Below are 68,370 nucleotides of genomic sequence, written 5' to 3' on the forward strand. Positions count from 1 at the left end.
CAGGTAGGTTTAGGGTTTTTTTGGGGTGGATCTATGTTTTTGGGGGATTTTCTTCCAGTTTTGGGGGTGATTCCGTTCTTGTTTGGGGTGTTTTTGACGTGTTTTGTGGTCTCTGTTTTGTTTCGTTGTGTTTTCCTTGTTCATTTTGGTGGAAAAGGCTGAATAGTGGGTTTTGGAGAACATCAGGTAGGTTTAGGGTGGTTTTGGGATTTGATCCGTGCTTTTTGGGGATTTTGTTCCAGTTTTGGGGGTGATTCCGTTCTTGTTTGTGGTGTTTTTGATGTGTTTTGGGTTCTCCGTTGGGTTTCGTTGGGTTTTCCGTTGGCATCATGGTGGAAAAGGGTAAATTGTGGGTTTTGGAGAACATCAGGTAGGTTTAGGGGGACTTTTGGGGTGGATTCATGGTATTTGTTTTTTTTTTTCTGTTTTTCTGGGGTGATCCCGTTCTTTTTTGGTGTGTTTTTGATGTGTTTTGGGGTCTCCGTTGGGTTTTGTTGGGTTCTTGTTGGTCATCATGTTGGAAAAGTGTAAATTGTGGGTTTTGGAGAATATCAGGTGAGTTTAAGTTTTTCTGGGTGGTGAATCTATGGTTTTGGTTGAATTCTTCTGTTTTTTTTTAGCGTTTTCTTCTGTTTTTGGGGTGGTCCCATTCTTTTTTGGGGTGTTTTTGACATATTTTGGGGTCTCCGTTGGGTTTTGTTGGGTTCTTGTTGTTCATCATGGTGAAAACGTGTAAATTGTGGGTATTGGAGAACATCAGGTAGGTTTAGGGGGACTTTTGGGGTGGATCAACGGCTTTTAGGGTTTTCTTTCGGTTTTGGGGGTGATCCCGCTTTTTTTTGTGGTGTTTTTGACGTGTTTTGGGGTTTCCGTTGCGTTTTGTTGATTTCCTAATGTGTTTTAAGTTTGTTGGGAGTGGACTTTGGGATTTGGAGAACATCAGGTAGGTTTAGTGTGTTTTTGGGGTGGATCTATGGTTTTTGGGGTTTTCTTTCTTTTTTAGGGGTTATCCTGTTCTTGTTTGGGGTGTTTTCGACTTGTTTTGGGGTCTCCGTTGGGTTTTAGTTGGATTCTCGTTGGTCGTTAGGGTAAATGGGAGTGGATTGTGGGTTTTGAAGAAGATCAGGTGAGTTTAGGGTGGTTTTGCGGGGAAATTCATAGTGTTTGGTGTTTTTTCTTCTGACCCAGTTCTTTTCTGGGGTGTTTTTGAGGTGTTTTTGGGGTTTCCGTTGGGTTTCGTTGAGTTCCTGATGGGTTTTATGGTGGTTGGGAGTGGACATTTGGATTTGGAGAACATCAGGTACGTTTAGAGTGGTTTTGGGATTGGATCCGTGCTTTTTGGGGTTTTCTTTCGTTTTTGGGGGTGATCCTGTTCTTGTTTGGGGTGTTTTGGACGTGTTTTGGGTTCTCCGTTGGGTTTCGTTGTGTTTTCCGTGGTCATCATGGTGGAAAAGTGTAAATTGTGGGTTTTGGAGAACATCAGGTAGGTTTAGGGTTTTTTTGGGGTGGATCTATGTTTTTGGGGGATTTTCTTCCAGTTTTGGGGGTGATTCCGTTCTTGTTTGGGGTGTTTTTGACGTGTTTTGTGGTCTCTGTTTTGTTTCGTTGTGTTTTCCTTGTTCATTTTGGTGGAAAAGGCTGAATAGTGGGTTTTGGAGAACATCAGGTAGGTTTAGGGTGGTTTTGGGATTTGATCCGTGCATTTTGGGGATTTTGTTCCAGTTTTGGGGGTGATTCCGTTCTTGTTTGTGGTGTTTTTGATGTGTTTTGGGTTCTCCGTTGGGTTTCGTTGGGTTTTCCGTTGGCATCATGGTGGAAAAGGGTAAATTGTGGGTTTTGGAGAACATCAGGTAGGTTTAGGGGGACTTTTGGGGTGGATTCATGGTATTTGTTTTTTTTTTTCTGTTTTTCTGGGGTGATCCCGTTCTTTTTTGGTGTGTTTTTGATGTGTTTTGGGGTCTCCGTTGGGTTTTGTTGGGTTCTTGTTGGTCATCATGTTGGAAAAGTGTAAATTGTGGGTTTTGGAGAATATCAGGTGAGTTTAAGTTTTTCTGGGTGGTGAATCTATGGTTTTGGTTGAATTCTTCTGGTTTTTTTTAGAGTTTTCTTCTGTTTTTGGGGTGGTCCCATTCTTTTTTGGGGTGTTTTTGACATATTTTGGGGTCTCCGTTGGGTTTTGTTGGGTTCTTGTTGTTCATCATGGTGAAAACGTGTAAATTGTGGGTATTGGAGAACATCAGGTAGGTTTAGGGGGACTTTTGGGGTGGATCAACGGCTTTTAGGGTTTTCTTTCGGTTTTGGGGGTGATCCCGCTTTTTTTGTGGTGTTTTTGACGTGTTTTGGGGTTTCCGTTGCGTTTCGTTGATTTCCTAATGTGTTTTAAGTTTGTTGGGAGTGGACTTTGGGATTTGGAGAACATCAGGTAGGTTTAGTGTGTTTTTGGGGTGGATCTATGGTTTTTGGGGTTTTCTTTCTTTTTTAGGGGTTATCCTGTTCTTGTTTGGGGTGTTTTCGACTTGTTTTGGGGTCTCCGTTGGGTTTTAGTTGGATTCTCGTTGGTCGTTAGGGTAAATGGGAGTGGATTGTGGGTTTTGAAGAAGATCAGGTGAGTTTAGGGTGGTTTTGCGGGGAAATTCATAGTGTTTGGTGTTTTTTCTTCTGATCCAGTTCTTTTCTGGGGTGTTTTTGAGGTGTTTTTGGGGTTTCCGTTGGGTTTCGTTGAGTTCCTAATGGGTTTTATGGTGGTTGGGAGTGGACATTTGGATTTGGAGAACATCAGGTACGTTTAGAGTGGTTTTGGGATTGGATCCGTGCTTTTTGGGGTTTTCTTTCGTTTTTGGGGGTGATCCTGTTCTTGTTTGGGGTGTTTTGGACGTGTTTTGGGTTCTCCGTTGGGTTTCGTTGTGTTTTCCGTGGTCATCATGGTGGAAAAGTGTAAATTGTGGGTTTTGGAGAACATCAGGTAGGTTTAGGGTTTTTTTGGGGTGGATCTATGTTTTTGGGGGATTTTCTTCCAGTTTTGGGGGTGATTCCGTTCTTGTTTGGGGTGTTTTTGACGTGTTTTGTGGTCTCTGTTTTGTTTCGTTGTGTTTTCCTTGTTCATTTTGGTGGAAAAGGCTGAATAGTGGGTTTTGGAGAACATCAGGTAGGTTTAGGGTGGTTTTGGGATTTGATCCGTGCATTTTGGGGATTTTGTTCCAGTTTTGGGGGTGATTCCGTTCTTGTTTGTGGTGTTTTTGATGTGTTTTGGGTTCTCCGTTGGGTTTCGTTGGGTTTTCCGTTGGCATCATGGTGGAAAAGGGTAAATTGTGGGTTTTGGAGAACATCAGGTAGGTTTAGGGGGACTTTTGGGGTGGATTCATGGTATTTGTTTTTTTTTTTTTCTGTTTTTCTGGGGCGATCCCGTTCTTTTTTGGTGTGTTTTTGATGTGTTTTGGGGTCTCCGTTGGGTTTTGTTGGGTTCTTGTTGGTCATCATGGTGGAAAAGTGTAAATTGTGGGTTTTGGAGAATATCAGGTGAGTTTAAGTTTTTCTGGGTGGTGAATCTATGGTTTTGGTTGAATTCTTCTGTTTTTTTTTTTTTTTTAGCGTTTTCTTCTGTTTTTGGGGTGGTCCCATTCTTTTTTGGGGTGTTTTTGACGTATTTTGGGGTCTCCGTTGGGTTTTGTTGGGTTCTTGTTGTTCATCATGGTGAAAACGTGTAAATTGTGGGTATTGGAGAACATCAGGTAGGTTTAGGGGGACTTTTGGGGTGGATCAACGGCTTTTAGGGTTTTCTTTCGGTTTTGGGGGTGATCCCGCTTTTTTTTGTGGTGTTTTTGACGTGTTTTGGGGTTTCCGTTGCGTTTTGTTGATTTCCTAATGTGTTTTAAGTTTGTTGGGAGTGGACTTTGGGATTTGGAGAACATCAGGTAGGTTTAGTGTGTTTTTGGGGTGGATCTATGGTTTTTGGGGTTTTCTTTCTTTTTTAGGGGTTATCCTGTTCTTGTTTGGGGTGTTTTCGACTTGTTTTGGGGTCTCCGTTGGGTTTTAGTTGGATTCTCGTTGGTCGTTAGGGTAAATGGGAGTGGATTGTGGGTTTTGAAGAAGATCAGGTGAGTTTAGGGTGGTTTTGCGGGGAAATTCATAGTGTTTGGTGTTTTTTTCTTCTGACCCAGTTCTTTTCTGGGGTGTTTTTGAGGTGTTTTTGGGGTTTCCGTTGGGTTTCGTTGAGTTCCTGATGGGTTTTATGGTGGTTGGGAGTGGACATTTGGATTTGGAGAACATCAGGTACGTTTAGAGTGGTTTTGGGATTGGATCCGTGCTTTTTGGGGTTTTCTTTCGTTTTTGGGGGTGATCCTGTTCTTGTTTGGGGTGTTTTGGACGTGTTTTGGGTTCTCCGTTGGGTTTCGTTGTGTTTTCCGTGGTCATCATGGTGGAAAAGTGTAAATTGTGGGTTTTGGAGAACATCAGGTAGGTTTAGGGTTTTTTTGGGGTGGATCTATGTTTTTGGGGGATTTTCTTCCAGTTTTGGGGGTGATTCCGTTCTTGTTTGGGGTGTTTTTGACGTGTTTTGTGGTCTCTGTTTTGTTTCGTTGTGTTTTCCTTGTTCATTTTGGTGGAAAAGGCTGAATAGTGGGTTTTGGAGAACATCAGGTAGGTTTAGGGTGGTTTTGGGATTTGATCCGTGCATTTTGGGGATTTTGTTCCAGTTTTGGGGGTGATTCCGTTCTTGTTTGTGGTGTTTTTGATGTGTTTTGGGTTCTCCGTTGGGTTTCGTTGGGTTTTCCGTTGGCATCATGGTGGAAAAGGGTAAATTGTGGGTTTTGGAGAACATCAGGTAGGTTTAGGGGGACTTTTGGGGTGGATTCATGGTATTTGTTTTTTTTTTTTTCTGTTTTTCTGGGGCGATCCCGTTCTTTTTTGGTGTGTTTTTGATGTGTTTTGGGGTCTCCGTTGGGTTTTGTTGGGTTCTTGTTGGTCATCATGGTGGAAAAGTGTAAATTGTGGGTTTTGGAGAATATCAGGTGAGTTTAAGTTTTTCTGGGTGGTGAATCTATGGTTTTGGTTGAATTCTTCTGTTTTTTTTTTTTTTTTAGCGTTTTCTTCTGTTTTTGGGGTGGTCCCATTCTTTTTTGGGGTGTTTTTGACGTATTTTGGGGTCTCCGTTGGGTTTTGTTGGGTTCTTGTTGTTCATCATGGTGAAAACGTGTAAATTGTGGGTATTGGAGAACATCAGGTAGGTTTAGGGGGACTTTTGGGGTGGATCAACGGCTTTTAGGGTTTTCTTTCGGTTTTGGGGGTGATCCCGCTTTTTTTTGTGGTGTTTTTGACGTGTTTTGGGGTTTCCGTTGCGTTTTGTTGATTTCCTAATGTGTTTTAAGTTTGTTGGGAGTGGACTTTGGGATTTGGAGAACATCAGGTAGGTTTAGTGTGTTTTTGGGGTGGATCTATGGTTTTTGGGGTTTTCTTTCTTTTTTAGGGGTTATCCTGTTCTTGTTTGGGGTGTTTTCGACTTGTTTTGGGGTCTCCGTTGGGTTTTAGTTGGATTCTCGTTGGTCGTTAGGGTAAATGGGAGTGGATTGTGGGTTTTGAAGAAGATCAGGTGAGTTTAGGGTGGTTTTGCGGGGAAATTCATAGTGTTTGGTGTTTTTTCTTCTGACCCAGTTCTTTTCTGGGGTGTTTTTGAGGTGTTTTTGGGGTTTCCGTTGGGTTTCGTTGAGTTCCTGATGGGTTTTATGGTGGTTGGGAGTGGACATTTGGATTTGGAGAACATCAGGTACGTTTAGAGTGGTTTTGGGATTGGATCCGTGCTTTTTGGGGTTTTCTTTCGTTTTTGGGGGTGATCCTGTTCTTGTTTGGGGTGTTTTGGACGTGTTTTGGGTTCTCCGTTGGGTTTCGTTGTGTTTTCCGTGGTCATCATGGTGGAAAAGTGTAAATTGTGGGTTTTGGAGAACATCAGGTAGGTTTAGGGTTTTTTTGGGGTGGATCTATGTTTTTGGGGGATTTTCTTCCAGTTTTGGGGGTGATTCCGTTCTTGTTTGGGGTGTTTTTGACGTGTTTTGTGGTCTCTGTTTTGTTTCGTTGTGTTTTCCTTGTTCATTTTGGTGGAAAAGGCTGAATAGTGGGTTTTGGAGAACATCAGGTAGGTTTAGGGTGGTTTTGGGATTTGATCCGTGCATTTTGGGGATTTTGTTCCAGTTTTGGGGGTGATTCCGTTCTTGTTTGTGGTGTTTTTGATGTGTTTTGGGTTCTCCGTTGGGTTTCGTTGGGTTTTCCGTTGGCATCATGGTGGAAAAGGGTAAATTGTGGGTTTTGGAGAACATCAGGTAGGTTTAGGGGGACTTTTGGGGTGGATTCATGGTATTTGTTTTTTTTTTTTCTGTTTTTCTGGGGTGATCCCGTTCTTTTTTGGTGTGTTTTTGATGTGTTTTGGGGTCTCCGTTGGGTTTTGTTGGGTTCTTGTTGGTCATCATGTTGGAAAAGTGTAAATTGTGGGTTTTGGAGAATATCAGGTGAGTTTAAGTTTTTCTGGGTGGTGAATCTATGGTTTTGGTTGAATTCTTCTGTTTTTTTTTTTAGCGTTTTCTTCTGTTTTTGGGGTGGTCCCATTCTTTTTTGGTGTGTTTTTGATGTGTTTTGGGGTCTCCGTTGGGTTTTGTTGGGTTCTTGTTGGTCATCATGTTGGAAAAGTGTAAATTGTGGGTTTTGGAGAATATCAGGTGAGTTTAAGTTTTTCTGGGTGGTGAATCTATGGTTTTGGTTGAATTCTTCTGTTTTTTTTTTTTTTTTTAGCGTTTTCTTCTGTTTTTGGGGTGGTCCCATTCTTTTTTGGGGTGTTTTTGACATATTTTGGGGTCTCCGTTGGGTTTTGTTGGGTTCTTGTTGTTCATCATGGTGAAAACGTGTAAATTGTGGGTATTGGAGAACATCAGGTAGGTTTAGGGGGACTTTTGGGGTGGATCAACGGCTTTTAGGGTTTTCTTTCGGTTTTGGGGGTGATCCCGCTTTTTTTTGTGGTGTTTTTGACGTGTTTTGGGGTTTCCGTTGCGTTTCGTTGATTTCCTAATGTGTTTTAAGTTTGTTGGGAGTGGACTTTGGGATTTGGAGAACATCAGGTAGGTTTAGTGTGTTTTTGGGGTGGATCTATGGTTTTTGGGGTTTTCTTTCTTTTTTAGGGGTTATCCTGTTCTTGTTTGGGGTGTTTTCGACTTGTTTTGGGGTCTCCGTTGGGTTTTAGTTGGATTCTCGTTGGTCGTTAGGGTAAATGGGAGTGGATTGTGGGTTTTGAAGAAGATCAGGTGAGTTTAGGGTGGTTTTGCGGGGAAATTCATAGTGTTTGGTGTTTTTTCTTCTGACCCAGTTCTTTTCTGGGGTGTTTTTGAGGTGTTTTTGGGGTTTCCGTTGGGTTTCGTTGAGTTCCTAATGGGTTTTATGGTGGTTGGGAGTGGACATTTGGATTTGGAGAACATCAGGTACGTTTAGAGTGGTTTTGGGATTGGATCCGTGCTTTTTGGGGTTTTCTTTCGTTTTTGGGGGTGATCCTGTTCTTGTTTGGGGTGTTTTGGGCGTGTTTTGGGTTCTCCGTTGGGTTTCGTTGTGTTTTCCGTGGTCATCATGGTGGAAAAGTGTAAATTGTGGGTTTTGGAGAACATCAGGTAGGTTTAGGGTTTTTTTCGGGTGGATCTATGTTTTTGGGGGATTTTCTTCCAGTTTTGGGGGTGATTCCGTTCTTGTTTGGGGTGTTTTTGACGTGTTTTGTGGTCTCTGTTTTGTTTCGTTGTGTTTTCCTTGTTCATTTTGGTGGAAAAGGCTGAATAGTGGGTTTTGGAGAACATCAGGTAGGTTTAGGGTGGTTTTGGGATTTGATCCGTGCTTTTTGGGGATTTTGTTCCAGTTTTGGGGGTGATTCCGTTCTTGTTTGTGGTGTTTTTGATGTGTTTTGGGTTCTCCGTTGGGTTTCGTTGGGTTTTCCGTTGGCATCATGGTGGAAAAGGGTAAATTGTGGGTTTTGGAGAACATCAGGTAGGTTTAGGGGGACTTTTGGGGTGGATTCATGGTATTTGTTTTTTTTTTTTCTGTTTTTCTGGGGTGATCCCGTTCTTTTTTGGTGTGTTTTTGATGTGTTTTGGGGTCTCCGTTGGGTTTTGTTGGGTTCTTGTTGGTCATCATGTTGGAAAAGTGTAAATTGTGGGTTTTGGAGAATATCAGGTGAGTTTAAGTTTTCTGGGTGGTGAATCTATGGTTTTGGTTGAATTCTTCTGTTTTTTTTTTTAGCGTTTTCTTCTGTTTTTGGGGTGGTCCCATTCTTTTTTGGGGTGTTTTTGACATATTTTGGGGTCTCCGTTGGTTTTTGTTGGGTTCTTGTTGTTCATCATGGTGAAAACGTGTAAATTGTGGGTATTGGAGAACATCAGGTAGGTTTAGGGGGACTTTTGGGGTGGATCAACGGCTTTTAGGGTTTTCTTTCGGTTTTGGGGGTGATCCCGCTTTTTTTTGTGGTGTTTTTGACGTGTTTTGGGGTTTCCGTTGCGTTTTGTTGATTTCCTAATGTGTTTTAAGTTTGTTGGGAGTGGACTTTGGGATTTGGAGAACATCAGGTAGGTTTAGTGTGTTTTTGGGGTGGATCTATGGTTTTTGGGGTTTTCTTTCTTTTTTAGGGGTTATCCTGTTCTTGTTTGGGGTGTTTTCGACTTGTTTTGGGGTCTCCGTTGGGTTTTAGTTGGATTCTCGTTGGTCGTTAGGGTAAATGGGAGTGGATTGTGGGTTTTGAAGAAGATCAGGTGAGTTTAGGGTGGTTTTGCGGGGAAATTCATAGTGTTTGGTGTTTTTTCTTCTGACCCAGTTCTTTTCTGGGGTGTTTTTGAGGTGTTTTTGGGGTTTCCGTTGGGTTTCGTTGAGTTCCTAATGGGTTTTATGGTGGTTGGGAGTGGACATTTGGATTTGGAGAACATCAGGTACGTTTAGAGTGGTTTTGGGATTGGATCCGTGCTTTTTGGGGTTTTCTTTCGTTTTTGGGGGTGATCCTGTTCTTGTTTGGGGTGTTTTGGGCGTGTTTTGGGTTCTCCGTTGGGTTTCGTTGTGTTTTCCGTGGTCATCATGGTGGAAAAGTGTAAATTGTGGGTTTTGGAGAACATCAGGTAGGTTTAGGGTTTTTTTGGGGTGGATCTATGTTTTTGGGGGATTTTCTTCCAGTTTTGGGGGTGATTCCGTTCTTGTTTGGGGTGTTTTTGACGTGTTTTGTGGTCTCTGTTTTGTTTCGTTGTGTTTTCCTTGTTCATTTTGGTGGAAAAGGCTGAATAGTGGGTTTTGGAGAACATCAGGTAGGTTTAGGGTGGTTTTGGGATTTGATCCGTGCTTTTTGGGGATTTTGTTCCAGTTTTGGGGGTGATTCCGTTCTTGTTTGTGGTGTTTTTGATGTGTTTTGGGTTCTCCGTTGGGTTTCGTTGGGTTTTCCGTTGGCATCATGGTGGAAAAGGGTAAATTGTGGGTTTTGGAGAACATCAGGTAGGTTTAGGGGGACTTTTGGGGTGGATTCATGGTATTTGTTTTTTTTTTTTTCTGTTTTTCTGGGGTGATCCCGTTCTTTTTTGGTGTGTTTTTGATGTGTTTTGGGGTCTCCGTTGGGTTTTGTTGGGTTCTTGTTGGTCATCATGTTGGAAAAGTGTAAATTGTGGGTTTTGGAGAATATCAGGTGAGTTTAAGTTTTTCTGGGTGGTGAATCTATGGTTTTGGTTGAATTCTTCTGTTTTTTTTTAGCGTTTTCTTCTGTTTTTGGGGTGGTCCCATTCTTTTTTGGGGTGTTTTTGACATATTTTGGGGTCTCCGTTGGGTTTTGTTGGGTTCTTGTTGTTCATCATGGTGAAAACGTGTAAATTGTGGGTATTGGAGAACATCAGGTAGGTTTAGGGGGACTTTTGGGGTGGATCAACGGCTTTTAGGGTTTTCTTTCGGTTTTGGGGGTGATCCCGCTTTTTTTTGTGGTGTTTTTGACGTGTTTTGGGGTTTCCGTTGCGTTTTGTTGATTTCCTAATGTGTTTTAAGTTTGTTGGGAGTGGACTTTGGGATTTGGAGAACATCAGGTAGGTTTAGTGTGTTTTTGGGGTGGATCTATGGTTTTTGGGGTTTTCTTTCTTTTTTAGGGGTTATCCTGTTCTTGTTTGGGGTGTTTTCGACTTGTTTTGGGGTCTCCGTTGGGTTTTAGTTGGATTCTCGTTGGTCGTTAGGGTAAATGGGAGTGGATTGTGGGTTTTGAAGAAGATCAGGTGAGTTTAGGGTGGTTTTGCGGGGAAATTCATAGTGTTTGGTGTTTTTTCTTCTGATCCAGTTCTTTTCTGGGGTGTTTTTGAGGTGTTTTTGGGGTTTCCGTTGGGTTTCGTTGAGTTCCTAATGGGTTTTATGGTGTTTGGGAGTGGACATTTGGATTTGGAGAACATCAGGTACGTTTAGAGTGGTTTTGGGATTGGATCCGTGCTTTTTGGGGTTTTCTTTCGTTTTTGGGGGTGATCCTGTTCTTGTTTGGGGTGTTTTGGGCGTGTTTTGGGTTCTCCGTTGGGTTTCGTTGTGTTTTCCGTGGTCATCATGGTGGAAAAGTGTAAATTGTGGGTTTTGGAGAACATCAGGTAGATTTAGGGTGTTTTTGGGGTGGATCTATGTTTTTGGGGGATTTTCTTCCAGTTTTGGGGGTGATTCCGTTCTTGTTTGGGGTGTTTTTGACGTGTTTTGTGGTCTCTGTTTTGTTTCGTTGTGTTTTCCTTGTTCATTTTGGTGGAAAAGGCTGAATAGTGGGTTTTGGAGAACATCAGGTAGGTTTAGGGTGGTTTTGGGATTTGATCCGTGCTTTTTGGGGATTTTGTTCCAGTTTTGGGGGTGATTCCGTTCTTGTTTGTGGTGTTTTTGATGTGTTTTGGGGTCTCCGTTGGGTTTCGTTGGGTTTTCCGTTGGCATCATGGTGGAAAAGGGTAAATTGTGGGTTTTGGAGAACATCAGGTAGGTTTAGGGGGACTTTTGGGGTGGATTCATGGTATTTGTTTTTTTTTTTTCTGTTTTTCTGGGGTGACCCCGTTCTTTTTTGGTGTGTTTTTGATGTGTTTTGGGGTCTCCGTTGGGTTTTGTTGGGTTCTTGTTGGTCATCATGTTGGAAAAGTGTAAATTGTGGGTTTTGGAGAATATCAGGTGAGTTTAAGTTTTTCTGGGTGGTGAATCTATGGTTTTGGTTGAATTCTTCTGTTTTTTTTAGCGTTTTCTTCTGTTTTTGGGGTGGTCCCATTCTTTTTTGGGGTGTTTTTGACATATTTTGGGGTCTCCGTTGGGTTTTGTTGGGTTCTTGTTGTTCATCATGGTGAAAACGTGTAAATTGTGGGTATTGGAGAACATCAGGTAGGTTTAGGGGGACTTTTGGGGTGGATCAACGGCTTTTAGGGTTTTCTTTCGGTTTTGGGGGTGATCCCGCTTTTTTTTGTGGTGTTTTTGACGTGTTTTGGGGTTTCCGTTGCGTTTTGTTGATTTCCTAATGTGTTTTAAGTTTGTTGGGAGTGGACTTTGGGATTTGGAGAACATCAGGTAGGTTTAGTGTGTTTTTGGGGTGGATCTATGGTTTTTGGGGTTTTCTTTCTTTTTTAGGGGTTATCCTGTTCTTGTTTGGGGTGTTTTCGACTTGTTTTGGGGTCTCCGTTGGGTTTTAGTTGGATTCTCATTGGTCGTTAGGGTAAATGGGAGTGGATTGTGGGTTTTGAAGAAGATCAGGTGAGTTTAGGGTGGTTTTGCGGGGAAATTCATAGTGTTTGGTGTTTTTTCTTCTGACCCAGTTCTTTTCTGGGGTGTTTTTGAGGTGTTTTTGGGGTTTCCGTTGGGTTTCGTTGAGTTCCTGATGGGTTTTATGGTGGTTGGGAGTGGACATTTGGATTTGGAGAACATCAGGTACGTTTAGAGTGGTTTTGGGATTGGATCCGTGCTTTTTGGGGTTTTCTTTCGTTTTTGGGGGTGATCCTGTTCTTGTTTGGGGTGTTTTGGGCGTGTTTTGGGTTCTCCGTTGGGTTTCGTTGTGTTTTCCGTGGTCATCATGGTGGAAAAGTGTAAATTGTGGGTTTTGGAGAACATCAGGTAGGTTTAGGGTTTTTTTGGGGTGGATCTATGTTTTTGGGGGATTTTCTTCCAGTTTTGGGGGTGATTCCGTTCTTGTTTGGGGTGTTTTTGACGTGTTTTGTGGTCTCTGTTTTGTTTCGTTGTGTTTTCCTTGTTCATTTTGGTGGAAAAGGCTGAATAGTGGGTTTTGGAGAACATCAGGTAGGTTTAGGGTGGTTTTGGGATTTGATCCGTGCTTTTTGGGGATTTTGTTCCAGTTTTGGGGGTGATTCCGTTCTTGTTTGTGGTGTTTTTGATGTGTTTTGGGTTCTCCGTTGGGTTTCGTTGGGTTTTCCGTTGGCATCATGGTGGAAAAGGGTAAATTGTGGGTTTTGGAGAACATCAGGTAGGTTTAGGGGGACTTTTGGGGTGGATTCATGGTATTTGTTTTTTTTTTTCTGTTTTTCTGGGGTGACCCCGTTCTTTTTTGGTGTGTTTTTGATGTGTTTTGGGGTCTCCGTTGGGTTTTGTTGGGTTCTTGTTGGTCATCATGTTGGAAAAGTGTAAATTGTGGGTTTTGGAGAATATCAGGTGAGTTTAAGTTTTTCTGGGTGGTGAATCTATGGTTTTGGTTGAATTCTTCTGGTTTTTTTTAGCGTTTTCTTCTGTTTTTGGGGTGGTCCCATTCTTTTTTGGGGTGTTTTTGACATATTTTGGGGTCTCCGTTGGGTTTTGTTGGGTTCTTGTTGTTCATCATGGTGAAAACGTGTAAATTGTGGGTATTGGAGAACATCAGGTAGGTTTAGGGGGACTTTTGGGGTGGATCAACGGCTTTTAGGGTTTTCTTTCGGTTTTGGGGGTGATCCCGCTTTTTTTTTGTGGTGTTTTTGACGTGTTTTGGGGTTTCCGTTGCGTTTCGTTGATTTCCTAATGTGTTTTATGTTTGTTGGGAGTGGACTTTGGGATTTGGAGAACATCAGGTAGGTTTAGTGTGTTTTTGGGGTGGATCTATGGTTTTGGGGGTTTTCTTTCTTTTTTAGGGGTTATCCTGTTCTTGTTTGGGGTGTTTTCGACTTGTTTTGGGGTCTCCGTTGGGTTTTAGTTGGATTCTCGTTGGTCGTTAGGGTAAATGGGAGTGGATTGTGGGTTTTGAAGAAGATCAGGTGAGTTTAGGGTGGTTTTGCGGGGAACTTCATAGTGTTTGGTGTTTTTTCTTCTGATCCAGTTCTTTTTTGGGGTGTTTTTGAGGTGTTTTTGGGGTTTCCGTTGGGTTTCGTTGAGTTCCTAATGGGTTTTATGGTGGTTGGGAGTGGACATTTGGATTTGGAGAACATCAGGTACGTTTAGAGTGGTTTTGGGATTGGATCCGTGCTTTTTGGGGTTTTCTTTCGTTTTTGGGGGTGATCCTGTTCTTGTTTGGGGTGTTTTGGGCGTGTTTTGGGTTCTCCGTTGGGTTTCGTTGTGTTTTCCGTGGTCATCATGGTGGAAAAGTGTAAATTGTGGGTTTTGGAGAACATCAGGTAGATTTAGGGTGTTTTTGGGGTGGATCTATGTTTTTGGGGGATTTTCTTCCAGTTTTGGGGGTGATTCCGTTCTTGTTTGGGGTGTTTTTGACGTGTTTTGTGGTCTCTGTTTTGTTTCGTTGTGTTTTCCTTGTTCATTTTGGTGGAAAAGGCTGAATAGTGGGTTTTGGAGAACATCAGGTAGGTTTAGGGTGGTTTTGGGATTTGATCCGTGCTTTTTGGGGATTTTGTTCCAGTTTTGGGGGTGATTCCGTTCTTGTTTGTGGTGTTTTTGATGTGTTTTGGGTTCTCCGTTGGGTTTCGTTGGGTTTTCCGTTGGCATCATGGTGGAAAAGGGTAAATTGTGGGTTTTGGAGAACATCAGGTAGGTTTAGGGGGACTTTTGGGGTGGATTCATGGTATTTGTTTTTTTTTTTTTCTGTTTTTCTGGGGTGACCCCGTTCTTTTTTGGTGTGTTTTTGATGTGTTTTGGGGTCTCCGTTGGGTTTTGTTGGGTTCTTGTTGGTCATCATGTTGGAAAAGTGTAAATTGTGGGTTTTGGAGAATATCAGGTGAGTTTAAGTTTTTCTGGGTGGTGAATCTATGGTTTTGGTTGAATTCTTCTGTTTTTTTTTAGCGTTTTCTTCTGTTTTTGGGGTGGTCCCATTCTTTTTTGGGGTGTTTTTGACATATTTTGGGGTCTCCGTTGGGTTTTGTTGGGTTCTTGTTGTTCATCATGGTGAAAACGTGTAAATTGTGGGTATTGGAGAACATCAGGTAGGTTTAGGGGGACTTTTGGGGTGGATCAACGGCTTTTAGGGTTTTCTTTCGGTTTTGGGGGTGATCCCGCTTTTTTTTTGTGGTGTTTTTGACGTGTTTTGGGGTTTCCGTTGCGTTTCGTTGATTTCCTAATGTGTTTTATGTTTGTTGGGAGTGGACTTTGGGATTTGGAGAACATCAGGTAGGTTTAGTGTGTTTTTGGGGTGGATCTATGGTTTTGGGGGTTTTCTTTCTTTTTTAGGGGTTATCCTGTTCTTGTTTGGGGTGTTTTCGACTTGTTTTGGGGTCTCCGTTGGGTTTTAGTTGGATTCTCGTTGGTCGTTAGGGTAAATGGGAGTGGATTGTGGGTTTTGAAGAAGATCAGGTGAGTTTAGGGTGGTTTTGCGGGGAACTTCATAGTGTTTGGTGTTTTTTCTTCTGATCCAGTTCTTTTTTGGGGTGTTTTTGAGGCGTTTTTGGGGTTTCCGTTGGGTTTCGTTGAGTTCCTAATGGGTTTTATGGTGGTTGGGAGTGGACATTTGGATTTGGAGAACATCAGGTACGTTTAGAGTGGTTTTGGGATTGGATCCGTGCTTTTTGGGGTTTTCTTTCGTTTTTGGGGGTGATCCTGTTCTTGTTTGGGGTGTTTTGGGCGTGTTTTGGGTTCTCCGTTGGGTTTCGTTGTGTTTTCCGTGGTCATCATGGTGGAAAAGTGTAAATTGTGGGTTTTGGAGAACATCAGGTAGATTTAGGGTGTTTTTGGGGTGGATCTATGTTTTTGGGGGATTTTCTTCCAGTTTTGGGGGTGATTCCGTTCTTGTTTGGGGTGTTTTTGACGTGTTTTGTGGTCTCTGTTTTGTTTCGTTGTGTTTTCCTTGTTCATTTTGGTGGAAAAGGCTGAATAGTGGGTTTTGGAGAACATCAGGTAGGTTTAGGGTGGTTTTGGGATTTGATCCGTGCTTTTTGGGGATTTTGTTCCAGTTTTGGGGGTGATTCCGTTCTTGTTTGTGGTGTTTTTGATGTGTTTTGGGTTCTCCGTTGGGTTTCGTTGGGTTTTCCGTTGGCATCATGGTGGAAAAGGGTAAATTGTGGGTTTTGGAGAACATCAGGTAGGTTTAGGGGGACTTTTGGGGTGGATTCATGGTATTTGTTTTTTTTTTTTTCTGTTTTTCTGGGGTGACCCCGTTCTTTTTTGGTGTGTTTTTGATGTGTTTTGGGGTCTCCGTTGGGTTTTGTTGGGTTCTTGTTGGTCATCATGTTGGAAAAGTGTAAATTGTGGGTTTTGGAGAATATCAGGTGAGTTTAAGTTTTTCTGGGTGGTGAATCTATGGTTTTGGTTGAATTCTTCTGTTTTTTTTTAGCGTTTTCTTCTGTTTTTGGGGTGGTCCCATTCTTTTTTGGGGAGTTTTTGACATATTTTGGGGTCTCCGTTGGGTTTTGTTGGGTTCTTGTTGTTCATCATGGTGAAAACGTGTAAATTGTGGGTATTGGAGAACATCAGGTAGGTTTAGGGGGACTTTTGGGGTGGATCAACGGCTTTTAGGGTTTTCTTTCGGTTTTGGGGTTGATCCCGCTTTTTTTTGTGGTGTTTTTGACGTGTTTTGGGGTTTCCGTTGCATTTTGTTGATTTCCTAATGTGTTTTAAGTTTGTTGGGAGTGGACTTTGGGATTTGGAGAACATCAGGTAGGTTTAGTGTGTTTTTGGGGTGGATCTATGGTTTTGGGGGTTTTCTTTCTTTTTTAGGGGTTATCCTGTTCTTGTTTGGGGTGTTTTCGACTTGTTTTGGGGTCTCCGTTGGGTTTTAGTTGGATTCTCGTTGGTCGTTAGGGTAAATGGGAGTGGATTGTGGGTTTTGAAGAAGATCAGGTGAGTTTAGGGTGGTTTTGCGGGGAAATTCATAGTGTTTGGTGTTTTTTCTTCTGATCCAGTTCTTTTCTGGGGTGTTTTTGAGGTGTTTTTGGGGTTTCCGTTGGGTTTCGTTGAGTTCCTAATGGGTTTTATGGTGGTTGGGAGTGGACATTTGGATTTGGAGAACATCAGGTACGTTTAGAGTGGTTTTGGGATTGGATCCGTGCTTTTTGGGGTTTTCTTTCGTTTTTGGGGGTGATCCTGTTCTTGTTTGGGGTGTTTTGGACGTGTTTTGGGTTCTCCGTTGGGTTTCGTTGTGTTTTCCGTGGTCATCATGGTGGAAAAGTGTAAATTGTGGGTTTTGGAGAACATCAGGTAGATTTAGGGTGTTTTTGGGGTGGATCTATGTTTTTGGGGGATTTTCTTCCAGTTTTGGGGGTGATTCCGTTCTTGTTTGGGGTGTTTTTGACGTGTTTTGTGGTCTCTGTTTTGTTTCGTTGTGTTTTCCTTGTTCATTTTGGTGGAAAAGGCTGAATAGTGGGTTTTGGAGAACATCAGGTAGGTTTAGGGTGGTTTTGGGATTTGATCCGTGCTTTTTGGGGATTTTGTTCCAGTTTTGGGGGTGATTCCGTTCTTGTTTGTGGTGTTTTTGATGTGTTTTGGGTTCTCCGTTGGGTTTCGTTGGGTTTTCCGTTGGCATCATGGTGGAAAAGGGTAAATTGTGGGTTTTGGAGAACATCAGGTAGGTTTAGGGGGACTTTTGGGGTGGATTCATGGTATTTGTTTTTTTTTTTTTCTGTTTTTCTGGGGTGACCCCGTTCTTTTTTGGTGTGTTTTTGATGTGTTTTGGGGTCTCCGTTGGGTTTTGTTGGGTTCTTGTTGGTCATCATGTTGGAAAAGTGTAAATTGTGGGTTTTGGAGAATATCAGGTGAGTTTAAGTTTTTCTGGGTGGTGAATCTATGGTTTTGGTTGAATTCTTCTGTTTTTTTTTAGCGTTTTCTTCTGTTTTTGGGGTGGTCCCATTCTTTTTTGGGGAGTTTTTGACATATTTTGGGGTCTCCGTTGGGTTTTGTTGGGTTCTTGTTGTTCATCATGGTGAAAACGTGTAAATTGTGGGTATTGGAGAACATCAGGTAGGTTTAGGGGGACTTTTGGGGTGGATCAACGGCTTTTAGGGTTTTCTTTCGGTTTTGGGGTTGATCCCGCTTTTTTTTGTGGTGTTTTTGACGTGTTTTGGGGTTTCCGTTGCATTTTGTTGATTTCCTAATGTGTTTTAAGTTTGTTGGGAGTGGACTTTGGGATTTGGAGAACATCAGGTAGGTTTAGTGTGTTTTTGGGGTGGATCTATGGTTTTGGGGGTTTTCTTTCTTTTTTAGGGGTTATCCTGTTCTTGTTTGGGGTGTTTTCGACTTGTTTTGGGGTCTCCGTTGGGTTTTAGTTGGATTCTCGTTGGTCGTTAGGGTAAATGGGAGTGGATTGTGGGTTTTGAAGAAGATCAGGTGAGTTTAGGGTGGTTTTGCGGGGAAATTCATAGTGTTTGGTGTTTTTTCTTCTGATCCAGTTCTTTTCTGGGGTGTTTTTGAGGTGTTTTTGGGGTTTCCGTTGGGTTTCGTTGAGTTCCTAATGGGTTTTATGGTGGTTGGGAGTGGACATTTGGATTTGGAGAACATCAGGTACGTTTAGAGTGGTTTTGGGATTGGATCCGTGCTTTTTGGGGTTTTCTTTCGTTTTTGGGGGTGATCCTGTTCTTGTTTGGGGTGTTTTGGACGTGTTTTGGGTTCTCCGTTGGGTTTCGTTGTGTTTTCCGTGGTCATCATGGTGGAAAAGTGTAAATTGTGGGTTTTGGAGAACATCAGGTAGATTTAGGGTGTTTTTGGGGTGGATCTATGTTTTTGGGGGATTTTCTTCCAGTTTTGGGGGTGATTCCGTTCTTGTTTGGGGTGTTTTTGACGTGTTTTGTGGTCTCTGTTTTGTTTCGTTGTGTTTTCCTTGTTCATTTTGGTGGAAAAGGCTGAATAGTGGGTTTTGGAGAACATCAGGTAGGTTTAGGGTGGTTTTGGGATTTGATCCGTGCTTTTTGGGGATTTTGTTCCAGTTTTGGGGGTGATTCCGTTCTTGTTTGTGGTGTTTTTGATGTGTTTTGGGTTCTCCGTTGGGTTTCGTTGGGTTTTCCGTTGGCATCATGGTGGAAAAGGGTAAATTGTGGGTTTTGGAGAACATCAGGTAGGTTTAGGGGGACTTTTGGGGTGGATTCATGGTATTTGTTTTTTTTTTTCTGTTTTTCTGGGGTGACCCCGTTCTTTTTTGGTGTGTTTTTGATGTGTTTTGGGGTCTCCGTTGGGTTTTGTTGGGTTCTTGTTGGTCATCATGTTGGAAAAGTGTAAATTGTGGGTTTTGGAGAATATCAGGTGAGTTTAAGTTTTTCTGGGTGGTGAATCTATGGTTTTGGTTGAATTCTTCTGTTTTTTTTAGCGTTTTCTTCTGTTTTTGGGGTGGTCCCATTCTTTTTTGGGGTGTTTTTGACATATTTTGGGGTCTCCGTTGGTTTTTGTTGGGTTCTTGTTGTTCATCATGGTGAAAACGTGTAAATTGTGGGTATTGGAGAACATCAGGTAGGTTTAGGGGGACTTTTGGGGTGGATCAACGGCTTTTAGGGTTTTCTTTCGGTTTTGGGGGTGATCCCGCTTTTTTTTGTGGTGTTTTTGACGTGTTTTGGGGTTTCCGTTGCGTTTTGTTGATTTCCTAATGTGTTTTAAGTTTGTTGGGAGTGGACTTTGGGATTTGGAGAACATCAGGTAGGTTTAGTGTGTTTTTGGGGTGGATCTATGGTTTTTGGGGTTTTCTTTCTTTTTTAGGGGTGATCCTGTTCTTGTTTGGGGTGTTTTCGACTTGTTTTGGGGTCTCCGTTGGGTTTTAGTTGGATTCTCGTTGGTCGTTAGGGTAAATGGGAGTGGATTGTGGGTTTTGAAGAAGATCAGGTGAGTTTAGGGTGGTTTTGCGGGGAAATTCATAGTGTTTGGTGTTTTTTCTTCTGATCCAGTTCTTTTCTGGGGTGTTTTTGAGGTGTTTTTGGGGTTTCCGTTGGGTTTCGTTGAGTTCCTAATGGGTTTTATGGTGGTTGGGAGTGGACATTTGGATTTGGAGAACATCAGGTACGTTTAGAGTGGTTTTGGGATTGGATCCGTGCTTTTTGGGGTTTTCTTTCGTTTTTGGGGGTGATCCTGTTCTTGTTTGGGGTGTTTTGGGCGTGTTTTGGGTTCTCCGTTGGGTTTCGTTGTGTTTTCCGTGGTCATCATGGTGGAAAAGTGTAAATTGTGGGTTTTGGAGAACATCAGGTAGATTTAGGGTGTTTTTGGGGTGGATCTATGTTTTTGGGGGATTTTCTTCCAGTTTTGGGGGTGATTCCGTTCTTGTTTGGGGTGTTTTTGACGTGTTTTGTGGTCTCTGTTTTGTTTCGTTGTGTTTTCCTTGTTCATTTTGGTGGCAAAGGCTGAATAGTGGGTTTTGGAGAACATCAGGTAGGTTTAGGGTGGTTTTGGGATTTGATCCGTGCTTTTTGGGGATTTTGTTCCAGTTTTGGGGGTGATTCCGTTCTTGTTTGTGGTGTTTTTGATGTGTTTTGGGTTCTCCGTTGGGTTTCGTTGGGTTTTCCGTTGGCATCATGGTGGAAAAGGGTAAATTGTGGGTTTTGGAGAACATCAGGTAGGTTTAGGGGGACTTTTGGGGTGGATTCATGGTATTTGTTTTTTTTTTTTCTGTTTTTCTGGGGTGACCCCGTTCTTTTTTGGTGTGTTTTTGATGTGTTTTGGGGTCTCCGTTGGGTTTTGTTGGGTTCTTGTTGGTCATCATGTTGGAAAAGTGTAAATTGTGGGTTTTGGAGAATATCAGGTGAGTTTAAGTTTTTCTGGGTGGTGAATCTATGGTTTTGGTTGAATTCTTCTGTTTTTTTTTAGCGTTTTCTTCTGTTTTTGGGGTGGTCCCATTCTTTTTTGGGGTGTTTTTGACATATTTTGGGGTCTCCGTTGGGTTTTGTTGGGTTCTTGTTGTTCATCATGGTGAAAACGTGTAAATTGTGGGTATTGGAGAACATCAGGTAGGTTTAGGGGGACTTTTGGGGTGGATCAACGGCTTTTAGGGTTTTCTTTCGGTTTTGGGGGTGATCCCGCTTTTTTTTTGTGGTGTTTTTGACGTGTTTTGGGGTTTCCGTTGCGTTTCGTTGATTTCCTAATGTGTTTTATGTTTGTTGGGAGTGGACTTTGGGATTTGGAGAACATCAGGTAGGTTTAGTGTGTTTTTGGGGTGGATCTATGGTTTTGGGGGTTTTCTTTCTTTTTTAGGGGTTATCCTGTTCTTGTTTGGGGTGTTTTCGACTTGTTTTGGGGTCTCCGTTGGGTTTTAGTTGGATTCTCGTTGGTCGTTAGGGTAAATGGGAGTGGATTGTGGGTTTTGAAGAAGATCAGGTGAGTTTAGGGTGGTTTTGCGGGGAACTTCATAGTGTTTGGTGTTTTTTCTTCTGATCCAGTTCTTTTTTGGGGTGTTTTTGAGGCGTTTTTGGGGTTTCCGTTGGGTTTCGTTGAGTTCCTAATGGGTTTTATGGTGGTTGGGAGTGGACATTTGGATTTGGAGAACATCAGGTACGTTTAGAGTGGTTTTGGGATTGGATCCGTGCTTTTTGGGGTTTTCTTTCGTTTTTGGGGGTGATCCTGTTCTTGTTTGGGGTGTTTTGGGCGTGTTTTGGGTTCTCCGTTGGGTTTCGTTGTGTTTTCCGTGGTCATCATGGTGGAAAAGTGTAAATTGTGGGTTTTGGAGAACATCAGGTAGATTTAGGGTGTTTTTGGGGTGGATCTATGTTTTTGGGGGATTTTCTTCCAGTTTTGGGGGTGATTCCGTTCTTGTTTGGGGTGTTTTTGACGTGTTTTGTGGTCTCTGTTTTGTTTCGTTGTGTTTTCCTTGTTCATTTTGGTGGCAAAGGCTGAATAGTGGGTTTTGGAGAACATCAGGTAGGTTTAGGGTGGTTTTGGGATTTGATCCGTGCTTTTTGGGGATTTTGTTCCAGTTTTGGGGGTGATTCCGTTCTTGTTTGTGGTGTTTTTGATGTGTTTTGGGTTCTCCGTTGGGTTTCGTTGGGTTTTCCGTTGGCATCATGGTGGAAAAGGGTAAATTGTGGGTTTTGGAGAACATCAGGTAGGTTTAGGGGGACTTTTGGGGTGGATTCATGGTATTTGTTTTTTTTTTTTCTGTTTTTCTGGGGTGACCCCGTTCTTTTTTGGTGTGTTTTTGATGTGTTTTGGGGTCTCCGTTGGGTTTTGTTGGGTTCTTGTTGGTCATCATGTTGGAAAAGTGTAAATTGTGGGTTTTGGAGAATATCAGGTGAGTTTAAGTTTTTCTGGGTGGTGAATCTATGGTTTTGGTTGAATTCTTCTGTTTTTTTTTAGCGTTTTCTTCTGTTTTTGGGGTGGTCCCATTCTTTTTTGGGGTGTTTTTGACATATTTTGGGGTCTCCGTTGGGTTTTGTTGGGTTCTTGTTGTTCATCATGGTGAAAACGTGTAAATTGTGGGTATTGGAGAACATCAGGTAGGTTTAGGGGGACTTTTGGGGTGGATCAACGGCTTTTAGGGTTTTCTTTCGGTTTTGGGGGTGATCCCGCTTTTTTTTTGTGGTGTTTTTGACGTGTTTTGGGGTTTCCGTTGCGTTTTGTTGATTTCCTAATGTGTTTTAAGTTTGTTGGGAGTGGACTTTGGGATTTGGAGAACATCAGGTAGGTTTAGTGTGTTTTTGGGGTGGATCTATGGTTTTTGGGGTTTTCTTTCTTTTTTGGGGTTATCCTGTTCTTGTTTGGGGTGTTTTCGACTTGTTTTGGGGTCTCCGTTGGGTTTTAGTTGGATTCTCGTTGGTCGTTAGGGTAAATGGGAGTGGATTGTGGGTTTTGAAGAAGATCAGGTGAGTTTAGGGTGGTTTTGCGGGGAGATTCATAGTGTTTGGTGTTTTTTCTTCTGATCCAGTTCTTTTCTGGGGTGTTTTTGAGGTGTTTTTGGGGTTTCCGTTGGGTTTCGTTGAGTTCCTAATGGGTTTTATGGTGGTTGGGAGTGGACATTTGGATTTGGAGAACATCAGGTACGTTTAGAGTGGTTTTGGGATTGGATCCGTGCTTTTTGGGGTTTTCTTTCGTTTTTGGGGGTGATCCTGTTCTTGTTTGGGGTGTTTTGGACGTGTTTTGGGTTCTCCGTTGGGTTTCGTTGTGTTTTCCGTGGTCATCATGGTGGAAAAGTGTAAATTGTGGGTTTTGGAGAACATCAGGTAGATTTAGGGTGTTTTTGGGGTGGATCTATGTTTTTGGGGGATTTTCTTCCAGTTTTGGGGGTGATTCCGTTCTTGTTTGGGGTGTTTTTGACGTGTTTTGTGGTCTCTGTTTTGTTTCGTTGTGTTTTCCTTGTTCATTTTGGTGGCAAAGGCTGAATAGTGGGTTTTGGAGAACATCAGGTAGGTTTAGGGTGGTTTTGGGATTTGATCCGTGCTTTTTGGGGATTTTGTTCCAGTTTTGGGGGTGATTCCGTTCTTGTTTGTGGTGTTTTTGATGTGTTTTGGGTTCTCCGTTGGGTTTCGTTGGGTTTTCCGTTGGCATCATGGTGGAAAAGGGTAAATTGTGGGTTTTGGAGAACATCAGGTAGGTTTAGGGGGACTTTTGGGGTGGATTCATGGTATTTGTTTTTTTTTTTTCTGTTTTTCTGGGGTGACCCCGTTCTTTTTTGGTGTGTTTTTGATGTGTTTTGGGGTCTCCGTTGGGTTTTGTTGGGTTCTTGTTGGTCATCATGTTGGAAAAGTGTAAATTGTGGGTTTTGGAGAATATCAGGTGAGTTTAAGTTTTTCTGGGTGGTGAATCTATGGTTTTGGTTGAATTCTTCTGTTTTTTTTTAGCGTTTTCTTCTGTTTTTGGGGTGGTCCCATTCTTTTTTGGGGTGTTTTTGACATATTTTGGGGTCTCCGTTGGGTTTTGTTGGGTTCTTGTTGTTCATCATGGTGAAAACGTGTAAATTGTGGGTATTGGAGAACATCAGGTAGGTTTAGGGGGACTTTTGGGGTGGATCAACGGCTTTTAGGGTTTTCTTTCGGTTTTGGGGGTGATCCCGCTTTTTTTTTGTGGTGTTTTTGACGTGTTTTGGGGTTTCCGTTGCGTTTCGTTGATTTCCTAATGTGTTTTATGTTTGTTGGGAGTGGACTTTGGGATTTGGAGAACATCAGGTAGGTTTAGTGTGTTTTTGGGGTGGATCTATGGTTTTGGGGGTTTTCTTTCTTTTTTAGGGGTTATCCTGTTCTTGTTTGGGGTGTTTTCGACTTGTTTTGGGGTCTCCGTTGGGTTTTAGTTGGATTCTCGTTGGTCGTTAGGGTAAATGGGAGTGGATTGTGGGTTTTGAAGAAGATCAGGTGAGTTTAGGGTGGTTTTGCGGGGAACTTCATAGTGTTTGGTGTTTTTTCTTCTGATCCAGTTCTTTTTTGGGGTGTTTTTGAGGCGTTTTTGGGGTTTCCGTTGGGTTTCGTTGAGTTCCTAATGGGTTTTATGGTGGTTGGGAGTGGACATTTGGATTTGGAGAACATCAGGTACGTTTAGAGTGGTTTTGGGATTGGATCCGTGCTTTTTGGGGTTTTCTTTCGTTTTTGGGGGTGATCCTGTTCTTGTTTGGGGTGTTTTGGGCGTGTTTTGGGTTCTCCGTTGGGTTTCGTTGTGTTTTCCGTGGTCATCATGGTGGAAAAGTGTAAATTGTGGGTTTTGGAGAACATCAGGTAGATTTAGGGTGTTTTTGGGGTGGATCTATGTTTTTGGGGGATTTTCTTCCAGTTTTGGGGGTGATTCCGTTCTTGTTTGGGGTGTTTTTGACGTGTTTTGTGGTCTCTGTTTTGTTTCGTTGTGTTTTCCTTGTTCATTTTGGTGGAAAAGGCTGAATAGTGGGTTTTGGAGAACATCAGGTAGGTTTAGGGTGGTTTTGGGATTTGATCCGTGCTTTTTGGGGATTTTGTTCCAGTTTTGGGGGTGATTCCGTTCTTGTTTGTGGTGTTTTTGATGTGTTTTGGGTTCTCCGTTGGGTTTCGTTGGGTTTTCCGTTGGCATCATGGTGGAAAAGGGTAAATTGTGGGTTTTGGAGAACATCAGGTAGGTTTAGGGGGACTTTTGGGGTGGATTCATGGTATTTGTTTTTTTTTTTTCTGTTTTTCTGGGGTGACCCCGTTCTTTTTTGGTGTGTTTTTGATGTGTTTTGGGGTCTCCGTTGGGTTTTGTTGGGTTCTTGTTGGTCATCATGTTGGAAAAGTGTAAATTGTGGGTTTTGGAGAATATCAGGTGAGTTTAAGTTTTTCTGGGTGGTGAATCTATGGTTTTGGTTGAATTCTTCTGTTTTTTTTTAGCGTTTTCTTCTGTTTTTGGGGTGGTCCCATTCTTTTTTGGGGTGTTTTTGACATATTTTGGGGTCTCCGTTGGGTTTTGTTGGGTTCTTGTTGTTCATCATGGTGAAAACGTGTAAATTGTGGGTATTGGAGAACATCAGGTAGGTTTAGGGGGACTTTTGGGGTGGATCAACGGCTTTTAGGGTTTTCTTTCGGTTTTGGGGGTGATCCCGCTTTTTTTTTGTGGTGTTTTTGACGTGTTTTGGGGTTTCCGTTGCGTTTTGTTGATTTCCTAATGTGTTTTAAGTTTGTTGGGAGTGGACTTTGGGATTTGGAGAACATCAGGTAGGTTTAGTGTGTTTTTGGGGTGGATCTATGGTTTTTGGGGTTTTCTTTCTTTTTTAGGGGTTATCCTGTTCTTGTTTGGGGTGTTTTCGACTTGTTTTGGGGTCTCCGTTGGGTTTTAGTTGGATTCTCGTTGGTCGTTAGGGTAAATGGGAGTGGATTGTGGGTTTTGAAGAAGATCAGGTGAGTTTAGGGTGGTTTTGCGGGGAGATTCATAGTGTTTGGTGTTTTTTCTTCTGATCCAGTTCTTTTCTGGGGTGTTTTTGAGGTGTTTTTGGGGTTTCCGTTGGGTTTCGTTGAGTTCCTAATGGGTTTTATGGTGGTTGGGAGTGGACATTTGGATTTGGAGAACATCAGGTACGTTTAGAGTGGTTTTGGGATTGGATCCGTGCTTTTTGGGGTTTTCTTTCGTTTTTGGGGGTGATCCTGTTCTTGTTTGGGGTGTTTTGGACGTGTTTTGGGTTCTCCGTTGGGTTTCGTTGTGTTTTCCGTGGTCATCATGGTGGAAAAGTGTAAATTGTGGGTTTTGGAGAACATCAGGTAGATTTAGGGTGTTTTTGGGGTGGATCTATGTTTTTGGGGGATTTTCTTCCAGTTTTGGGGGTGATTCCGTTCTTGTTTGGGGTGTTTTTGACGTGTTTTGTGGTCTCTGTTTTGTTTCGTTGTGTTTTCCTTGTTCATTTTGGTGGAAAAGGCTGAATAGTGGGTTTTGGAGAACATCAGGTAGGTTTAGGGTGGTTTTGGGATTTGATCCGTGCTTTCTGGGGATTTTGTTCCAGTTTTGGGGGTGATTCCGTTCTTGTTTGTGGTGTTTTTGATGTGTTTTGGGTTCTCCGTTGGGTTTCGTTGGGTTTTCCGTTGGCATCATGGTGGAAAAGGGTAAATTGTGGGTTTTGGAGAACATCAGGTAGGTTTAGGGGGACTTTTGGGGTGGATTCATGGTATTTGTTTTTTTTTTTTCCTGTTTTTCTGGGGTGATCCCGTTCTTTTTTGGTGTGTTTTTGATGTGTTTTGGGGTCTCCGTTGGGTTTTGTTGGGTTCTTGTTGGTCATCATGTTGGAAAAGTGTAAATTGTGGGTTTTGGAGAATATCAGGTGAGTTTAAGTTTTTCTGGGTGGTGAATCTATGGTTTTGGTTGAATTCTTCTGTTTTTTTTAGCGTTTTCTTCTGTTTTTGGGGTGGTCCCATTCTTTTTTGGGGTGTTTTTGACATATTTTGGGGTCTCCGTTGGGTTTTGTTGGGTTCTTGTTGTTCATCATGGTGAAAACGTGTAAATTGTGGGTATTGGAGAACATCAGGTAGGTTTAGGGGGACTTTTGGGGTGGATCAACGGCTCTTAGGGTTTTCTTTCGGTTTTGGGGGTGATCCCGCTTTTTTTTGTGGTGTTTTTGACGTGTTTTGGGGTTTCCGTTGCGTTTCGTTGATTTCCTAATGTGTTTTAAGTTTGTTGGGAGTGGACTTTGGGATTTGGAGAACATCAGGTAGGTTTAGTGTGTTTTTGGGGTGGATCTATGGTTTTTGGGGTTTTCTTTCTTTTTTAGGGGTGATCCTGTTCTTGTTTGGGGTGTTTTCGACTTGTTTTGGGGTCTCCGTTGGGTTTTAGTTGGATTCTCGTTGGTCGTTAGGGTAAATGGGAGTGGATTGTGGGTTTTGAAGAAGATCAGGTGAGTTTAGGGTGGTTTTGCGGGGAAATTCATAGTGTTTGGTGTTTTTTCTTCTGATCCAGTTCTTTTCTGGGGTGTTTTTGAGGTGTTTTTGGGGTTTCCGTTGGGTTTCGTTGAGTTCCTAATGGGTTTTATGGTGGTTGGGAGTGGACATTTGGATTTGGAGAACATCAGGTACGTTTAGAGTGGTTTTGGGATTGGATCCGTGCTTTTTGGGGTTTTCTTTCGTTTTGGGGGGTGATCCTGTTCTTGTTTGGGGTGTTTTGGACGTGTTTTGGGTTCTCCGTTGGGTTTTGTTGTGTTTTCCGTGGTCATCATGGTGGAAAAGTGTAAATTGTGGGTTTTGGAGAACATCAGGTAGATTTAGGGTGTTTTTTGGGTGGATCTATGTTTTTGGGGGATTTTCTTCCAGTTTTGGGGGTGTTTCCGTTCTTGTTTGGGGTGTTTTTGACGTGTTTTGTGGTCTCTGTTTTGTTTCGTTGTGTTTTCCTTGTTCATTTTGGTGGAAAAGGCTGAATAGTGGGTTTTGGAGAACATCAGGTAGGTTTAGGGTGGTTTTGGGATTTGATCCGTGCATTTTGGGGATTTTATTCCAGTTTTGGGGGTGATTCCGTTCTTGTTTGTGGTGTTTTTGATGTGTTTTGGGTTCTCCGTTGGGTTTCGTTGGGTTTTCCGTTGGCATCATGGTGGAAAAGGGTAAATTGTGGGTTTTGGAGAACATCAGGTAGGTTTAGGGGGACTTTTGGGGTGGATTCATGGTATTTGTTTTTTTTTTTTTCTGTTTTTCTGGGGCGATCCCGTTCTTTTTTGGTGTGTTTTTGATGTGTTTTGGGGTCTCCGTTGGGTTTTGTTGGGTTCTTGTTGGTCATCATGTTGGAAAAGTGTAAATTGTGGGTTTTGGAGAATATCAGGTGAGTTTAAGTTTTTCTGGGTGGTGAATCTATGGTTTTGGTTGAATTCTTCTGTTTTTTTAGCATTTTCTTCTGTTTTTGGGGTGGTCCCATTCTTTTTTGGGGTGTTTTTGACATATTTTGGGGTCTCCGTTGGTTTTTGTTGGGTTCTTGTTGTTCATCATGGTGAAAACGTGTAAATTGTGGGTATTGGAGAACATCAGGTAGGTTTAGGGGGACTTTTGGGGTGGATCAACGGCTTTTAGGGTTTTCTTTCGGTTTTGGGGGTGATCCCGCTTTTTTTTGTGGTGTTTTTGACGTGTTTTGGGGTTTCCGTTGCGTTTCGTTGATTTCCTAATGTGTTTTAAGTTTGTTGGGAGTGGACTTTGGGATTTGGAGAACATCAGGTAGGTTTAGTGTGTTTTTGGGGTGGATCTATGGTTTTTGGGGTTTTCTTTCTTTTTTAGGGGTGATCCTGTTCTTGTTTGGGGTGTTTTCGACTTGTTTTGGGGTCTCCGTTGGGTTTTAGTTGGATTCTCGTTGGTCGTTAGGGTAAATGGGAGTGGATTGTGGGTTTTGAAGAAGATCAGGTGAGTTTAGGGTGGTTTTGCGGGGAAATTCATAGTGTTTGGTGTTTTTTCTTCTGATCCAGTTCTTTTCTGGGGTGTTTTTGAGGTGTTTTTGGGGTTTCCGTTGGGTTTCGTTGAGTTCCTAATGGGTTTTATGGTGGTTGGGAGTGGACATTTGGATTTGGAGAACATCAGGTACGTTTAGAGTGGTTTTGGGATTGGATCCGTGCTTTTTGGGGTTTTCTTTCGTTTTTGGGGGTGATCCTGTTCTTGTTTGGGGTGTTTTGGGCGTGTTTTGGGTTCTCCGTTGGGTTTCGTTGTGTTTTCCGTGGTCATCATGGTGGAAAAGTGTAAATTGTGGGTTTTGGAGAACATCAGGTAGGTTTAGGGTTTTTTTGGGGTGGATCTATGTTTTTGGGGGATTTTCTTCCAGTTTTGGGGGTGATTCCGTTCTTGTTTGGGGTGTTTTTGACGTGTTTTGTGGTCTCTGTTTTGTTTCGTTGTGTTTTCCTTGTTCATTTTGGTGGAAAAGGCTGAATAGTGGGTTTTGGAGAACATCAGGTAGGTTTAGGGTGGTTTTGGGATTGGATCCGTGCTTTTTGGGGATTTTGTTCCAGTTTTGGGGGTGATTCCGTTCTTGTTTGTGGTGTTTTTGATGTGTTTTGGGTTCTCCTTTGGGTTTCGTTGGGTTTTCCGTTGGCATCATGGTGGAAAAGGGTAAATTGTGGGTTTTGGAGAACATCAGGTAGGTTTAGGGGGACTTTTGGGGTGGATTCATGGTATTTGTTTTTTTTTTCTGTTTTTCTGGGGTGATCCCGTTCTTTTTTGGTGTGTTTTTGATGTGTTTTGGGGTCTCCGTTGGGTTTTGTTGGGTTCTTGTTGGTCATCATGTTGGAAAAGTGTAAATTGTGGGTTTTGGAGAATATCAGGTGAGTTTAAGTTTTTCTGGGTGGTGAATCTATGGTTTTGGTTGAATTCTTCTGTTTTTTTAGCATTTTCTTCTGTTTTTGGGGTGGTCCCATTCTTTTTTGGGGTGTTTTTGACATATTTTGGGGTGTCCGTTGGGTTTTGTTGGGTTCTTGTTGTTCATCATGGTGAAAACGTGTAAATTGTGGGTATTGGAGAACATCAGGTAGGTTTAGGGGGACTTTTGGGGTGGATCAACGGCTTTTAGGGTTTTCTTTCGGTTTTGGGGGTGATCCCGCTTTTTTTTGTGGTGTTTTTGACGTGTTTTGGGGTTTCCGTTGCGTTTCGTTGATTTCCTAATGTGTTTTAAGTTTGTTGGGAGTGGACTTTGGGATTTGGAGAACATCAGGTAGGTTTAGTGTGTTTTTGGGGTGGATCTATGGTTTTTGGGGTTTTCTTTCTTTTTTAGGGGTGATCCTGTTCTTGTTTGGGGTGTTTTCGACTTGTTTTGGGGTCTCCGTTGGGTTTTAGTTGGATTCTCGTTGGTCGTTAGGGTAAATGGGAGTGGATTGTGGGTTTTGAAGAAGATCAGGTGAGTTTAGGGTGGTTTTGCGGGGAAATTCATAGTGTTTGGTGTTTTTTCTTCTGATCCAGTTCTTTTCTGGGGTGTTTTTGAGGTGTTTTTGGGGTTTCCGTTGGGTTTCGTTGAGTTCCTAATGGGTTTTATGGTGGTTGGGAGTGGACATTTGGATTTGGAGAACATCAGGTACGTTTAGAGTGGTTTTGGGATTGGATCCGTGCTTTTTGGGGTTTTCTTTCGTTTTGGGGGGTGATCCTGTTCTTGTTTGGGGTGTTTTGGACGTGTTTTGGGTTCTCCGTTGGGTTTTGTTGTGTTTTCCGTGGTCATCATGGTGGAAAAGTGTAAATTGTGGGTTTTGGAGAACATCAGGTAGGTTTATGAGGACTTCTGGGGCAGATTCATGGTTTTTAGGGTTTTCTTCTGTTTTTTTCTAGTGATCCAGTTGTTTTTTGGCGTGTTTTTGACGAGTTACGGGGTCTCCGTTGGGTTTCATTGGGTTTCTCGTGGTCATCATGGTGGAAAAGTGTAAATTGTGGGTTTTGGAGAACATCAGGTAGGTTTAGGGTGTTTTTTGGGTGGATCTATGTTTTTGGGGGATTTTCTTCCAGTTTTGGGGGTGATTCCGTTCTTGTTTGGGGTGTTTTTGACGTGTTTTGTGGTCTCTGTTTTGTTTCGTTGTGTTTTCCTTGTTCATTTTGGTGGAAAAGGCTGAATAGTGGGTTTTGGAGAACATCAGGTAGGTTTAGGGTGGTTTTGGGATTTGATCCGTGCTTTTTGGGGATCTTATTCCAGTTTTGGGGGTGATTCCGTTCTTGTTTGTGGTGTTTTTGATGTGTTTTGGGTTCTCCGTTGGGTTTCGTTGGGTTTTCCGTTGGCATCATGGTGGAAAAGGGTAAATTGTGGGTTTTGGAGAACATCAGGTAGGTTTAGGGGGACTTTTGGGGTGGATTCATGGTATTTGTTTTTTTTTTTTCTGTTTTTCTGGGGTGATCCCGTTCTTTTTTGGTGTGTTTTTGATGTGTTTTGGGGTCTCCGTTGGGTTTTGTTGGGTTCTTGTTGGTCATCATGTTGGAAAAGTGTAAATTGTGGGTTTTGGAGAATATCAGGTGAGTTTAAGTTTTTTCTGGGTGGTGAATCTATGGTTTTGGTTGAATTCTTCTGTTTTTTTTAGCGTTTTCTTCTGTTTTTGGGGTGGTCCCATTCTTTTTTGGGGTGTTTTTGACATATTTTGGGGTGTCCGTTGGGTTTTGTTGGGTTCTTGTTGTTCATCATGGTGAAAACGTGTAAATTGTGGGTATTGGAGAACATCAGGTAGGTTTAGGGGGACTTTTGGGGTGGATCAACGGCTTTTAGGGTTTTCTTTCGGTTTTGGGGGTGATCCCGCTTTTTTTTGTGGTGTTTTTGACGTGTTTTGGGGTTTCCGTTGCGTTTCGTTGATTTCCTAATGTGTTTTAAGTTTGTTGGGAGTGGACTTTGGGATTTGGAGAACATCAGGTAGGTTTAGTGTGTTTTTGGGGTGGATCTATGGTTTTTGGGGTTTTCTTTCTTTTTTAGGGGTTATCCTGTTCTTGTTTGGGGTGTTTTCAACTTGTTTTGGGGTCTCCGTTGGGTTTTAGTTGGATTCTCGTTGGTCGTTAGGGTAAATGGGAGTGGATTGTGGGTTTTGAAGAAGATCAGGTGAGTTTAGGGTGGTTTTGCGGGGAAATTCATAGTGTTTGGTGTTTTTTCTTCTGATCCAGTTCTTTTCTGGGGTGTTTTTGAGGTGTTTTTGGGGTTTCCGTTGGGTTTCGTTGAGTTCCTGATGGGTTTTATGGTGGTTGGGAGTGGACATTTGGATTTGGAGAACATCAGGTACGTTTAGAGTGGTTTTGGGATTGGATCCGTGCTTTTTGGGGTTTTCTTTCGTTTTTGGGGGTGATCCTGTTCTTGTTTGGGGTGTTTTGGGCGTGTTTTGGGTTCTCCGTTGGGTTTTGTTGTGTTTTCCGTGGTCATCATGGTGGAAAAGTGTAAATTGTGGGTTTTGGAGAACATCAGGTAGGTTTATGAGGACTTCTGGGGCAGATTCATGGTTTTTAGGGTTTTGTTCTGTTTTTTCTAGTGATCCAGTTGTTTTTTGGCGTGTTTTTGACGTGTTATGGGGTCTCCGTTGGGTTTCATTGGGTTTCTCGTGGTCATCATGGTGGAAAAGTGTATATTGTGGGTTTTGGAGAACATCAGGTAGGTTTAGGGTGTTTTTTGGGTGGATCTATGTTTTTGGCGGATTTTCTTCCAGTTTTGGGGGTGATTCCGTTCTTGTTTGGGGTGTTTTTGACGTGTTTTGTGGTCTCTGTTTTGTTTCGTTGTGTTTTCCTTGTTCATTTTGGTGGAAAAGGCTGAATAGTGGGTTTTGGAGAACATCAGGTAGGTTTAGGGTGGTTTTGGGATTGGATCCGTGCTTTTTGGGGTTTTCTTTCGTTTTTGGGGGTGATTCCTTTCTTGTTTGTGGTGTTTTTGATGTGTTTTGGGTTCTCCGTTGGGTTTCGTTGGGTTTTCCGTTGGCATCATGGTGGAAAAGGGTAAATTGTGGGTTTTGGAGAACATCAGGTAGGTTTAGGGGGACTTTTGGGGTGGATTCATGGTATTTGTTTTTTTTTTCCTGTTTTTCTGGGGTGACCCCGTTCTTTTTTGGTGTGTTTTTGATGTGTTTTGGGGTCTCCGTTGGGTTTTGTTGGGTTCTTGTTGGTCATCATGTTGGAAAAGTGTAAATTGTGGGTTTTGGAGAACATCAGGTAGGTTTAGGGGGACTTTTGGGGTGGATTCATGGTATTTGTTTTTTTTTTCTGTTTTTCTGGGGTGATCCCGTTCTTTTTTGGTGTGTTTTTGATGTGTTTTGGGGTCTCCGTTGGGTTTTGTTGGGTTCTTGTTGGTCATCATGTTGGAAAAGTGTAAATTGTGGGTTTTGGAGAATATCAGGTGAGTTTAAGTTTTTCTGGGTGGTGAATCTATGGTTTTGGTTGAATTCTTCTGTTTTTTTAGCATTTTCTTCTGTTTTTGGGGTGGTCCCATTCTTTTTTGGGGTGTTTTTGACATATTTTGGGGTGTCCGTTGGGTTTTGTTGGGTTCTTGTTGTTCATCATGGTGAAAACGTGTAAATTGTGGGTATTGGAGAACATCAGGTAGGTTTAGGGGGACTTTTGGGGTGGATCAACGGCTTTTAGGGTTTTCTTTCGGTTTTGGGGGTGATCCCGCTTTTTTTTGTGGTGTTTTTGACGTGTTTTGGGGTTTCCGTTGCGTTTCGTTGATTTCCTAATGTGTTTTAAGTTTGTTGGGAGTGGACTTTGGGATTTGGAGAACATCAGGTAGGTTTAGTGTGTTTTTGGGGTGGATCTATGGTTTTTGGGGTTTTCTTTCTTTTTTAGGGGTGATCCTGTTCTTGTTTGGGGTGTTTTCGACTTGTTTTGGGGTCTCCGTTGGGTTTTAGTTGGATTCTCGTTGGTCGTTAGGGTAAATGGGAGTGGATTGTGGGTTTTGAAGAAGATCAGGTGAGTTTAGGGTGGTTTTGCGGGGAAATTCATAGTGTTTGGTGTTTTTTCTTCTGATCCAGTTCTTTTCTGGGGTGTTTTTGAGGTGTTTTTGGGGTTTCCGTTGGGTTTCGTTGAGTTCCTAATGGGTTTTATGGTGGTTGGGAGTGGACATTTGGATTTGGAGAACATCAGGTACGTTTAGAGTGGTTTTGGGATTGGATCCGTGCTTTTTGGTGTTTTCTTTCGTTTTGGGGGGTGATCCTGTTCTTGTTTGGGGTGTTTTGGACGTGTTTTGGGTTCTCCGTTGGGTTTTGTTGTGTTTTCCGTGGTCATCATGGTGGAAAAGTGTAAATTGTGGGTTTTGGAGAACATCAGGTAGGTTTATGAGGACTTCTGGGGCAGATTCATGGTTTTTAGGGTTTTGTTCTGTTTTTTCTAGTGATCCAGTTGTTTTTTGGCATGTTTTTGACGTGGATGGGGTCTCCGTTGGGTTTCATTGGGTTTCTCGTGGTCATCATGGTGGAAAAGTGTAAATTGTGGGTTTTGGAGAACATCAGGTATGTTTAGGGTGTTTTTTGGGTGGATCTATGTTTTTGGGGGATTTTCTTCCAGTTTTGGGGGTGATTCCGTTCTTGTTTGGGGTGTTTTTGACGTGTTTTGTGGTCTCTGTTTTGTTTCGTTGTGTTTTCCTTGTTCATTTTGGTGGAAAAGGCTGAATAGTGGGTTTTGGAGAACATCAGGTAGGTTTAGGGTGGTTTTGGGATTGGATCCGTGCTTTTTGGGGTTTTCTTTCGTTTTTGGGGGTGATTCCTTTCTTGTTTGTGGTGTTTTTGATGTGTTTTGGGTTCTCCGTTGGGTTTCGTTGGGTTTTCCGTTGGCATCATGGTGGAAAAGGGTAAATTGTGGGTTTTGGAGAACATCAGGTAGGTTTAGGGGGACTTTTGGGGTGGATTCATGGTATTTGTTTTTTTTTTTCTGTTTTTCTGGGGTGATCCCGTTCTTTTTTGGTGTGTTTTTGATGTGTTTTGGGGTCTCCGTTGGGTTTTGTTGGGTTCTTGTTGGTCATCATGTTGGAAAAGTGTAAATTGTGGGTTTTGGTGAATATCAGGTGAGTTTAAGTTTTTTCTGGGTGGTGAATCTATGGTTTTGGTTGAATTCTTCTGTTTTTTTTTTAGCGTTTTCTTCTGTTTTTGGGGTGGTCCCATTCTTTTTTGGGGTGTTTTTGACATATTTTGGGGTGTCCGTTGGGTTTTGTTGGGTTCTTGTTGTTCATCATGGTGAAAACGTGTAAATTGTGGGTATTGGAGAACATCAGGTAGGTTTAGGGGGACTTTTGGGGTGGATCAACGGCTTTTAGGGTTTTCTTTCGGTTTTGGGGGTGATCCCGCTTTTTTTTGTGGTGTTTTTGACGTGTTTTGGGGTTTCCGTTGCGTTTCGTTGATTTCCTAATGTGTTTTAAGTTTGTTGGGAGTGGACTTTGGGATTTGGAGAACATCAGGTAGGTTTAGTGTGTTTTTGGGGTGGATCTATGGTTTTTGGGGTTTTCTTTCTTTTTTAGGGGTGATCCTGTTCTTGTTTGGGGTGTTTTCGACTTGTTTTGGGGTCTCCGTTGGGTTTTAGTTGGATTCTCGTTGGTCGTTAGGGTAAATGGGAGTGGATTGTGGGTTTTGAAGAAGATCAGGTGAGTTTAGGGTGGTTTTGCGGGGAACTTCATAGTGTTTGGTGTTTTTTCTTCTGATCCAGTTCTTTTCTGGGGTGTTTTTGAGGTGTTTTTGGGGTTTCCGTTGGGTTTCGTTGAGTTCCTAATGGGTTTTATGGTGGTTGGGAGTGGACATTTGGATTTGGAGAACATCAGGTACGTTTAGAGTGGTTTTGGGATTGGATCCGTGCTTTTTGGGGTTTTCTTTCGTTTTGGGGGGTGATCCTGTTCTTGTTTGGGGTGTTTTGGACGTGTTTTGGGTTCTCCGTTGGGTTTTGTTGTGTTTTCCGTGGTCATCATGGTGGAAAAGTGTAAATTGTTGGTTTTGGAGAACATCAGGTAGATTTAGGGTTTTTTTGGGGTGGATCTATGTTTTTGGGGGATTTTCTTCCAGTTTTGGGGGTGTTTCCGTTCTTGTTTGGGGTGTTTTTGACGTGTTTTGTGGTCTCTGTTTTGTTTCGTTGTGTTTTCCTTGTTCATTTTGGTGGAAAAGGCTGAATAGTGGGTTTTGGAGAACATCAGGTAGGTTTAGGGTGGTTTTGGGATTGGATCCGTGCTTTTTGGGGTTTTCTTTCGTTTTTGGGGGTGATTCCTTTCTTGTTTGTGGTGTTTTTGATGTGTTTTGGGTTCTCCGTTGGGTTTCGTTGGGTTTTCCGTTGGCATCATGGTGGAAAAGGGTAAATTGTGGGTTTTGGAGAACATCAGGTAGGTTTAGGGGGACTTTTGGGGTGGATTCATGGTATTTGTTTTTTTTTTTCTGTTTTTCTGGGGCGATCCCGTTCTTTTTTGGTGTGTTTTTGATGTGTTTTGGGGTCTCCGTTGGGTTTCGTTTGGTTTTCCGTTGGCATCATGGTGGAAAAGGGTAAATTGTGGGTTTTGGAGAACATCAGGTAGGTTTAGGGGGACTTTTGGGGTGGATTCATGGTATTTGTTTTTTTTTTCCTGTTTTTCTGGGGTGATCCCGTTCTTTTTTGGTGTGTTTTTGATGTGTTTTGGGGTCTCCGTTGGGTTTTGTTGGGTTCTTGTTGGTCATCATGTTGGAAAAGTGTAAATTGTGGGTTTTGGAGAATATCAGGTGAGTTTAAGTTTTTTCTGGGTGGTGAATCTATGGTTTTGGTTGAATTCTTCTGTTTTTTTTAGCGTTTTCTTCTGTTTTTGGGGTGGTCCCATTCTTTTTTGGGGTGTTTTTGACATATTTTGGGGTGTCCGTTGGGTTTTGTTGGGTTCTTGTTGTTCATCATGGTGAAAACGTGTAAATTGTGGGTATTGGAGAACATCAGGTAGGTTTAGGGGGACTTTTGGGGTGGATCAACGGCTTTTAGGGTTTTCTTTCGGTTTTGGGGGTGATCCCGCTTTTTTTTGTGGTGTTTTTGACGTGTTTTGGGGTTTCCGTTGCGTTTCGTTGATTTCCTAATGTGTTTTAAGTTTGTTGGGAGTGGACTTTGGGATTTGGAGAACATCAGGTAGGTTTAGTGTGTTTTTGGGGTGGATCTATGGTTTTTGGGGTTTTCTTTCTTTTTTAGGGGTGATCCTGTTCTTGTTTGGGGTGTTTTCGACTTGTTTTGGGGTCTCCGTTGGGTTTTAGTTGGATTCTCGTTGGTCGTTAGGGTAAATGGGAGTGGATTGTGGGTTTTGAAGAAGATCAGGTGAGTTTAGGGTGGTTTTGCGGGGAAATTCATAGTGTTTGGTGTTTTTTCTTCTGATCCAGTTCTTTTCTGGGGTGTTTTTGAGGTGTTTTTGGGGTTTCCGTTGGGTTTCGTTGAGTTCCTAATGGGTTTTATGGTGGTTGGGAGTGGACATTTGGATTTGGAGAACATCAGGTACGTTTAGAGTGGTTTTGGGATTGGATCCGTGCTTTTTGGGGTTTTCTTTCGTTTTGGGGGGTGATCCTGTTCTTGTTTGGGGTGTTTTGGACGTGTTTTGGGTTCTCCGTTGGGTTTCGTTGTGTTTTCCGTGGTCATCATGGTGGAAAAGTGTAAATTGTGGGTTTTGGAGAACATCAGGTAGGTTTAGGGTTTTTTTGGGGTGGATCTATGTTTTTGGGGGATTTTCTTCCAGTTTTGGGGGTGATTCCGTTCTTGTTTGGGGTGTTTTTGACGTGTTTTGTGGTCTCTGTTTTGTTTCGTTGTGTTTTCCTTGTTCATTTTGGTGGAAAAGGCTGAATAGTGGGTTTTGGAGAACATCAGGTAGGTTTAGGGTGGTTTTGGGATTGGATCCGTGCTTTTTGGGGTTTTCTTTCGTTTTTGGGGGTGATTCCTTTCTTGTTTGTGGTGTTTTTGATGTGTTTTGGGTTCTCCGTTGGGTTTCGTTGGGTTTTCCGTTGGCATCATGGTGGAAAAGGGTAAATTGTGGGTTTTGGAGAACATCAGGTAGGTTTAGGGGGACTTTTGGGGTGGATTCATGGTATTTGTTTTTTTTTTCCTGTTTTTCTGGGGTGATCCCGTTCTTTTTTGGTGTGTTTTTGATGTGTTTTGGGGTCTCCGTTGGGTTTCGTTGGGTTTTCCGTTGGCATCATGTTGGAAAAGGGTAAATTGTGGGTTTTGGAGAACATCAGGTAGGTTTAGGGGGACTTTTGGGGTGGATTCATGGTATTTGTTTTTTTTTTCCTGTTTTTCTGGGGTGATCCCGTTCTTTTTTGGTGTGTTTTTGATGTGTTTTGGGGTCTCCGTTGGGTTTTGTTGGGTTCTTGTTGGTCATCATGTTGGAAAAGTGTAAATTGTGGGTTTTGGAGAAAATCAGGTGAGGTTAAGTTTTTCTGGGTGGTGAATCTATGGTTTTGGTTGAATTCTTCTGTTTTTTTAGCATTTTCTTCTGTTTTTGGGGTGGTCCCATTCTTTTTTGGGGTGTTTTTGACATATTTTGGGGTGTCCGTTGGGTTTTGTTGGGTTCTTGTTGTTCATCATGGTGAAAACGTGTAAATTGTGGGTATTGGAGAACATCAGGTAGGTTTAGGGGGACTTTCGGAGTGGATCAACGGCTTTTAGGGTTTTCTTTCGGTTTTGGGTGTGATCCCGCTTTTTTTTGTGGTGTTTTTGACGTGTTTTGGGGTTTCCGTTGCGTTTCGTTGATTTCCTAATGTGTTTTAAGTTTGTTGGGAGTGGACTTTGGGATTTGGAGAACATCAGGTAGGTTTAGTGTGTTTTTGGGGTGGATCTATGGTTTTTGGGGTTTTCTTTCTTTTTTAGGGGTTATCCTGTTCTTGTTTGGGGTGTTTTCGACTTGTTTTGGGGTCTCCGTTGGGTTTTAGTTGGATTCTCGTTGGTCGTTAGGGTAAATGGGAGTGGATTGTGGGTTTTGAAGAAGATCAGGTGAGTTTAGGGTGGTTTTGCGGGGAAATTCATAGTGTTTGGTGTTTTTTCTTCTGATCCAGTTCTTTTCTGGGGTGTTTTTGAGGTGTTTTTGGGGTTTCCGTTGGGTTTCGTTGAGTTCCTAATGGGTTTTATGGTGGTTGGGAGTGGACATTTGGATTTGGAGAACATCAGGTACGTTTAGAGTGGTTTTGGGATTGGATCCGTGCTTTTGGGGTTTTCTTTCGTTTTTGGGGGTGATCCTGTTCTTGTTTGGGGTGTTTTGGACGTGTTTTGGGTTCTCCGTTGGGTTTTGTTGTGTTTTCCGTGGTCATCATGGTGGAAAAGTGTAAATTGTGGGTTTTGGAGAACATCAGGTAGGTTTATGAGGACTTCTGGGGCAGATTCATGGTTTTTAGGGTTTTCTTCTGTTTTTTTCTAGTGATCCAGTTGTTTTTTGGCGTGTTTTTGACGAGTTATGGGGTCTCCGTTGGGTTTCATTGGGTTTCTCGTGGTCATCATGGTGGAAAAGTGTAAATTGTGGGTTTTGGAGAACATCAGGTAGGTTTAGGGTGTTTTTTGGGTGGATCTATGTTTTTGGGAGGATTTTCTTCCAGTTTTGGGGGTGATTCCGTTCTTGTTTGGGGTGTTTTTGACGTGTTTTGTGGTCTCTGTTTTGTTTCGTTGTGTTTTCCTTGTTCATTTTGGTGGAAAAGGCTGAATAGTGGGTTTTGGAGAACATCAGGTAGGTTTAGGGTGGTTTTGGGATTTGATCCGTGCTTTCTGGGGTTTTCTTTCGTTTTTGGGGGTGATTCCTTTCTTGTTTGTGGTGTTTTTGATGTGTTTTGGGTTCTCCGTTGGGTTTCGTTGGGTTTTCCGTTGGCATCATGGTGGAAAAGGGTAAATTGTGGGTTTTGGAGAACATCAGGTAGGTTTAGGGGGACTTTTGGGGTGGATTCATGGTATTTGTTTTTTTTTTTTCTGTTTTTCTGGGGTGATCCCGTTCTTTTTTGGTGTGTTTTTGATGTGTTTTGGGGTCTCCGTTGGGTTTTGTTGGGTTCTTGTTGGTCATCATGTTGGAAAAGTGTAAATTGTGGGTTTTGGAGAATATCAGGTGAGTTTAAGTTTTTTCTGGGTGGTGAATCTATGGTTTTGGTTGAATTCTTCTGTTTTTTTTTAGCGTTTTCTTCTGTTTTTGGGGTGGTCCCATTCTTTTTTGGGGTGTTTTTGACATATTTTGGGGTGTCCGTTGGGTTTTGTTGGGTTCTTGTTGTTCATCATGGTGAAAACGTGTAAATTGTGGGTATTGGAGAACATCAGGTAGGTTTAGGGGGACTTTCGGAGTGGATCAACGGCTTTTAGGGTTTTCTTTCGGTTTTGGGGGTGATCCCGCTTTTTTTTGTGGTGTTTTTGACGTGTTTTGGGGTTTCCGTTGCGTTTTGTTGATTTCCTAATGTGTTTTAAGTTTGTTGGGAGTGGACTTTGGGATTTGGAGAACATCAGGTAGGTTTAGTGTGTTTTTGGGGTGGATCTATGGTTTTTGGGGTTTTCTTTCTTTTTTAGGGGTTATCCTGTTCTTGTTGGGGTGTTTTTGACTTGTTTTGGGGTCTCCGTTGGGTTTTAGTTGGATTCTCGTTGGTCGTTAGGGTAAATGGGAGTGGATTGTGGGTTTTGAAGAAGATCAGGTGAGTTTAGGGTGGTTTTGCGGGGAAATTCATAGTGTTTGGTGTTTTTTCTTCTGATCCAGTTCTTTTCTGGGGTGTTTTTGAGGTGTTTTTGGGGTTTCCGTTGGGTTTCGTTGAGTTCCTAATGGGTTTTATGGTGGTTGGGAGTGGACATTTGGATTTGGAGAACATCAGGTACGTTTAGAGTGGTTTTGGGATTGGATCCGTGCTTTTTGGGGTTTTCTTTCGTTTTGGGGGGTGATCCTGTTCTTGTTTGGGGTGTTTTGGACGTGTTTTGGGTTCTCCGTTGGGTTTTGTTGTGTTTCCGTGGTCATCATGGTGGAAAAGTGTAAATTGTGGGTTTTGGAGAACATCAGGTAGGTTTATGAGGACTTCTGGGGCAGATTCATGGTTTTTAGGGTTTTCTTCTGTTTTTTTCTAGTGATCCAGTTGTTTTTTGGCGTGTTTTTGACGAGTTATGTGGTCTCCGTTGGGTTTCATTGGGTTTCTCGTGGTCATCATGGTGGAAAAGTGTAAATTGTGGGTTTTGGAGAACATCAGGTAGGTTTAGGGTGTTTTTTGGGTGGATCTATGTTTTTGGGGGATTTTCTTCCAGTTTTGGGGGTGATTCCGTTCTTGTTTGGGTGTTTTTGACGTGTTTTGTGGTCTCTGTTTTGTTTCGTTGTGTTTTCCTTGTTCATTTTGGTGGAAAAGGCTGAATAGTGGGTTTTGGAGAACATCAGTAGGTTTAGGGTGGTTTTGGGATTTGATCCGTGCTTTCTGGGGTTTTCTTTCGTTTTTGGGGGTGATTCCTTTCTTGTTTGTGGTGTTTTTGATGTGTTTTGGGTTCTCCGTTGGGTTTCGTTGGGTTTTCCGTTGGCATCATGGTGGAAAAGGGTAAATTGTGGGTTTTGGAGAACATCAGGTAGGTTTAGGGGGACTTTTGGGGTGGATTCATGGTATTTGTTTTTTTTTTCCTGTTTTTCTGGGGTGATCCCGTTCTTTTTTGGTGTGTTTTTGATGTGTTTTGGGGTCTCCGTTGGGTTTTGTTGGGTTCTTGTTGGTCATCATGTTGGAAAAGTGTAAATTGTGGGTTTTGGAGAATATCAGGTGAGTTTAAGTTTTTTCTGGGTGGTGAATCTATGGTTTTGGTTGAATTCTTCTGTTTTTTTTAGCGTTTTCTTCTGTTTTTGGGGTGGTCCCATTCTTTTTTGGGGTGTTTTTGACATATTTTGGGGTGTCCGTTGGGTTTTGTTGGGTTTCTTGTTGTTCATCATGGTGAAAACGTGTAAATTGTGGGTATTGGAGAACATCAGGTAGGTTTAGGGGGACTTTTGGGGTGGATCAACGGCTTTTAGGGTTTTCTTTTGGTTTTGGGGGTGATCCCGCTTTTTTTTGTGGTGTTTTTGACGTGTTTTGGGGTTTCCGTTGCGTTTCGTTGATTTCCTAATGTGTTTTAAGTTTGTTGGGAGTGGACTTTGGGATTTGGAGAACATCAGGTAGGTTTAGTGTGTTTTTGGGGTGGATCTATGGTTTTTGGGGTTTTCTTTCTTTTTTAGGGGTGATCCTGTTCTTGTTTGGGGTGTTTTCGACTTGTTTTGGGGTCTCCGTTGGGTTTTAGTTGGATTCTCGTTGGTCGTTAGGGTAAATGGGAGTGGATTGTGGGTTTTGAAGAAGATCAGGTGAGTTTAGGGTGGTTTTGCGGGGAACTTCATAGTGTTTGGTGTTTTTTCTTCTGATCCAGTTCTTTTCTGGGGTGTTTTTGAGGTGTTTTTGGGGTTTCCGTTGGGTTTCGTTGAGTTCCTAATGGGTTTTATGGTGGTTGGGAGTGGACATTTGGATTTGGAGAACATCAGGTACGTTTAGAGTGGTTTTGGGATTGGATCCGTGCTTTTTGGGGTTTTCTTTCGTTTTTGGGGGTGATCCTGTTCTTGTTTGGGGTGTTTTGGACGTGTTTTGGGTTCTCCGTTGGGTTTTGTTGTGTTTTCCGTGGTCATCATGGTGGAAAAGTGTAAATTGTGGGTTTTGGAGAACATCAGGTAGGTTTATGAGGACTTCTGGGGCAGATTCATGGTTTTTAGGGTTTTCTTCTGTTTTTTTCTAGTGATCCAGTTGTTTTTTGGCGTGTTTTTGACGAGTTATGGGGTCTCCGTTGGGTTTCATTGGGTTTCTCGTGGTCATCATGGTGGAAAAGTGTAAATTGTGGGTTTTGGAGAACATCAGGTAGGTTTAGGGTGTTTTTTGGGTGGATCTATGTTTTTGGGGGATTTTCTTCCAGTTTTGGGGGTGATTCCGTTCTTGTTTGGGGTGTTTTTGACGTGTTTTGTGGTCTCTGTTTTGTTTCGTTGTGTTTTCCTTGTTCATTTTGGTGGAAAAGGCTGAATAGTGGGTTTTGGAGAACATCAGGTAGGTTTAGGGTGTTTTGGGATTTGATCCGTGCTTTTTGGGGATTTTGTTCCAGTTTTGGGGGTGATTCCGTTCTTGTTTGTGGTGTTTTTGATGTGTTTTGGGTTCTCCGTTGGGTTTCGTTGGGTTTTCCGTTGGCATCATGGTGGAAAAGGGTAAATTGTGGGTTTTGGAGAACATCAGGTAGGTTTAGGGGGACTTTTGGGGTGGATTCATGGTATTTGTTTTTTTTTTTTCTGTTTTTCTGGGGTGATCCCTTTCTTTTTTGGTGTGTTTTTGATGTGTTTTGGGGTCTCCGTTGGGTTTTGTTGGGTTCTTGTTGGTCATCATGTTGGAAAAGTGTAAACTGTGGGTTTTGGAGAATATCAGGTGAGTTTAAGTTTTTTCTGGGTGGTGAATCTATGGTTTTGGTTGAATTCTTCTGTTTTTTTTTAGCGTTTTCTTCTGTTTTTGGGGTGGTCCCATTCTTTTTTGGGGTGTTTTTGACATATTTTGGGGTCTCCGTTGGGTTTTGTTGGGTTCTTGTTGTTCATCATGGTGAAAACGTGTAAATTGTGGGTATTGGAGAACATCAGGTAGGTTTAGGGGGACTTTTGGGGTGGATCAACGGCTTTTAGGGTTTTCTTTCGGTTTTGGGGGTGATCCCGCTTTTTTTTGTGGTGTTTTTGACGTGTTTTGGGGTTTCCGTTGCGTTTTGTTGATTTCCTAATGTGTTTTTAAGTTTGTTGGGAGTGGACTTTGGGATTTGGAGAACATCAGGTAGGTTTAGTGTGTTTTTGGGGTGGATCTATGGTTTTTGGGGTTTTCTTTCTTTTTTAGGGGTGATCCTGTTCTTGTTTGGGGTGTTTTCGACTTGTTTTGGGGTCTCCGTTGGGTTTTAGTTGGATTCTCGTTGGTCGTTAGGGTAAATGGGAGTGGATTGTGGGTTTTGAAGAAGATCAGGTGAGTTTAGGGTGGTTTTGCGGGGAACTTCATAGTGTTTGGTGTTTTTTCTTCTGATCCAGTTCTTTTCTGGGGTGTTTTTGAGGTGTTTTTGGGGTTTCCGTTGGGTTTCGTTGAGTTCCTAATGGGTTTTATGGTGGTTGGGAGTGGACATTTGGATTTGGAGAACATCAGGTACGTTTAGAGTGGTTTTGGGATTGGATCCGTGCTTTTTGGGGTTTTCTTTCGTTTTTGGGGGGTGATCCTGTTCTTGTTTGGGGTGTTTTGGGCGTGTTTTGGGTTCTCCGTTGGGTTTCGTTGTGTTTTCCGTGGTCATCATGGTGGAAAAGTGTAAATTGTGGGTTTTGGAGAACATCAGGTAGGTTTAGGGTTTTTTTGGGGTGGATCTATGTTTTTGGGGGATTTTCTTCCAGTTTTGGGGGTGATTCCGTTCTTGTTTGGGGTGTTTTTTGACGTGTTTTGTGGTCTCTGTTTTGTTTCGTTGTGTTTTCCTTGTTCATTTTGGTGGAAAAGGCTGAATAGTGGGTTTTGGAGAACATCAGGTAGGTTTAGGGTGGTTTTGGGATTTGATCCGTGCTTTTTGGGGATTTTGTTCCAGTTTTGGGGGTGATTCCGTTCTTGTTTGTGGTGTTTTTGATGTGTTTTGGGTTCTCCGTTGGGTTTCGTTGGGTTTTCCGTTGGCATCATGGTGGAAAAGGGTAAATTGTGGGTTTTGGAGAACATCAGGTAGGTTTAGGGGGACTTTTGGGGTGGATTCATGGTATTTGTTTTTTTTTTTTTTCTGTTTTTCTGGGGTGATCCCGTTCTTTTTTGGTGTGTTTTTGATGTTTTTTGGGTTCTCCGTTGGGTTTCGTTGGGTTTTCCGTTGGCATCATGGTGGAAAAGGGTAAATTGTGGGTTTTGGAGAACATCAGGTAGGTTTAGGGGGACTTTTGGGGTGGATTCATGGTATTTGTTTTTTTTTTTCTGTTTTTCTGGGGTGATCCCGTTCTTTTTTGGTGTGTTTTTGATGTGTTTTGGGGTCTCCGTTGGGTTTTGTTGGGTTCTTGTTGGTCATCATGTTGGAAAAGTGTAAATTGTGGGTTTTGGAGAATATCAGGTGAGTTTAAGTTTTTCTGGGTGGTGAATCTATGGTTTTGGTTGAATTCTTCTGTTTTTTTTTTTTTTAGCGTTTTCTTCTGTTTTTGGGGTGGTCCCATTCTTTTTTGGGGTGTTTTTGACATATTTTGGGGTCTCCGTTGGTTTTTGTTGGGTTCTTGTTGTTCATCATGGTGAAAACGTGTAAATTGTGGGTATTGAAGAACATCAGGTAGGTTTAGGGGGACTTTTGGGGTGGATCAACGGCTTTTAGGGTTTTCTTTCGGTTTTGGGGTGATCCCGCTTTTTTTGTGGTGTTTTTGACGTGTTTTGGGGTTTCCGTTGCGTTTGTTGATTTCCTAATGTGTTTTAAGTTTGTTGGGAGTGGACTTTGGGATTTGGAGAACATCAGGTAGGTTTAGTGTGTTTTTGGGGTGGATCTATGGTTTTTGGGGTTTTCTTTCTTTTTTAGGGGTTATCCTGTTCTTGTTTGGGGTGTTTTCGACTTGTTTTGGGGTCTCCGTTGGGTTTTAGTTGGATTCTCGTTGGTCGTTAGGGTAAATGGGAGTGGATTGTGGGTTTTGAAGAAGATCAGGTGAGTTTAGGGTGGTTTTGCGGGGAAATTCATAGTGTTTGGTGTTTTTTCTTCTGATCCAGTTCTTTTCTGGGGTGTTTTTGAGGTGTTTTTGGGGTTTCCGTTGGGTTTCGTTGAGTTCCTAATGGGTTTTATGGTGGTTGGGAGTGGACATTTGGATTTGGAGAACATCAGGTACGTTTAGAGTGGTTTTGGGATTGGATCCGTGCTTTTTGGGGTTTTCTTTCGTTTTTGGGGGTGATCCTGTTCTTGTTTGGGGTGTTTTGGGCGTGTTTTGGGTTCTCCGTTGGGTTTCGTTGTGTTTTCCGTGGTCATCATGGTGGAAAAGTGTAAATTGTGGGTTTTGGAGAACATCAGGTAGGTTTAGGGTTTTTTTGGGGTGGATCTATGTTTTTGGGGGATTTTCTTCCAGTTTTTGGGGGTGATTCCGTTCTTGTTTGGGGTGTTTTTGACGTGTTTTGTGGTCTCTGTTTTGTTTCGTTGTGTTTTCCTTGTTCATTTTGGTGGAAAAGGCTGAATAGTGGGTTTTGGAGAACATCAGGTAGGTTTAGGGTGGTTTTGGGATTTGATCCGTGCTTTTTGGGGATTTTGTTCCAGTTTTGGGGGTGATTCCGTTCTTGTTTGTGGTGTTTTTGATGTGTTTTGGGTTCTCCGTTGGGTTTCGTTGGGTTTTCCGTTGGCATCATGGTGGAAAAGGGTAAATTGTGGGTTTTGGAGAACATCAGGTAGGTTTAGGGGGACTTTTGGGGTGGATTCATGGTATTTGTTTTTTTTTTTTCTGTTTTTCTGGGGTGATCCCGTTCTTTTTTGGTGTGTTTTTGATGTTTTTTGGGTTCTCCGTTGGGTTTCGTTGGGTTTTCCGTTGGCATCATGGTGGAAAAGGGTAAATTGTGGGTTTTGGAGAACATCAGGTAGGTTTAGGGGGACTTTTGGGGTGGATTCATGGTATTTGTTTTTTTTTTTTCTGTTTTTCTGGGGTGATCCCGTTCTTTTTTGGTGTGTTTTTGATGTGTTTTGGGGTGTCCGTTGGGTTTTGTTGGGTTCTTGTTGGTCATCATGTTGGAAAAGTGTAAATTGTGGGTTTTGGAGAATATCAGGTGAGGTTAAGTTTTTCTGGGTGGTGAATCTATGGTTTTGGTTGAATTCTTCTGTTTTTTTTTTAGCGTTTTCTTCTGTTTTTGGGGTGGTCCCATTCTTTTTTGGGGTGTTTTTGACATATTTTGGGGTCTCCGTTGGTTTTTGTTGGGTTCTTGTTGTTCATCATGGTGAAAACGTGTAAATTGTGGGTATTGGAGAACATCAGGTAGGTTTAGGGGGACTTTTGGGGTGGATCAACGGCTTTTAGGGTTTTCTTTCGGTTTTGGGGGTGATCCCGCTTTTTTTTGTGGTGTTTTTGACGTGTTTTGGGGTTTCCGTTGCGTTTCGTTGATTTCCTAATGTGTTTTAAGTTTGTTGGGAGTGGACTTTGGGATTTGGAGAACATCAGGTAGGTTTAGTGTGTTTTTGGGGTGGATCTATGGTTTTTGGGGTTTTCTTTCTTTTTTAGGGGTGATCCTGTTCTTGTTTGGGGTGTTTTCGACTTGTTTTGGGGTCTCCGTTGGGTTTTAGTTGGATTCTCGTTGGTCGTTAGGGTAAATGGGAGTGGATTGTGGGTTTTGAAGAAGATCAGGTGAGTTTAGGGTGGTTTTGCGGGGAAATTCATAGTGTTTGGTGTTTTTTCTTCTGATCCAGTTCTTTTCTGGGGTGTTTTTGAGGTGTTTTTGGGGTTTCCGTTGGGTTTCGTTGAGTTCCTAATGGGTTTTATGGTGGTTGGGAGTGGACATTTGGATTTGGAGAACATCAGGTACGTTTAGAGTGGTTTTGGGATTGGATCCGTGCTTTTTGGGGTTTTCTTTCGTTTTTGGGGGTGATCCTGTTCTTGTTTGGGGTGTTTTGGGCGTGTTTTGGGTTCTCCGTTGGGTTTCGTTGTGTTTTCCGTGGTCATCATGGTGGAAAAGTGTAAATTGTGGGTTTTGGAGAACATCAGGTAGGTTTAGGGTTTTTTTGGGGTGGATCTATGTTTTTGGGGGATTTTCTTCCAGTTTTGGGGGTGATTCCGTTCTTGTTTGGGGTGTTTTTGACGTGTTTTGTGGTCTCTGTTTTGTTTCGTTGTGTTTTCCTTGTTCATTTTGGTGGAAAAGGCTGAATAGTGGGTTTTGGAGAACATCAGGTAGGTTTAGGGTGGTTTTGGGATTTGATCCGTGCTTTTTGGGGATTTTGTTCCAGTTTTGGGGGTGATTCCGTTCTTGTTTGTGGTGTTTTTGATGTGTTTTGGGTTCTCCGTTGGGTTTCGTTGGGTTTTCCGTTGGCATCATGGTGGAAAAGGGTAAATTGTGGGTTTTGGAGAACATCAGGTAGGTTTAGGGGGACTTTTGGGGTGGATTCATGGTATTTGTTTTTTTTTTCCTGTTTTTCTGGGGTGATCCCGTTCTTTTTTGGTGTGTTTTTGATGTGTTTTGGGGTCTCCGTTGGGTTTTGTTGGGTTCTTGTTGGTCATCATGTTGGAAAAGTGTAAATTGTGGGTTTTGGAGAATATCAGGTGAGTTTAAGTTTTTCTGGGTGGTGAATCTATGGTTTTGGTTGAATTCTTCTGTTTTTTTTTTAGCGTTTTCTTCTGTTTTTGGGGTGGTCCCATTCTTTTTTGGGGTGTTTTTGACATATTTTGGGGTCTCCGTTGGTTTTTGTTGGGTTCTTGTTGTTCATCATGGTGAAAACGTGTAAATTGTGGGTATTGGAGAACATCAGGTAGGTTTAGGGGGACTTTTGGGGTGGATCAACGGCTTTTAGGGTTTTCTTTCGGTTTTGGGGGTGATCCCGCTTTTTTTTGTGGTGTTTTTGACGTGTTTTGGGGTTTCCGTTGCGTTTTGTTGATTTCCTAATGTGTTTTAAGTTTGTTGGGAGTGGACTTTGGGATTTGGAGAACATCAGGTAGGTTTAGTGTGTTTTTGGGTGGATCTATGGTTTTGGGGGTTTCTTTCTTTTTTAGGGGTTATCCTGTTCTTGTTTGGGGTGTTTTCGACTTGTTTTGGGGTCTCCGTTGGGTTTTAGTTGGATTCTCGTTGGTCGTTAGGGTAAATGGGAGTGGATTGTGGGTTTTGAAGAAGATCAGGTGAGTTTAGGGTGGTTTTGCGGGGAAATTCATAGTGTTTGGTGTTTTTTCTTCTGATCCAGTTCTTTTTTGGGGTGTTTTTGAGGTGTTTTTGGGGTTTCCGTTGGGTTTCGTTGAGTTCCTGATGGGTTTTATGGTGGTTGGGAGTGGACATTTGGATTTGGAGAACATCAGGTACGTTTAGAGTGGTTTTGGGATTGGATCCGTGCTTTTTGGGGTTTTCTTTCGTTTTTGGGGGTGATCCTGTTCTTGTTTGGGGTGTTTTGGGCGTGTTTTGGGTTCTCCGTTGGGTTTCGTTGTGTTTTCCGTGGTCATCATGGTGGAAAAGTGTAAATTGTGGGTTTTGGAGAACATCAGGTAGGTTTATGAGGACTTCTGGGGCAGATTCATGGTTTTTAGGGTTTTGTTCTGTTTTTTCTAGTGATCCAGTTGTTTTTTGGCATGTTTTTGACGTGTTTTGGGGTCTCCGTTGGGTTTCATTGGGTTTCTCGTGGTCATCATGGTGGAAAAGTGTAAATTGTGGGTTTTGGAGAACATCAGGTAGGTTTAGGGGGACTTTTGTGGTGGATTCATGGTATTTGGGATTTTCTTCTGTTTTTTTTGGGGGGGTGATCGAATTCATTTTTGGTGTGTTTTTGATGTGTTTTGGGGTCTCCGTTGGGTTTTGCTGGGTTCTTGTTGGTGATCATGTTGGAAAAGTGTAAATTGCGTGTTTTGGAGAACATCAGGTAGATTTAGGGTGTTTTTGGGGTGGATCTATGTTTTTGGGAGATTTTCTTCCAGTTTTGGGGGTGATTCCGTTCTTGTTTGGGGTGTTTTTGACGTGTTTTGTGGTCTCTGTTTTGTTTCGTTGTGTTTTCCTTGTTCATTTTGGTGGAAAAGGCTGAATAGTGGGTTTTGGAGAACATCAGGTAGGTTTAGGGTGGTTTTGGGATTTGATCCGTGCTTTTTGGGGATTTTGTTCCAGTTTTGGGGGTGATTCCGTTCTTGTTTGTGGTGTTTTTGATGTGTTTTGGGTTCTCCGTTGGGTTTCGTTGGGTTTTCCGTTGGCATCATGGTGGAAAAGGGTAAATTGTGGGTTTTGGAGAACATCAGGTAGGTTTAGGGGGACTTTTGGGGTGGATTCATGGTATTTGTTTTTTTTTTCCTGTTTTTCTGGGGTGATCCCGTTCTTTTTTGGTGTGTTTTTGATGTGTTTTGGGGTCTCCGTTGGGTTTTGTTGGGTTCTTGTTGGTCATCATGTTGGAAAAGTGTAAATTGTGGGTTTTGGAGAATATCAGGTGAGTTTAAGTTTTTCTGGGTGGTGAATCTATGGTTTTGGTTGAGTTCTTCTGTTTTTTTTTTTTAGCGTTTTCTTCTGTTTTTGGGGTGGTCCCATTCTTTTTTGGGGTGTTTTTGACATATTTTGGGGTCTCCGTTGGTTTTTGTTGGGTTCTTGTTGTTCATCATGGTGAAAACGTGTAAATTGTGGGTATTGGAGAACATCAGGTAGGTTTAGGGGGACTTTTGGGGTGGATCAACGGCTTTTAGGGTTTTCTTTCGGTTTTGGGGGTGATCCCGCTTTTTTTTGTGGTGTTTTTGACGTGTTTTGGGGTTTCCGTTGCGTTTCGTTGATTTCCTAATGTGTTTTAAGTTTGTTGGGAGTGGACTTTGGGATTTGGAGAACATCAGGTAGGTTTAGTGTGTTTTTGGGGTGGATCTATGGTTTTTGGGGTTTTCTTTCTTTTTTAGGGGTGATCCTGTTCTTGTTTGGGGTGTTTTCGACTTGTTTTGGGGTCTCCGTTGGGTTTTAGTTGGATTCTCGTTGGTCGTTAGGGTAAATGGGAGTGGATTGTGGGTTTTGAAGAAGATCAGGTGAGTTTAGGGTGGTTTTGCGGGGAAATTCATAGTGTTTGGTGTTTTTTCTTCTGACCCAGTTCTTTTCTGGGGTGTTTTTGAGGTGTTTTTGGGGTTTCCGTTGGGTTTCATTGAGTTCCTGATGGGTTTTATGGTGGTTGGGAGTGGACATTTGGATTTGGAGAACATCAGGTACGTTTAGAGTGGTTTTGGGATTGGATCCGTGCTTTTTGGGGTTTTCTTTCGTTTTTGGGGGTGATCCTGTTCTTGTTTGGGGTGTTTTGGGCGTGTTTTGGGTTCTCCGTTGGGTTTCGTTGTGTTTTCCGTGGTCATCATGGTGGAAAAGTGTAAATTGTGGGTTTTGGAGAACATCAGGTAGGTTTATGAGGACTTCTGGGGCAGATTCATGGTTTTTAGGGTTTTCTTCTTTTTTTTCTAGTGATCCAGTTGTTTTTTGGCATGTTTTTGACGTGTTTTGTGGTCTCCGTTGGGTTTCATTGGGTTTCTCGTGGTCATCATGGTGGAAAAGTGTAAATTGTGGGTTTTGGAAAACATCAGGTAGGTTTAGGGGGACTTTTGGGGTGGATTCATGGTATTTGGGATTTTCTTCTGTTTTTTTTGGGGGGGTGATCGAATTCATTTTTGGGGTGTTTTTGATGTGTTTTGGGGTCTCCGTTGGGTTTTGCTGGGTTCTTGTTGGTGATCATGTTGGAAAAGTGTAAATTGCATGTTTTGGAGAACATCAGGTAGGTTTACTGTCTTTTTGGGGTGGATCTATGTTTTTGGGGGATTTTCTTCCAGTTTTGGGGGTGATTCCGTTCTTGTTTGGGGTGTTTTTGACGTGTTTTGTGGTCTCTGTTTTGTTTCGTTGTGTTTTCCTTGTTCATTTTGGTGGAAAAGGCTGAATAGTGGGTTTTGGAGAACATCAGGTAGGTTTAGGGTGGTTTTGGGATTTGATCCGTGCATTTTGGGGATTTTGTTCCAGTTTTGGGGGTGATTCCGTTCTTGTTTGTGGTGTTTTTGATGTGTTTTGGGTTCTCCGTTGGGTTTCGTTGGGTTTTCCGTTGGCATCATGGTGGAAAAGGGTAAATTGTGGGTTTTGGAGAACATCAGGTAGGTTTAGGGGGACTTTTGGGGTGGATTCATGGTATTTGTTTTTTTTTTTCCTGTTTTTCTGGGGTGATCCCGTTCTTTTTTGGTGTGTTTTTGATGTGTTTTGGGGTCTCCGTTGGGTTTTGTTGGGTTCTTGTTGGTCATCATGTTGGAAAAGTGTAAATTGTGGGTTTTGGAGAATATCAGGTGAGTTTAAGTTTTTCTGGGTGGTGAATCTATGGTTTTGGTTGAATTCTTCTGTTTTTTTTTTAGCGTTTTCTTCTGTTTTTGGGGTGGTCCCATTCTTTTTTGGGGTGTTTTTGACATATTTTGGGGTGTCCGTTGGGTTTTGTTGGGTTCTTGTTGTTCATCATGGTGAAAACGTGTAAATTGTGGGTATTGGAGAACATCAGGTAGGTTTAGGGGGACTTTTGGGGTGGATCAACGGCTTTTAGGGTTTTCTTTTGGTTTTGGGGGTGATCCCGCTTTTTTTTTGTGGTGTTTTTGACGTGTTTTGGGGTTTCCGTTGCGTTTCGTTGATTTCCTAATGTGTTTTAAGTTTGTTGGGAGTGGACTTTGGGATTTGGAGAACATCAGGTAGGTTTAGTGTGTTTTTGGGGTGGATCTATGGTTTTGGGGGTTTTCTTTCTTTTTTAGGGGTTATCCTGTTCTTGTTTGGGGTGTTTTCGACTTGTTTTGGGGTCTCCGTTGGGTTTTAGTTGGATTCTCGTTGGTCGTTAGGGTAAATGGGAGTGGATTGTGGGTTTTGAAGAAGATCAGGTGAGTTTAGGGTGGTTTTGCGGGGAAATTCATAGTGTTTGGTGTTTTTTCTTCTGATCCAGTTCTTTTCTGGGGTGTTTTTGAGGTGTTTTTGGGGTTTCCGTTGGGTTTCGTTGAGTTCCTAATGGGTTTTATGGTGGTTGGGAGTGGACATTTGGATTTGGAGAACATCAGGTACGTTTAGAGTGGTTTTGGGATTGGATCCGTGCTTTTTGGGGTTTTCTTTCGTTTTTGGGGGTGATCCTGTTCTTGTTTGGGGTGTTTTGGGCGTGTTTTGGGTTCTCCGTTGGGTTTCGTTGTGTTTTCCGTGGTCATCATGGTGGAAAAGTGTAAATTGTGGGTTTTGGAGAACATCAGGTAGGTTTAGGGGGACTTCTGGGGTGGATTCATGGTATTTGGGATTTTCTTCTGTTTTTTTTGGGGGGGTGATCGAATTCATTTTTGGGGTGTTTTTGATGTGTTTTGGGGTCTCCGTTGGGTTTTGCTGGGTTCTTGTTGGTGATCATGTTGGAAAAGTGTAAATTGCGTGTTTTGGAGAACATCAGGTAGGTTTACTGTCTTTTTGGGGTGGATCTATGTTTTTGGCGGATTTTCTTCCAGTTTTGGGGGTGATTCCGTTCTTGTTTGGGGTGTTTTTGACGTGTTTTGTGGTCTCTGTTTTGTTTCGTTGTGTTTTCCTTGTTCATTTTGGTGGAAAAGGCTGAATAGTGGGTTTTGGAGAACATCAGGTAGGTTTAGGGTGGTTTTGGGATTTGATCCGTGCATTTTGGGGATTTTGTTCCAGTTTTGGGGGTGATTCCGTTCTTGTTTGTGGTGTTTTTGATGTGTTTTGGGTTCTCCGTTGGGTTTCGTTGGGTTTTCCGTTGGCATCATGATGGAAAAGGGTAAATTGTGGGTTTTGGAGAACATCAGGTAGGTTTAGGGGGACTTTTGGGGTGGATTCATGGTATTTGTTTTTTTTTTTTCTGTTTTTCTGGGGTGACCCCGTTCTTTTTTGGTGTGTTTTTGATGTGTTTTGGGGTCTCCGTTGGGTTTTGTTGGGTTCTTGTTGGTCATCATGTTGGAAAAGTGTAAATTGTGGGTTTTGGAGAATATCAGGTGAGTTTAAGTTTTTCTGGGTGGTGAATCTATGGTTTTGGTTGAATTCTTCTGTTTTTTTTTTTTTTTTTTAGCGTTTTCTTCTGTTTTTGGGGTGGTCCCATTCTTTTTTGGGGTGTTTTTGACATATTTTGGGGTGTCCGTTGGTTTTTGTTGGGTTCTTGTTGTTCATCATGGTGAAAACGTGTAAATTGTGGGTATTGGAGAACATCAGGTAGGTTTAGGGGGACTTTTGGGGTGGATCAACGGCTTTTAGGGTTTTCTTTTGGTTTTGGGGGTGATCCCGCTTTTTTTTGTGGTGTTTTTGACGTGTTTTGGGGTTTCCGTTGCGTTTCGTTGATTTCCTAATGTGTTTTAAGTTTGTTGGGAGTGGACTTTGGGATTTGGAGAACATCAGGTAGGTTTAGTGTGTTTTGGGGGTGGATCTATGGTTTTTGGGGTTTTCTTTCTTTTTTAGGGGTTATCCTGTTCTTGTTTGGGGTGTTTTCGACTTGTTTTGGGGTCTCCGTTGGGTTTTAGTTGGATTCTCGTTGGTCGTTAGGGTAAATGGGAGTGGATTGTGGGTTTTGAAGAAGATCAGGTGAGTTTAGGGTGGTTTTGCGGGGAAATTCATAGTGTTTGGTGTTTTTTCTTCTGATCCAGTTCTTTTCTGGGGTGTTTTTGAGGTGTTTTTGGGGTTTCCGTTGGGTTTCGTTGAGTTCCTGATGGGTTTTATGGTGGTTGGGAGTGGACATTTGGATTTGGAGAACATCAGGTACGTTTAGAGTGGTTTTGGGATTGGATCCGTGCTTTTTGGGGTTTTCTTTCGTTTTTGGGGGTGATCCTGTTCTTGTTTGGGGTGTTTTGGGCGTGTTTTGGGTTCTCCGTTGGGTTTCGTTGTGTTTTCCGTGGTCATCATGGTGGAAAAGTGTAAATTGTGGGTTTTGGAGAACATCAGGTAGGTTTATGAGGACTTCTGGGGCAGATTCATGGTTTTTAGGGTTTTGTTCTGTTTTTTCTAGTGATCCAGTTGTTTTTTGGCATGTTTTTGACGTGTTTTGGGGTCTCCGTTGGGTTTCATTGGGTTTCTCGTGGTCATCATGGTGGAAAAGTGTAAATTGTGGGTTTTGGAGAACATCAGGTAGGTTTAGGGGGACTTTTGGGGTGGATTCATGGTATTTGGGATTTTCTTCTGTTTTTTTTGGGGGGGTGATCGAATTCATTTTTGGGGTGTTTTTGATGTGTTTTGGGGTCTCCGTTGGGTTTTGCTGGGTTCTTGTTGGTCATCATGTTGGAAAAGTGTAAATTGCGTGTTTTGGAGAACATCAGGTAGTTTTACTGTCTTTTTGGGGTGGATCTATGTTTTTGGCGGATTTTCTTCCAGTTTTGGGGGTGATTCCGTTCTTGTTTGGGGTGTTTTTGACGTGTTTTGTGGTCTCTGTTTTGTTTCGTTGTGTTTTCCTTGTTCATTTTGGTGGAAAAGGCTGAATAGTGGGTTTTGGAGAACATCAGGTAGGTTTAGGGTGGTTTTGGGATTTGATCCGTGCATTTTGGGGATTTTGTTCCAGTTTTGGGGGTGATTCCGTTCTTGTTTGTGGTGTTTTTGATGTGTTTTGGGTTCTCCGTTGGGTTTCGTTGGGTTTTCCGTTGGCATCATGGTGGAAAAGGGTAAATTGTGGGTTTTGGAGAACATCAGGTAGGTTTAGGGGGACTTTTGGGGTGGATTCATGGTATTTGTTTTTTTTTTTCCTGTTTTTCTGGGGTGATCCCGTTCTTTTTTGGTGTGTTTTTGATGTGTTTTGGGGTCTCCGTTGGGTTTTGTTGGGTTCTTGTTGGTCATCATGTTGGAAAAGTGTAAATTGTGGGTTTTGGAGAATATCAGGTGAGTTTAAGTTTTTCTGGGTGGTGAATCTATGGTTTTGGTTGAATTCTTCTGTTTTTTTTTAGCGTTTTCTTCTGTTTTTGGGGTGGTCCCATTCTTTTTTGGGGTGTTTTTGACATATTTTGGGGTGTCCGTTGGGTTTTGTTGGGTTCTTGTTGTTCATCATGGTGAAAACGTGTAAATTGTGGGTATTGGAGAACATCAGGTAGGTTTAGGGGGACTTTTGGGGTGGATCAACGGCTTTTAGGGTTTTCTTTCGGTTTTGGGGGTGATCCCGCTTTTTTTTGTGGTGTTTTTGACGTGTTTTGGGGTTTCCGTTGCGTTTTGTTGATTTCCTAATGTGTTTTAAGTTTGTTGGGAGTGGACTTTGGGATTTGGAGAACATCAGGTAGGTTTAGTGTGTTTTTGGGGTGGATCTATGGTTTTTGGGGTTTTCTTTCTTTTTTAGGGGTTATCCTGTTCTTGTTTGGGGTGTTTTCGACTTGTTTTGGGGTCTCCGTTGGGTTTTAGTTGGATTCTCGTTGGTCGTTAGGGTAAATGGGAGTGGATTGTGGGTTTTGAAGAAGATCAGGTGAGTTTAGGGTGGTTTTGCGGGGAAATTCATAGTGTTTGGTGTTTTTTCTTCTGATCCAGTTCTTTTCTGGGGTGTTTTTGAGGTGTTTTTGGGGTTTCCATTGGGTTTCGTTGAGTTCCTAATGGGTTTTATGGTGGTTGGGAGTGGACATTTGGATTTGGAGAACATCAGGTACGTTTAGAGTGGTTTTGGGATTGGATCCGTGCTTTTTGGGGTTTTCTTTCGTTTTTGGGGGTGATCCTGTTCTTGTTTGGGGTGTTTTGGGCGTGTTTTGGGTTCTCCGTTGGGTTTCGTTGTGTTTTCCGTGGTCATCATGGTGGAAAAGTGTAAATTGTGGGTTTTGGAGAACATCAGGTAGGTTTATGAGGACTTCTGGGGCAGATTCATGGTTTTTAGGGTTTTGTTCTGTTTTTTCTAGTGATCCAGTTGTTTTTTGGCATGTTTTTGACGTGTTTTGGGGTCTCCGTTGGGTTTCATTGGGTTTCTCGTGGTCATCATGGTGGAAAAGTGTAAATTGTGGGTTTTGGAGAACATCAGGTAGGTTTAGGGGGACTTTTGGGGTGGATTCATGGTATTTGGGATTTTCTTCTGTTTTTTTTGGGGGGGTGATCGAATTCATTTTTGGGGTGTTTTTGATGTGTTTTGGGGTCTCCGTTGGGTTTTGCTGGGTTCTTGTTGGTCATCATGTTGGAAAAGTGTAAATTGCGTGTTTTGGAGAACATCAGGTAGGTTTACTGTCTTTTTGGGGTGGATCTATGTTTTTGGGGGATTTTCTTCCAGTTTTGGGGGTGATTCCGTTCTTGTTTGGGGTGTTTTTGACGTGTTTTGTGGTCTCTGTTTTGTTTCGTTGTGTTTTCCTTGTTCATTTTGGTGGAAAAGGCTGAATAGTGGGTTTTGGAGAACATCAGGTAGGTTTAGGGTGGTTTTGGGATTTGATCCGTGCTTTTTGGGGATTTTGTTCCAGTTTTGGGGGTGATTCCGTTCTTGTTTGTGGTGTTTTTGATGTGTTTTGGGTTCTCCGTTGGGTTTCGTTGGGTTTTCCGTTGGCATCATGGTGGAAAAGGGTAAATTGTGGGTTTTGGAGAACATCAGGTAGGTTTAGGGGGACTTTTGGGGTGGATTCATGGTATTTGTTTTTTTTTTTCTGTTTTTCTGGGGTGATCCCGTTCTTTTTTGGTGTGTTTTTGATGTGTTTTGGGGTCTCCGTTGGGTTTTGTTGGGTTCTTGTTGGTCATCATGTTGGAAAAGTGTAAATTGTGGGTTTTGGAGAATATCAGGTGAGTTTAAGTTTTTCTGGGTGGTGAATCTATGGTTTTGGTTGAATTCTTCTGTTTTTTTTTAGCGTTTTCTTCTGTTTTTGGGGTGGTCCCATTCTTTTTTGGGGTGTTTTTGACATATTTTGGGGTCTCCGTTGGGTTTTGTTGGGTTCTTGTTGTTCATCATGGTGAAAACGTGTAAATTGTGGGTATTGGAGAACATCAGGTAGGTTTAGGGGGACTTTTGGGGTGGATCAACGGCTTTTAGGGTTTTCTTTCGGTTTTGGGGGTGATCCCGCTTTTTTTTGTGGTGTTTTTGACGTGTTTTGGGGTTTCCGTTGCGTTTTGTTGATTTCCTAATGTGTTTTAAGTTTGTTGGGAGTGGACTTTGGGATTTGGAGAACATCAGGTAGGTTTAGTGTGTTTTTGGGGTGGATCTATGGTTTTTGGGGTTTTCTTTCTTTTTTAGGGGTTATCCTGTTCTTGTTTGGGGTGTTTTCGACTTGTTTTGGGGTCTCCGTTGGGTTTTAGTTGGATTCTCGTTGGTCGTTAGGGTAAATGGGAGTGGATTGTGGGTTTTGAAGAAGATCAGGTGAGTTTAGGGTGGTTTTGCGGGGAAATTCATAGTGTTTGGTGTTTTTTCTTCTGATCCAGTTCTTTTCTGGGGTGTTTTTGAGGTGTTTTTGGGGTTTCCGTTGGGTTTCGTTGAGTTCCTAATGGGTTTTATGGTGGTTGGGAGTGGACATTTGGATTTGGAGAACATCAGGTACGTTTAGAGTGGTTTTGGGATTGGATCCGTGCTTTTTGGGGTTTTCTTTCGTTTTTGGGGGTGATCCTGTTCTTGTTTGGGGTGTTTTGGGCGTGTTTTGGGTTCTCCGTTGGGTTTTGTTGTGTTTTCCGTGGTCATCATGGTGGAAAAGTGTAAATTGTGGGTTTTGGAGAACATCAGGTAGGTTTATGAGGACTTCTGGGGCAGATTCATGGTTTTTAGGGTTTTGTTCTGTTTTTTTCTAGTGATCCAGTTGTTTTTTGGCATGTTTTTGACGTGTTTTGGGGTCTCCGTTGGGTTTCATTGGGTTTCTCGTGGTCATCATGGTGGAAAAGTGTAAATTGTGGGTTTTGGAGAACATCAGGTAGGTTTAGGGGGACTTTTGGGGTGGATTCATGGTATTTGGGATTTTCTTCTGTTTTTTTTGGGGGGGTGATCGAATTCATTTTTGGGGTGTTTTTGATGTGTTTTGGGGTCTCCGTTGGGTTTTGCTGGGTTCTTGTTGGTGATCATGTTGGAAAAGTGTAAATTGCGTGTTTTGGAGAACATCAGGTAGGTTTACTGTCTTTTTGGGGTGGATCTATGTTTTTGGCGGATTTTCTTCCAGTTTTGGGGGTGATTCCGTTCTTGTTTGGGGTGTTTTTGACGTGTTTTGTGGTCTCTGTTTTGTTTCGTTGTGTTTTCCTTGTTCATTTTGGTGGAAAAGGCTGAATAGTGGGTTTTGGAGAACATCAGGTAGGTTTAGGGTGGTTTTGGGATTTGATCCGTGCTTTTTGGGGATTTTGTTCCAGTTTTGGGGGTGATTCCGTTCTTGTTTGTGGTGTTTTTGATGTGTTTTGGGTTCTCCGTTGGGTTTCGTTGGGTTTTCCGTTGGCATCATGGTGGAAAAGGGTAAATTGTGGGTTTTGGAGAACATCAGGTAGGTTTAGGGGGACTTTTGGGGTGGATTCATGGTATTTGTTTTTTTTTTCCTGTTTTTCTGGGGTGATCCCGTTCTTTTTTGGTGTGTTTTTGATGTGTTTTGGGGTCTCCGTTGGGTTTTGTTGGGTTCTTGTTGGTCATCATGTTGGAAAAGTGTAAATTGTGGGTTTTGGAGAATATCAGGTGAGTTTAAGTTTTTCTGGGTGGTGAATCTATGGTTTTGGTTGAATTCTTCTGTTTTTTTTTAGCGTTTTCTTCTGTTTTTGGGGTGGTCCCATTCTTTTTTGGGGTGTTTTTGACATATTTTGGGGTGTCCGTTGGGTTTTGTTGGGTTCTTGTTGTTCATCATGGTGAAAACGTGTAAATTGTGGGTATTGGAGAACATCAGGTAGGTTTAGGGGGACTTTTGGGGTGGATCAACGGCTTTTAGGGTTTTCTTTCGGTTTTGGGGGTGATCCCGCTTTTTTTTGTGGTGTTTTTGACGTGTTTTGGGGTTTCCGTTGCGTTTTGTTGATTTCCTAATGTGTTTTAAGTTTGTTGGGAGTGGACTTTGGGATTTGGAGAACATCAGGTAGGTTTAGTGTGTTTTTGGGGTGGATCTATGGTTTTTGGGGTTTTCTTTCTTTTTTAGGGGTGATCCTGTTCTTGTTTGGGGTGTTTTCGACTTGTTTTGGGGTCTCCGTTGGGTTTTAGTTGGATTCTCGTTGGTCGTTAGGGTAAATGGGAGTGGATTGTGGGTTTTGAAGAAGATCAGGTGAGTTTAGGGTGGTTTTGCGGGGAAATTCATAGTGTTTGGTGTTTTTTCTTCTGATCCAGTTCTTTTCTGGGGTGTTTTTGAGGTGTTTTTGGGGTTTCCGTTGGGTTTCGTTGAGTTCCTAATGGGTTTTATGGTGGTTGGGAGTGGACATTTGGATTTGGAGAACATCAGGTACGTTTAGAGTGGTTTTGGGATTGGATCCGTGCTTTTTGGGGTTTTCTTTCGTTTTTGGGGGTGATCCTGTTCTTGTTTGGGGTGTTTTGGGCGTGTTTTGGGTTCTCCGTTGGGTTTTGTTGTGTTTTCCGTGGTCATCATGGTGGAAAAGTGTAAATTGTGGGTTTTGGAGAACATCAGGTAGGTTTATGAGGACTTCTGGGGCAGATTCATGGTTTTTAGGGTTTTGTTCTGTTTTTTCTAGTGATCCAGTTGTTTTTTGGCATGTTTTTGACGTGTTTTGGGGTCTCCGTTGGGTTTCATTGGGTTTCTCGTGGTCATCATGGTGGAAAAGTGTAAATTGTGGGTTTTGGAGAACATCAGGTAGGTTTAGGGGGACTTTTGGGGTGGATTCATGGTATTTGGGATTTTCTTCTGTTTTTTTTGGGGGGGTGATCGAATTCATTTTTGGGGTGTTTTTGATGTGTTTTGGGGTCTCCGTTGGGTTTTGCTGGGTTCTTGTTGGTCATCATGTTGGAAAAGTGTAAATTGCATGTTTTGGAGAACATCAGGTAGGTTTACTGTCTTTTTGGGGTGGATCTATGTTTTTGGGGGATTTTCTTCCAGTTTTGGGGGTGATTCCGTTCTTGTTTGGGGTATTTTTGACGTGTTTTGTGGTCTCTGTTTTGTTTCGTTGTGTTTTCCTTGTTCATTTTGGTGGAAAAGGCTGAATAGTGGGTTTTGGAGAACATCAGGTAGGTTTAGGGTGGTTTTGGGATTTGATCCGTGCTTTTTGGGGATTTTGTTCCAGTTTTGGGGGTGATTCCGTTCTTGTTTGTGGTGTTTTTGATGTGTTTTGGGTTCTCCGTTGGGTTTCGTTGGGTTTTAGTTGGATTCTCGTTGGTCGTTAGGGTAAATGGGAGTGGATTGTGGGTTTTGAAGAAGATCAGGTGAGTTTAGGGTGGTTTTGCGGGGAAATTCATAGTGTTTGGTGTTTTTTCTTCTGATCCAGTTCTTTTCTGGGGTGTTTTTGAGGTGTTTTTGGGGTTTCCGTTGGGTTTCGTTGAGTTCCTAATGGGTTTTATGGTGGTTGGGAGTGGACATTTGGATTTGGAGAACATCAGGTACGTTTAGAGTGGTTTTGGGATTGGATCCGTGCTTTTTGGGGTTTTCTTTCGTTTTTGGGGGTGATCCTGTTCTTGTTTGGGGTGTTTTGGGCGTGTTTTGGGTTCTCCGTTGGGTTTTGTTGTGTTTTCCGTGGTCATCATGGTGGAAAAGTGTAAATTGTGGGTTTTGGAGAACATCAGGTAGGTTTATGAGGACTTCTGGGGCAGATTCATGGTTTTTAGGGTTTTGTTCTGTTTTTTCTAGTGATCCAGTTGTTTTTTGGCATGTTTTTGACGTGTTTTGGGGTCTCCGTTGGGTTTCATTGGGTTTCTCGTGGTCATCATGGTGGAAAAGTGTAAATTGTGGGTTTTGGAGAACATCAGGTAGGTTTAGGGGGACTTTTGGGGTGGATTCATGGTATTTGGGATTTTCTTCTGTTTTTTTTGGGGGGGTGATCGAATTCATTTTTGGGGTGTTTTTGATGTGTTTTGGGGTCTCCGTTGGGTTTTGCTGGGTTCTTGTTGGTCATCATGTTGGAAAAGTGTAAATTGCATGTTTTGGAGAACATCAGGTAGGTTTACTGTCTTTTTGGGGTGGATCTATGTTTTTGGCGGATTTTCTTCCAGTTTTGGGGGTGATTCCGTTCTTGTTTGGGGTATTTTTGACGTGTTTTGTGGTCTCTGTTTTGTTTCGTTGTGTTTTCCTTGTTCATTTTGGTGGAAAAGGCTGAATAGTGGGTTTTGGAGAACATCAGGTAGGTTTAGGGTGGTTTTGGGATTTGATCCGTGCTTTTTGGGGATTTTGTTCCAGTTTTGGGGGTGATTCCGTTCTTGTTTGTGGTGTTTTTGATGTGTTTTGGGTTCTCCGTTGGGTTTCGTTGGGTTTTCCGTTGGCATCATGGTGGAAAAGGGTAAATTGTGGGTTTTGGAGAACATCAGGTAGGTTTAGGGGGACTTTTGGGGTGGATTCATGGTATTTGTTTTTTTTTTTTCTGTTTTTCTGGGGTGATCCCGTTCTTTTTTGGTGTGTTTTTGATGTGTTTTGGGGTCTCCGTTGGGTTTTGTTGGGTTCTTGTTGGTCATCATGTTGGAAAAGTGTAAATTGTGGGTTTTGGAGAATATCAGGTGAGTTTAAGTTTTTCTGGGTGGTGAATCTATGGTTTTGGTTGAATTCTTCTGTTTTTTTTTTAGCGTTTTCTTCTGTTTTTGGGGTGGTCCCATTCTTTTTTGGGGTGTTTTTGACATATTTTGGGGTCTCCGTTGGGTTTTGTTGGGTTCTTGTTGTTCATCATGGTGAAAACGTGTAAATTGTGGGTATTGGAGAACATCAGGTAGGTTTAGGGGGACTTTTGGGGTGGATCAACGGCTTTTAGGGTTTTCTTTTGGTTTTGGGGGTGATCCCGCTTTTTTTTGTGGTGTTTTTGACGTGTTTTGGGGTTTCCGTTGTGTTTCGTTGATTTCCTAATGTGTTTTAAGTTTGTTGGGAGTGGACTTTGGGATTTGGAGAACATGAGGTAGGTTTAGTGTGTTTTTGGGGTGGATCTATGGTTTTTGGGGTTTTCTTTCTTTTTTAGGGGTTATCCTGTTCTTGTTTGGGGTGTTTTCGACTTGTTTTGGGGTCTCCGTTGGGTTTTAGTTGGATTCTCGTTGGTCGTTAGGGTAAATGGGAGTGGATTGTGGGTTTTGAAGAAGATCAGGTGAGTTTAGGGTGGTTTTGCGGGGAACTTCATAGTGTTTGGTGTTTTTTCTTCTGATCCAGTTCTTTTCTGGGGTGTTTTTGAGGTGTTTTTGGGGTTTCCGTTGGGTTTCGTTGAGTTCCTAATGGGTTTTATGGTGGTTGGGAGTGGACATTTGGATTTGGAGAACATCAGGTACGTTTAGAGTGGTTTTGGGATTGGATCCGTGCTTTTTGGGGTTTTCTTTCGTTTTTGGGGGTGATCCTGTTCTTGTTTGGGGTGTTTTGGGCGTGTTTTGGGTTCTCCGTTGGGTTTCGTTGTGTTTTCCGTGGTCATCATGGTGGAAAAGTGTAAATTGTGGGTTTTGGAGAACATCAGGTAGGTTTATGAGGACTTCTGGGGCAGATTCATGGTTTTTAGGGTTTTGTTCTGTTTTTTCTAGTGATCCAGTTGTTTTTTGGCATGTTTTTGACGTGTTTTGGGGTCTCCGTTGGGTTTCATTGGGTTTCTCGTGGTCATCATGGTGGAAAAGTGTAAATTGTGGGTTTTGGAGAACATCAGGTAGGTTTAGGGGGACTTTTGGGGTGGATTCATGGTATTTGGGATTTTCTTCTGTTTTTTTTGGGGGGGTGATCGAATTCATTTTTGGGGTGTTTTTGATGTGTTTTGGGGTCTCCGTTGGGTTTTGCTGGGTTCTTGTTGGTCATCATGTTGGAAAAGTGTAAATTGCGTGTTTTGGAGAACATCAGGTAGGTTTACTGTCTTTTTGGGGTGGATCTATGTTTTTGGGGGATTTTCTTCCAGTTTTGGGGGTGATTCCGTTCTTGTTTGGGGTGTTTTTGACGTGTTTTGTGGTCTCTGTTTTGTTTCGTTGTGTTTTCCTTGTTCATTTTGGTGGAAAAGGCTGAATAGTGGGTTTTGGAGAACATCAGGTAGGTTTAGGGTGGTTTTGGGATTTGATCCGTGCATTTTGGGGATTTTGTTCCAGTTTTGGGGGTGATTCCGTTCTTGTTTGTGGTGTTTTTGATGTGTTTTGGGTTCTCCGTTGGGTTTCGTTGGGTTTTCCGTTGGCATCATGGTGGAAAAGGGTAAATTGTGGGTTTTGGAGAACATCAGGTAGGTTTAGGGGGACTTTTGGGGTGGATCAACGGCTTTTAGGGTTTTCTTTCGGTTTTGGGGGTGATCCCGCTTTTTTTTGGTGTGTTTTTGACGTGTTTTGGGGTTTCCGTTGCGTTTTGTTGATTTCCTAATGTGTTTTAAGTTTGTTGGGAGTGGACTTTGGGATTTGGAGAACATCAGGTAGGTTTAGTGTGTTTTTGGGGTGGATCTATGGTTTTTGGGGTTTTCTTTCTTTTTTAGGGGTTATCCTGTTCTTGTTTGGGGTGTTTTCGACTTGTTTTGGGGTCTCCGTTGGGTTTTAGTTGGATTCTCGTTGGTCGTTAGGGTAAATGGGAGTGGATTGTGGGTTTTGAAGAAGATCAGGTGAGTTTAGGGTGGTTTTGCGGGGAAATTCATAGTGTTTGGTGTTTTTTCTTCTGATCCAGTTCTTTTCTGGGGTGTTTTTGAGGTGTTTTTGGGGTTTCCGTTGGGTTTCGTTGAGTTCCTGATGGGTTTTATGGTGGTTGGGAGTGGACATTTGGATTTGGAGAACATCAGGTACGTTTAGAGTGGTTTTGGGATTGGATCCGTGCTTTTTGGGGTTTTCTTTCGTTTTTGGGGGTGATCCTGTTCTTGTTTGGGGTGTTTTGGGCGTGTTTTGGGTTCTCCGTTGGGTTTCGTTGTGTTTTCCGTGGTCATCATGGTGGAAAAGTGTAAATTGTGGGTTTTGGAGAACATCAGGTAGGTTTATGAGGACTTCTGGGGCAGATTCATGGTTTTTAGGGTTTTGTTCTGTTTTTTCTAGTGATCCAGTTGTTTTTTGGCATGTTTTTGACGTGTTTTGGGGTCTCCGTTGGGTTTCATTGGGTTTCTCGTGGTCATCATGTTGGAAAAGTGTAAATTGTGGGTTTTGGAGAACATCAGGTAGGTTTAGGGGGACTTTTGGGGTGGATTCATGGTATTTGGGATTTTCTTCTGTTTTTTTTGGGGGGGTGATCGAATTCATTTTTGGGGTGTTTTTGATGTGTTTTGGGGTCTCCGTTGGGTTTTGCTGGGTTCTTGTTGGTCATCATGTTGGAAAAGTGTAAATTGCGTGTTTTGGAGAACATCAGGTAGGTTTACTGTCTTTTTGGGGTGGATCTATGTTTTTGGCGGATTTTCTTCCAGTTTTGGGGGTGATTCCGTTCTTGTTTGGGGTGTTTTTGACGTGTTTTGTGGTCTCTGTTTTGTTTCGTTGTGTTTTCCTTGTTCATTTTGGTGGAAAAGGCTGAATAGTGGGTTTTGGAGAACATCAGGTAGGTTTAGGGTGGTTTTGGGATTTGATCCGTGCTTTTTGGGGATTTTGTTCCAGTTTTGGGGGTGATTCCGTTCTTGTTTGTGGTGTTTTTGATGTGTTTTGGGTTCTCCGTTGGGTTTCGTTGGGTTTTCCGTTGGCATCATGGTGGAAAAGGGTAAATTGTGGGTTTTGGAGAACATCAGGTAGGTTTAGGGGGACTTTTGGGGTGGATTCATGGTATTTGTTTTTTTTTTTCTGTTTTTCTGGGGTGATCCCGTTCTTTTTTGGTGTGTTTTTGATGTGTTTTGGGGTCTCCGTTGGGTTTTGTTGGGTTCTTGTTGGTCATCATGTTGGAAAAGTGTAAATTGTGGGTTTTGGAGAATATCAGGTGAGTTTAAGTTTTTCTGGGTGGTGAATCTATGGTTTTGGTTGAATTCTTCTGTTTTTTTTTAGCGTTTTCTTCTGTTTTTGGGGTGGTCCCATTCTTTTTTGGGGTGTTTTTGACATATTTTGGGGTCTCCGTTGGGTTTTGTTGGGTTCTTGTTGTTCATCATGGTGAAAACGTGTAAATTGTGGGTATTGGAGAACATCAGGTAGGTTTAGGGGGACTTTTGGGGTGGATCAACGGCTTTTAGGGTTTTCTTTCGGTTTTGGGGGTGATCCCGCTTTTTTTTGTGGTGTTTTTGACGTGTTTTGGGGTTTCCGTTGCGTTTTGTTGATTTCCTAATGTGTTTTAAGTTTGTTGGGAGTGGACTTTGGGATTTGGAGAACATCAGGTAGGTTTAGTGTGTTTTTGGGGTGGATCTATGGTTTTTGGGGTTTTCTTTCTTTTTTAGGGGTTATCCTGTTCTTGTTTGGGGTGTTTTCGACTTGTTTTGGGGTCTCCGTTGGGTTTTAGTTGGATTCTCGTTGGTCGTTAGGGTAAATGGGAGTGGATTGTGGGTTTTGAAGAAGATCAGGTGAGTTTAGGGTGGTTTTGCGGGGAAATTCATAGTGTTTGGTGTTTTTTCTTCTGATCCAGTTCTTTTCTGGGGTGTTTTTGAGGTGTTTTTGGGGTTTCCGTTGGGTTTCGTTGAGTTCCTAATGGGTTTTATGGTGGTTGGGAGTGGACATTTGGATTTGGAGAACATCAGGTACGTTTAGAGTGGTTTTGGGATTGGATCCGTGCTTTTTGGGGTTTTCTTTCGTTTTTGGGGGTGATCCTGTTCTTGTTTGGGGTGTTTTGGGCGTGTTTTGGGTTCTCCGTTGGGTTTTGTTGTGTTTTCCGTGGTCATCATGGTGGAAAAGTGTAAATTGTGGGTTTTGGAGAACATCAGGTAGGTTTATGAGGACTTCTGGGGCAGATTCATGGTTTTTAGGGTTTTGTTCTGTTTTTTCTAGTGATCCAGTTGTTTTTTGGCATGTTTTTGACGTGTTTTGGGGTCTCCGTTGGGTTTCATTGGGTTTCTCGTGGTCATCATGTTGGAAAAGTGTAAATTGTGGGTTTTGGAGAACATCAGGTAGGTTTAGGGGGACTTTTGGGGTGGATTCATGGTATTTGGGATTTTCTTCTGTTTTTTTTGGGGGGGTGATCGAATTCATTTTTGGGGTGTTTTTGATGTGTTTTGGGGTCTCCGTTGGGTTTTGCTGGGTTCTTGTTGGTCATCATGTTGGAAAAGTGTAAATTGCGTGTTTTGGAGAACATCAGGTAGGTTTACTGTCTTTTTGGGGTGGATCTATGTTTTTGGCGGATTTTCTTCCAGTTTTGGGGGTGATTCCGTTCTTGTTTGGGGTGTTTTTGACGTGTTTTGTGGTCTCTGTTTTGTTTCGTTGTGTTTTCCTTGTTCATTTTGGTGGAAAAGGCTGAATAGTGGGTTTTGGAGAACATCAGGTAGGTTTAGGGTGGTTTTGGGATTTGATCCGTGCTTTTTGGGGATTTTGTTCCAGTTTTGGGGGTGATTCCGTTCTTGTTTGTGGTGTTTTTGATGTGTTTTGGGTTCTCCGTTGGGTTTCGTTGGGTTTTCCGTTGGCATCATGGTGGAAAAGGGTAAATTGTGGGTTTTGGAGAACATCAGGTAGGTTTAGGGGGACTTTTGGGGTGGATTCATGGTATTTGTTTTTTTTTTTCTGTTTTTCTGGGGTGATCCCGTTCTTTTTTGGTGTGTTTTTGATGTGTTTTGGGGTCTCCGTTGGGTTTTGTTGGGTTCTTGTTGGTCATCATGTTGGAAAAGTGTAAATTGTGGGTTTTGGAGAATATCAGGTGAGTTTAAGTTTTTCTGGGTGGTGAATCTATGGTTTTGGTTGAATTCTTCTGTTTTTTTTTAGCGTTTTCTTCTGTTTTTGGGGTGGTCCCATTCTTTTTTGGGGTGTTTTTGACATATTTTGGGGTCTCCGTTGGGTTTTGTTGGGTTCTTGTTGTTCATCATGGTGAAAACGTGTAAATTGTGGGTATTGGAGAACATCAGGTAGGTTTAGGGGGACTTTTGGGGTGGATCAACGGCTTTTAGGGTTTTCTTTCGGTTTTGGGGGTGATCCCGCTTTTTTTTGTGGTGTTTTTGACGTGTTTTGGGGTTTCCGTTGCGTTTTGTTGATTTCCTAATGTGTTTTAAGTTTGTTGGGAGTGGACTTTGGGATTTGGAGAACATCAGGTAGGTTTAGTGTGTTTTTGGGGTGGATCTATGGTTTTTGGGGTTTTCTTTCTTTTTTAGGGGTTATCCTGTTCTTGTTTGGGGTGTTTTCGACTTGTTTTGGGGTCTCCGTTGGGTTTTAGTTGGATTCTCGTTGGTCGTTAGGGTAAATGGGAGTGGATTGTGGGTTTTGAAGAAGATCAGGTGAGTTTAGGGTGGTTTTGCGGGGAAATTCATAGTGTTTGGTGTTTTTTCTTCTGATCCAGTTCTTTTCTGGGGTGTTTTTGAGGTGTTTTTGGGGTTTCCGTTGGGTTTCGTTGAGTTCCTAATGGGTTTTATGGTGGTTGGGAGTGGACATTTGGATTTGGAGAACATCAGGTACGTTTAGAGTGGTTTTGGGATTGGATCCGTGCTTTTTGGGGTTTTCTTTCGTTTTTGGGGGTGATCCTGTTCTTGTTTGGGGTGTTTTGGGCGTGTTTTGGGTTCTCCGTTGGGTTTTGTTGTGTTTTCCGTGGTCATCATGGTGGAAAAGTGTAAATTGTGGGTTTTGGAGAACATCAGGTAGGTTTATGAGGACTTCTGGGGCAGATTCATGGTTTTTAGGGTTTTGTTCTGTTTTTTCTAGTGATCCAGTTGTTTTTTGGCATGTTTTTGACGTGTTTTGGGGTCTCCGTTGGGTTTCATTGGGTTTCTCGTGGTCATCATGTTGGAAAAGTGTAAATTGTGGGTTTTGGAGAACATCAGGTAGGTTTAGGGGGACTTTTGGGGTGGATTCATGGTATTTGGGATTTTCTTCTGTTTTTTTTTGGGGGGTGATCGAATTCATTTTTGGGGTGTTTTTGATGTGTTTTGGGGTCTCCGTTGGGTTTTGCTGGGTTCTTGTTGGTGATCATGTTGGAAAAGTGTAAATTGCGTGTTTTGGAGAACATCAGGTAGGTTTACTGTCTTTTTGGGGTGGATCTATGTTTTTGGCGGATTTTCTTCCAGTTTTGGGGGTGATTCCGTTCTTGTTTGGGGTGTTTTTGACGTGTTTTGTGGTCTCTGTTTTGTTTCGTTGTGTTTTCCTTGTTCATTTTGGTGGAAAAGGCTGAATAGTGGGTTTTGGAGAACATCAGGTAGGTTTAGGGTGGTTTTGGGATTTGATCCGTGCTTTTTGGGGATTTTGTTCCAGTTTTGGGGGTGATTCCGTTCTTGTTTGTGGTGTTTTTGATGTGTTTTGGGTTCTCCGTTGGGTTTCGTTGGGTTTTCCGTTGGCATCATGGTGGAAAAGGGTAAATTGTGGGTTTTGGAGAACATCAGGTAGGTTTAGGGGGACTTTTGGGGTGGATTCATGGTATTTGGGATTTTCTTCTGTTTTTTTTTGGGGGGTGATCGAATTCATTTTTGGGGTGTTTTTGATGTGTTTTGGGGTCTCCGTTGGGTTTTGCTGGGTTCTTGTTGGTGATCATGTTGGAAAAGTGTAAATTGCGTGTTTTGGAGAACATCAGGTAGGTTTACTGTCTTTTTGGGGTGGATCTATGTTTTTGGCGGATTTTCTTCCAGTTTTGGGGGTGATTCCGTTCTTGTTTGGGGTGTTTTTGACGTGTTTTGTGGTCTCTGTTTTGTTTCGTTGTGTTTTCCTTGTTCATTTTGGTGGAAAAGGCTGAATAGTGGGTTTTGGAGAACATCAGGTAGGTTTAGGGTGGTTTTGGGATTTGATCCGTGCT

The sequence above is a fragment of the Aythya marila genome (assembly GCF_965140915.1).
Source record: "Aythya marila genome assembly, contig: HAP1_HAP1_SCAFFOLD_253, whole genome shotgun sequence".
NCBI classification, from domain to species: domain Eukaryota; kingdom Metazoa; phylum Chordata; class Aves; order Anseriformes; family Anatidae; genus Aythya; species Aythya marila.